The following is a 64,654-nucleotide window of genomic DNA, read 5'->3' on the forward strand; positions in this document are numbered from 1 at the left end:
TTTTATTTTCAGAGTCGGTGCTAGGTCACCTGAAATCTCCGGGCAGCTAAATCTTTTGATAATCTTGATTACCTGAACTTTGGTCAAGCTTAAACCCGAAGAATAAGGCAGGCAGGCAGCGTGCCGCAGCCCTAACCCTGACCGACCCAAAGTAACCCATTCATGAATCGCACGCTTCAAGGGAACGACGGTTTTTCCTCCTTGCCCCGCATTAATTGCCCTCCCCCTCCCTGCCATTCATGGCCTCCTCCTCCTCCTCTATCCCCTCCTCCCCTGCCTCGTCTCGTCTCCACTCGGGACTCTTCCCCCACCTCCTTGTCCCTCAAGATTTCTCTCTCCAGCCCCCTCTCCTCCACCACCGGTATATATACGCCAACCCCCGTGCGCGAACCATTCCACGCTCCTCGTAGCATGCTTGCCAAGTTTCTTGGATCCTTCGACGGTGCTGGCCGGCCTTGATGGATCATTGGGTGCCTTCTTCTTCGTATTCCGGCGCAGCCGCCGCTTCTTCCACCCCCTGCAGCCGCATCGGTGCGGTGTGGAGATCGTGCGGGAGCTGCGCCGCCGCCGCTCTGGCGGCGGCAGGGTGGGCGCTCGGCGCGATGTTCACCTGCGTCTTCGCCGTCGGTACGTACCCGGTTTTGGCTCCCTTCTGTGCTCAGTCAATGCTTGCTGCTCCAATACGTTTGCTACCCTTAGCCTTCGTGTGCGATTACAGATTATTTACTTTGGGCTGCCCAAGATTGATTCTTGTTTCTGGATGCTTCGTCTTGGATATTCATTGGTTCATCGGTCGTTAATTAGGGGACTGATTGCTCATTTCCCTGTTTGCCTGTTCTGCCGCTCTAGCGCAGTTATTATTGTTGGGGTTCTGGAGTTTACCCTCTGCTGGGGTTCGTATTTGCTCCAATTGGGAACAATTCAAATCTTGTGGGCAGAAATTTTGAAACTTCTTTGCCACTTCTGTCATGACATATGCTAAGCCTATCTTAAAAAGCTTCCGCTTCAATATTTTTAATCGCTTCACGGTTGACCATTGCCCTCTATTTAGGTTCTCTGTCTTGGCCCTGCTTGCAAGTTTGAATTCATTGCGTATTGCAATTGTTCCATGAGAATTTTTTATTGTGTCAAAAAAGTTGGTACAATTTGTATCTGAAAATTTTCTTATTGTGACTTTTTTTCCTTCTTTTATGTTTATAATGCAGTGGGTTCACTGGTTGGGATCTTCATCGGTGCCTGCATGGGGATGTCCACTGAAAGCGGTGTTCTCCGAGGAGCCGGCGTGGGAGCAGTCTCTGGCGCGGTCTTCTCTATTGAGGCTGTTGAGTCCTGCATCGAAATTTCGAGATCCAGTGAATCCGGAAAACATAGCATCCTATTTGTGGTGAGTACAGAGTAATCTAGTGGGCTCCTCTTTTTCTTATGCATTGGACTAAAGGTGAAAGATCATTTTCATGTACCTACCCAAAGACATATACCTCACTACGATGTCGACTAGCGTAAGCATGAGATGTGTGTGATGGAAAGTTGTGGAATCTTCTATGGTGGCTGATTTTTTCTGGAGCTTATTCAGTTGAAGAGAAATTACAAAACCATGCAAAACATATGCTACAAGTAACTCCAGCAAATGATGTTGCATCCCATTAGTTGTTGCGCTATGTTTACATTTTTCATTTTTGTGTGAATAAGTGAAGCAGCAATTCATAAACAGAGTTTAGTTTCTTCAACAACAAGAAAACAAGAGCTTACATTTTTCTGTGAATAGTTGAAGCAGCAATTCCTAAGCTGAGTCAATTTGTTACTCATTATGATGTTATATGTTTGTTCTTTCAGCTTGACATCATCTCTAGCCTCTTCAGTGGGCGAATTGTCTGGGAGAAAGTCAGTCCAGCACTGCAGCGTGCTGTGCAAAGCCAGGTATAGCTCTTCATTTAGGTAGATCTAAATTTATAATGATTGGCAGTATGATCCTATTGCTCTCTCATGGCTAAAATTGTAACTGATTATTGGTGCCAGAGAGATCAAACCTTAATTTTCTTTGTTTGTGCCATCTAAATTATGAAAATCGTCAGATATGATTATATGCCATTATCTAATTAAAACTAATAAGCAAACCATGCCTTTTGGCTATCTATCTAGCAACATAAATAGTCAAATGTCACTTTGGTACACTGTGTTTGTTTCCTGAGCTGCACCATCAGAACCTGTTACTAATTAACCTTGGTCTAGAACTTCTAAACCAAACTGACCAATCTGTATATAGTGCATGAAAGTGGTGTTATCACAGTGTAAATACCTTACATAAGTACGTGTGATACAGTATTGAATTAAGAAAAAATAATCTTGATAATGATGTGCACTGTTGAATAGATTACAAATTATTCAAGATTTAACTTGTGAGCGATCATTTCGGACTATCTGTTTTATAGGACCATAGAGTGCTCCCTTCAGTGTACATACTCTATCTACTTTTATAGGACCAGATAGTGCCAGCAGCATTAACTTCTAGGCACGACAACCATAATTGCATCTGGTGCTGATTGCAACTTTGCAAGGTTCTATGTGATTTCAAAGGGAGTTGCATGCTAGGTCTCACTCAATGTTTTGTGTAACGCAGATGAGCTTACTGAGCACACCATTCATCGACAACAATGACCTTTTCGAAACTGGCAATACGGGTGGCATGTCAAGAGATCTGATCAACAAGATCCCAGCGATCAGGTTGAGCTCTGCAACCAACTCTGATCAGGATACTGATAGGAGCTGCTGTTCAGTGTGCCTTCAGGTTAGTATGTTCTCACATTAGCAGCCAAAAAAATGAAGTTTCTTGTACTGATGACGTGCTATACTACTATCCAGGACTTTGGATGCCGGCAATTCGTGAGAGCCTTGCCTCAGTGCGAGCACATTTTCCACGTGCAATGCATCGACAACTGGCTTCAAAGGAATGCTTCCTGCCCACTGTGCAGGGGTGGTGTTCATATAGACCATATACACATGTAAATAAACTTGCTGCGCACCTGGTGTATTTTCATGTCGAATACCCGTGCGCACAATCTATATCGTAAAAATAGTCTGTATACATAGAGGTTTTCTTCCTTTTGCCAGTCTTCCGTTGGGGTGGGGGGCTATGTCTGTTCCAGCTGCACGTTTTTGTCATAACAATAACATGATATGTACATTCTCTAAATGGAACTGACTATAACAAGCTTGGCCACAACTTTCTCCGCTGTTAGCCACTGATATCGACTTTGCAAAGGTAATTTGCTTGCAAAATTGTCAACTGCTGTAAGTACAGAGGCTTACATCGCAGCTGAAGGTTGGTGCTAATTGTACGCTGCTGCCACTATCTGTTGAGGCAGAAAGTGTTTCAAATAAACAGCTGCTGGGTCGTTATTTTGATCCCACACTGGCAGACTCTTAAACGACATGAGCTTCTTCATGACGTATCTGGGAAGAAGAAAAAAAGATATCGGGGGCTGCTGCTAGTTGCAAATGAATGGTAGAAACGGTGGCCTTTTCTTTATTGAGAGCAAACGAAACCTCTCCATCATGCTGTTTATAGAGAGAAAAGTGACGTGCCTTCTTGCAGAAGATGCAACGTGACAGAAATATTGATTGAGATAGCTACAGTTATCAAGCGTTTAATAACCATATGTTTTATAGTCATGATGGAGAGGTGATTAGTCGACGCCAAGCAGCCGATAAGATCCAACGTCGTTGCTTCTTGTAAAAGAGTTTTAAAGAGCTGAGGAGGTGATACTGACTATGTGCTGTTGCAATCTGTCATTCAAAAATATAAAATACTAGGAGTATTTTATTTCAACAAATTAGATGAAGTTTGACACAAGTATTCCACTACCTTGATACAATTTCTGAAGAAGAAAAATGAAAGATATCAGGGAGGAAAAAAATACCTCCCAAAAAAGCAGAACATGACAATGGCTTGACCCAGAACGGGAGCACTAAGGATTAGGGGTGTTGGCAATTCTCGCTGGTTTGCACGTCTCATTTTGGAATTAGAACCGGGTTTGAACACTCCTACCATGGATCATACTTTTATTTTTTGCTAATTACCATGGATCATACTTGTGTGCACCACTTTGAATGTATGATGAGTTGTCTTCGACATATTTCATAATTTAACCAATGTCTTCAGAAATATATGAATTTTGTATAGTCTCTCAAAAAATGGGCAGGTTAATGAGAAATGAGATTCTGGCATACACGGGATCTACTGTGCACGTTGTTATTGTTGGATCTGCATTGTTTCTTGCCTCAGGGTTCATGCTGCCAAAAATCATTATGTTCCGATATTGCATAGGGATTGAATTTAGCATATGTGCACAATCAGATGGTGGATAATATTGTTTTTTTAGATTCAAGGCTCCACGAGCCCGACTTTAAATTAATAAAGCCCACATCAACCAGAGTTTACAAAATGCTGAAAAACAGCTTACATACGACGAAGAACAAGCACTAAAAAAGAAAAAAGACATTGAAGCGAAGCTTGATCATCGACGCCATTGTCCCACGCTGCGATCTGACTGAAGGGGAAGCGAGGTTCAGCTGGAAGCACGCCACGGAGGACTCGTACCATCGTCGAACACCGTAGATAATATTGTTCATTGCTCCGCTCTTTGCTTCCTTTTGTATCCTCCTCGGGCCTCAAATTCCATCCCTCAACCCTGAATTTTTCATTAGAAGTTTGTAATTCCTAAAACATTTGTATATTCCTAAGTGGTGAATTATCGACCAACAAATTGCATGTGAAGTGTGAAATCACAAAGTTTCATTACAAGGACCGGTCCTAGTAGAATTCTAGCGTCCTCCCATTTATCACCGAATTTTTTAAATGCGAGAGTCATCATTGATATCTTGCGGTATTTGACAAGTATCTTCAGAGCTATCTGAATTTCATATAGGCTCGCCAAGAAAAGGCACATTGCAATTTACAACTTTGTAGAAACATCCCTCTACTTTAATTCTGCATGTATTTGTCTTGTACTATCTTAAAAGTTATGAATTCTACGTAGCGCAACACTTAATCCTCCCCACTTTCGCTCAGCCTTCCATTGCTTTCTCTTTCAGAGCGCACTCTATCTCTCCCCCCACCCCTAACCCTAATGCATATGTATGAAACCTTGACCAAATATTTGCATGTAAAGTGTGAATCACAGAGTTCCATGGCAAAAACTATGATAATAAGAGGTGTCTCACCCTATGTAATTTAGGGTTTGTACTCCCATAGTCCCATGGAGTACATGATAGTATAATAGTATATCATGGTATATGCTTTTTTAGGGGATAATATGGGTCAATCGATATTCTACAAAAGAGAAACGAAACTATCTATATCTAAATAAAGTTATGTCAATTATTTTGGAACAAATTGAGTACATGTGATAGTATAATAGTATATCCTGGTATATAATACTATGGGTTAGTCGATTCTACAAAAGAAAAACGAAATTCAATGGGCCAGTCAAAGTCGTGGGTGATTTCAGCCCAATTGAGGGCATCGCTGTTCCTCCTCCTCTGCACGCCAACTCTCTCTCTATCCTGCGCGGCCAGGGGACACGGAGGGGAGCAGCAACGCCGGGGAAACAGCAACGCCGTCGGAGTCCAGACGCCATTGACGTACAAGAGGTGAGCGACTTGAGAAATTGGAGATTCGCATGGTGATGAAGGTGAATCTGGGGACGATGGAGCTGGAGATCCTGGGCATGAACTTCGGCTGCGTCCTGTCGGCGCTCTCGGATGCCAAGATCCCGGAGAAAGAATGCCTCCTCCCGCTCGTTTCCAAGCTCCTCGGCTACTGCATCGTTGCCGCCTCCACCACCGTCAAGCTCCCGCAGGTTCGTTACTGCCTTTTATCGCCTGGCCCAATTAGGTAGCTTTCCCTGGATTTCTCGAGATTATAACATTTGTCACCCGTAGATAGTTGTGCCATATGAATCCAAAGATGCGCGTTCTGTGTGTGCCTGTTCTGATCTGTGAGCTCGTCTGGTGGTGAGTGGGCGTGAGGGGGATTTCATCTTCTTTACGTGAGCATGGCGTGCGGAATTGTGCATAAAAGGCTGTTTGTTTGGTCGCTTAGCTTGGCTGCGACCTTCTCACGGGCGAGGCGAAATTGTGTAGAGAAGCCACCAGCGGAATTCTTTGTCTGTTTGCTGAGTGGCTGCGTGATCCTTGTGATTGTTTATCTGTAGGGCATGGAAGTCTGCAATTTCATCCTTGCCCATGAGAAATACAGGTCTCCCAGCTCACAGGCATTTGCAATTCACGCTTCATAACCCCTTCCTTGAATCTAGAAATTCATCGCTGAACATGATATCCTGGTTCCCCATGCTTTCTTCTGTCACCACCATTAGTGCACTCAAATCTCGACCAGTTCACAGAAAAGCATGCCCTACAACCCCCACAGCTCCCATCCTAAAACTCTCAAGGAAACCCTCATCCTTGATGATGGCTTGTTGCGTACGGAAACCTTCGACAGGAACCTGCTCGCTGCCAGGTTTCCAAAGTTTGGAGACTTTGGACATGAACAATGGAAGCAGATCAGCCACTGGGACAACAGTGAAAATCTTGGGCATGGACATAGGTTGCATGCTGTCAGCATCGCTGGATACAAAGATCCCTTCTATGGACTCCCTACTGCCGCTCTTGTCAACTGTCCTTGGGTACTTCATCATCGCTACATCCACTGTCACCAAGCTCCCTCAGGTGCCTGTATCTAGTGTCATGAATTAAGAACTAGTTTGGGTTGTGGAGGCGTTTGCTTCTTCACCTCTTCCCATGGCAGTGTTTGATTTTTTTCACGTGTTGTATAGTTGTGCCTAATTTTGGAAATTAATTAAAAGATGGAAGGCTATCTGAGTTTTTGTTTGTTGTTTTGTTGTCGTCAACGATTGCAATGGCAAGGATAAGTAAAAGAACCATGCATTAAGGAGGAATCGACAAAATGGATTTTTGTTTATGAGTATTGCAGAAGTTCCATGGAAGAGCTTGCAGTATACGCATAGCACGGTTTGTTACAATAGCAGAAAGGGTTCCAGAATTTTTGACACTTCATTGTAGACTGGTAGTGACCTGCTTAATAGATTTTTTATGCTTATTTAATCAATTAATGAATTGAGATAATCAGGCAACCAGTGTTGTAAGTATCATGTAGGAGTGTAGTAATGGAAAGTGCATGCTGCTGAACTGCTGATATAGTGGGTGTGACATGCTCCGCTGTATTTGCAAACCTTTAAAGTTAGTCGATCAATCTTATAAATTAGGATTGCAGTATATAAAAGCCTGTGGAAGTATGAGGCCTAGATAGTGATCTATTGCCAAATTTTCAACCTCTCATGAAGATGGTAAACACAATAGCATCTCACGTAGTGAATATTACGCTGAACCCGTGGACCTCTAAAGCACTTCTTCAGCCGTGGAGGGGTTGTTGCACAACAGAGGCAGAGGAAGAAGTAACGTGGGAGGGATAATAGATCTGTTTCTGCTTCCCTTAAGGAGCTAGAGGTTGGCATTATACAGCCAACGTACATGACTTGAGGTCCTAACAAACGTGGAAAGGACTAAGCTAACTTGGAAAGTAACTCTAGAGATAAGATCCTATATTATTAAAAGGATAGATATTGATTCTCATTCCCATCTATGTGCTGCAAGCTGAAGCCCTCATGTGACATTTCTCCCCCCTGGTGAGTCAGCTCGTCATCGAGCTGATAAGCTGGATAAGGCTGCTAGAAATCAGCCATTATCAGTTGCATTGTCATCATCGAGGAATGGATCTACCGCCATCATATATAACTTCTTGCAGCGGTGACCTGGAGCAAACTGCTCCTCACAGTTGAAACATAGGCCCTGAGCTTGGCAGGTTACCATCTTTGCCTGGGATAGCATGCACCGTTGGTGCCCAGCTCATGCGGCAGCCACTCCTCGTGGTAGGTGAGCCGGAGCAGGGAGGACGTCAGCGTCCAGAAGCAGACCATTGGCAGCTCTCACAGCTGGTTCTGGAGCTGGGGGTATCCAGTTTTCCTGGCGTTCACAACTGCACGCCAAACTCATTGCCTCCAGGAGAGAAGTTGACCGCCACATCTCCACATTGAGTGTGATAGGCTCCTGGAGAGTAGTGTTGTAAATCATCACCTGCTGGGAAGCTGGTAGACGCAGCGCACGACCAAGTAGGGCATTGTATGGCTTGTTGAAGTCTGCCACCAGGCACTTGCACTTGAGGGAGATGAGCTTGCCAAGGGTGTTGCTGCAGGAAGGTGGACCACATCGGGTATTAACCAACGCGGTAAAAGCTGGTGCTATGGCGGATGGCCGTAGACATCCTTGTCCTGGCCATACCACAGCTGGGAGTCACGTCACCACGAGATGGAAGGAGGCAATACCCACCTTCTCAGCTTCCGCTGTCTGCTGTGCGTCAAAGAAGAGATTGCAGTTGTCTTCTCACGTGAGGGTTTCAGATAGCAGCGCATAGATGGGAAAAAGAATCAATCTCTATTGTTTTAATTAAATATGATCTCATCTCAATAGTTAGTTTTTGAGTTTTTTTAGTCCTTTCCATGTTTGTTAGGATTTTGGCCTCAGGCCTCAAGTCATGTACGTTGGGTATATAATGCCAACCTCTAGCTCCTTAAGGAAAGCAGAAAATAAACAGATCTATTATCCCTCCCACTTTACTACTTCCCCTGCAGCTGTTGTGCAGCAATCCCTCCATAGCTGGAGTTGCGCCTTAGAGCTCCGCGGGTTCGGCATAATATCCACTACGTGGCAACTTGATAACTCTCCCACCATGTCTTCCAGCAGCGACTTAGAGATTGATTCTCTTTCTCATCTATGTGCTGCTAGCTGAAGCCCTCGCGTGGCAAACATGATCTGTGGTCTTCGTAAGATTAGGTTATTTAAGATCAAATGTTGGAAAAAAGTAGCGTATAGGATCACATTATCACATCCATGACTTACTGAATGATCTGCACCTGGATGTTTCCTAAATTGCATCTATAATTACAATAAAATGTAGAACATGATTCAGTTGCAAAAGTTGTTCCGGTGATCATTTTTGTGAATTCTTGCTTCTATAGACAGCCTTCTCTTTTTTGATGTTTACTTAATATGGTGCTTTTTGTTGCAGATACTGAAGATTTTAAAACATGGAAGTGTTAGAGGACTTAGTGTTGCATCCTTTGAGCTTGAGCTCATTGGCTACACAATTGCTCTGGCATATTGTATTCATAAAGGACTGCCCTTTTCAGCTTATGGAGAGCTAGCTTTTCTGTTGATCCAAGGTTTGTCTTTGACCTAATGGTTTAAGTTGAGAGTAGTGAAATATCATTACTATCTTTTCTGTTGATAAAGCTGCATAGAAAATATTCAGCGATATTTATAACCAATGTTTGTTTTGCTTGCAGCAATAATCTTAATTGCAATCATTTACTATTACTCGCCACCGATGGGAAGCAAAACATGGATAAAAGCTTTGGTGTATCCTTCTTCCACGAATTTATTATTAAAAATATTAGGTATCGCAACAAGTATATGCTAACGCAAATGGAATTCTTTTGGCAAATCAGTTGAATTTAATAACTTTATGCTGATTTTATTAGTTAATTATTTATGCTATCTGCTTTCCCTAACAGTGGTTGTTTAGATATTGTGGATTAGCTCCGATTGTTTTGGCTGGAAAAATTGATCCAGGTCTTTTTGAACTCCTTTATGTAAGTAGCAAATGGAATTTTCTGTCGTGTAACACTTTAACTTTTTTTTGTATGAGCTCATCTTTTGATCTTGGAGCTAAATATATTTTGCAGGCTTCACAGCACGCCATCTTCTTTTGTGCCAGAGTACCGCAGATATGGAAAAATTTCACAGTACGTTGTTTATTTTCTGTTACATCCTACAACTCCAAGCTATATATGCTTTTTTTTTTTGTAGCAAGTTGGTTTTTATCAGCAGGATAAATGACATCACATATGTTGTGACTAGCACTTTATTGTACCCTTTTAGTACACTATTTCCAAACCTTCTTTTATGTGACGAGATGTGTTTTACTATAAATCTGTTGTTGGTGTTATGCAGAATAAGAGCACTGGCGAGCTAAGCTTCCTGACTTGTTTCATGAATTTTGCTGGTTCCCTTGGTAAGTTTGAATAGTTTGGCAAGAAGTTTTGAAGCAATCATTTTTTGAGTTGCAGTTCTTTTTCATTAGGATATTACTTGCTATGAAACTAAAATAGTATTAGCATCGTTGAATTTTGTAATACTGAATACTCCAACTAAGATGATTGATGACTCAAACCATTCATATTCTTATTTGGCAAAGTACTTTTGGCCTTATTGTTTTCTTTCATTGAGTTTTATTTTAAGTTTCTCCTTATACATATCGTTGAAAGCTGGCTAATTATTTAATGCTCCTTTCTGATGCAGTAAGAGTTTTTACCAGTATCCAGGAGAAGACTCCATTAAGTGGTATCCTTTGGTTCTGATTAGAGCTCATTACTTTACTCTGATGTAGCTGTTTTATTTGCTTCTTGACAAGCTAACCGTTTTATGTACATTATTTGCAATATGCTTTATTTCCCCTTATACATGATTAGTGAACGTATTGAGTTTTCATACTGATTTGCTCATTCAAAATCCTGTTAGTTTGAGTTTATCTGGAAGATACGTAGCTCGAGTCTTTTTGAAAGAATATGGTATTAGTAATCAATAATCACTTAATCAGTGACACCTACATACATACAATCAATAATGTACATACAATTAATAATCAGTGCTGTCTATTCGATGTATTTGCTTTCTTATTGCTGTACTCCTGTGGACCCTTGACTCCTGGAAAGTTCTTATGGGCTCTGTAATCGGCATCGCGACAAATGGTACAATCTTGAGTCAGATAATTATGTACCAAAAGCCTGTGCCAAAGAAAGAGAAGAAAGAAGATTAAGCAGAACTGGAGGTTCTTTCTTTCCGGTTTACAGTTTTGCTCCTGGTCTATTGTTGGAGCAACATGCGCCATTACATGAACTTACCTGCAGACCCTTACGCAATGACGGAAACAGTAGGCGAAAAATTATGCAGACTTGTGTGATGATGAAAGAAATAGGAAGTATATGCAGGGCATGCTAACGATATTCCTTGGTTTGTAATCTTTGCAAGTGTAGTAATGACTGTTGGTGTAGTTTCACTTGATGTTTTAGTTGCACTGTTCAGTTGTTTGATGATAGAAAAAAAATCGACGTCCATAGTTTCTATGTTGCTCAATGTTTGAAATCAGTTTGTTGTTTTTAGTAATTCTTCTCTTTGACGTCCACCTATACTTCCAGCTGCCCTGAGCCTTGGAGGCTGCTAGTCCTGCGACTCCTTTGCAGTTGGGGTGTGTCTGGATGGTGGTCAAAATCCACCGTAGCAATTGTTTGGTCATGATTAAATATTTGGTCTAGGGTTGTATTGTTGCCAATTATTGGGCAATGCCATCTACTCTGTCAATTCTGGTTTATTTTTCGTAAGTTTTGCTAACAAAATCTACGCTGACAATGTGAGTTAACCGAAGTTTATGCTACGACAAGCTTGTGCTCAAACCAAACAAACCTTAGGCGCCGGTGAACCACTTCCCCAGCTCTAACTCCAATCCAAAACCATTCCTACCTTCTCCCCGATTCATTTTCTATGACAATCTATTCATGAAATCTTTGAAAGTCTCAATGCGGAGTGGCTCGTGATTTATATATCTATAAATGGTAAAATGAAAGGTGATTACTCATCGATGAGGTGGGATACCTGGAGGGGAAGGAGAGTTTTGTTTCACGACTTGCGTCGTGTCACAATGAAACAGGTTTGAGTGGGTGATGTGTATGTGTGCATACGATTAGGGTGTGTTCGGTTCTAGAATAAGAGGGGATGGAACGGAATGGTTCCATTCCGAAGTCATGGAACGGTTCCAACCCCGTGTTCGGTTCGGAAAAATTCGAGGAACGGAACGGTTCCGTTTTCTGTTCGGTTGGAGGAATTGGGAGTGGAACGGAATAGCCATAATCATGCTTAAAATGCTAATAATTTGAGCTTAGCTAAATTTTCCATCTCAAAATTGTAATTAACAGATTTGTTTGGCTTAAAATATTTGGCTTAAAAGCTAAATGGCGAAGGAGCCGGAGGAGGAGGCATCGCGCGGAGCACGGCCGCCCGAGCAGCTTCTCTGGACGGCGGCCGCGGCGCGGCGCGGCCGGATCGGGCGCACCAGGTGCCGATGGCGGCCTTGAGGGCAGAGTTGGGAATCATCGGGTCTGAAATCGACCCGGCGCCGGGGGGGAAGAAGGAGAGGTCCGCGCAGGCCTGGAGGCAGGCGCGCTCGTAGGTGTGGCCGGACGGCAGGATGATGGGGTCGGCCATGAGCAGCCCCAAGATCGGGCAGATGAACTCCGGCGGCGTAGCTTCTTCTTCCCACTTCCGCTCAGACTCCACCGCCGCCGCCGATGGGAGCTGCGCGTGCCTGGCCCTGCCGCGGGTGTTGGCCGCCAAGAGCCTCCGCGCGTGACCGTCGGAAGCCGCCGCGCGTGGCCGCCGAGAGCCGCCCGTGCTGGCCATCGGGAGCCGCCGTAGTTACAGAGGAGAGAGAGAGGAGAGGATTATCCATCTAACTTTTCGTTGACAGCGAGCCATTCCTCGCCATCCGGCCGTTTTGGCCGGACGAGTCGATTCCGCATATTGATGGAATATTTCATTCCTAGGAACTACTCGGTTCCGTTCTTTTGTCCAACCGAACACAGGAATGGGTGCTAGGTGCGGAACCGTTCCATTCCGTTCCTCTTGATTCCAGAACCGAACACACCCTTACATTATACTACGTGGTCTGGAAGGAAAACGCGACGTGGTTCTTCCGGCGCCTCACTGTCAGCTTCGGCGACGTGGTAGGTTAGGTCATTTTCACCTCTGCAGGCTGTAGCAACTTGTCGGCCTGGAGTCGTCCTTCGTAATATACTTTCATTACAAAAACAAATGGGAGGAGGAAGAACCTCTCGAAATCAGGCGGGGGGCCAGGACACATCAGCCCGTCATAGCCACCAGGCTACGCCTCATTCCACTTCGTCCTGGTGACTGTATCTGAACAGATACATCATGCATACACTGCGGTAGTTAATTTGCCACTGCTATACTAGTGACTGTAGCTGAACGTGTACTTCGGGAAATTTGCCATGGTAAACCTCGGCAAGATGTCCCACAGTTCAATAACTCATCAGATACATCAGCTGGAAATTCCCGCCGTGTTTTACTTGTGTGCTCGTTGGCACAAATTCCTTAAACTGCGAACAAACGTTTGGTCAGTCTTCGTGCTAACGGATTGATCCTGTGGCTCAACGCAGTTGCCACAGGGACAAAAGGGCTTAATGCACAAACTAATTCTTCGGTCTACATGTCACAAGCCAAGTCTTCATCATGCATTCGCTTCTCTGTCCGCAACAATCCTCTGAAAGGCCTTTATTACATGCTCCTCCAGCACCATGCAAGGGAAATATCATATGTATGGCCGCGAACGAGCATCTCATCACCTAAGATCGTCCAAAGGTACTACGCACACTAGATACATTACACCGATTCAAGGCAGAGCCATGTTACTCTTGTGCGGTGCTCAGATCACATGGCAAAGTCCAGCCTCTTGGAGCTTGCAGCCGCATCGGAAAGGTTTCCTGAAACCCACCTCTTCAGCATCTCCAGGGCGGCCTTCGGCTGATCCATCGGCACCATGTGGCCAGAATCGTGAACCTGACCATGTCAAAAGAACAAATCGTGTTAGTTTCAGAGTGAATTACAAAATGATGTACTGTAACACAATGCGCAACATGTATATGATCTATGATCCTCGTTGCATTGCCTGTTGATTTCCAAGTAAAACTTATAGTACATCTTAGTTGATCTCAATAATTTCCATATATTTTCTTTCTGTTTTGTATACTGAATATTTTTTATACACGTAGATGTGTCTATATTGTCGTGGTTATTGTTTGTTTCCAGAACGACTGTTGGCAAGGGAGTGCCCTTTTAAGTTTGTGTATTCCAGAACTAACCTTCAAGAAACTCAAAGGGCCATAGCTTTTTAGAACTCCAGCCTCTTTGCCATCAACCGTGAAGGGTTTCTCAGCTGAGTCCCCGAAATCTTTCTTTCCAGACCATTCCATAGAGTTCACCCATCTTGAGTTTCCTGCCCAAATCACAAACAAATTATATATACACATCAGGAAAAGAATAGGTAGAATCAGGAAAACCAATAGTGGAGGTACATTTTGAGCTATATACTGTTTTATTGTTTCATTCACCAGTCATAAACATTTTGCCATTATGTACAACACAACATGAAAACGCCATTGTATCCCTTTCTGTGATTAGCCAAGTGCAGATAAACTCTACTAAGTCAATTATGCTTTGCCTTACTTAATTTTGTGATCGCGTGTTTCTAAATTGTGCTTCCACCAGAATTTTAATACTACGGAACCAGTCAAGATGCAAGTTCTATGATACATATTAAAGCCAGTTAACTTCCCTCCGGCACATGACCAAATTGTAACAAAGCAAAGCACAAGTATCAGATGACAAAACATAGCACTATGATTCTCAGTGTAAAGCAAGAATGTAAGATCGAATGATGTATAGACTGACAAAACAGAAGCAAATTATAGCGTACGGTTCCTGAAAGTTTTCTATTGCAAGTCGTAAGGCCCTCACCTAGCCAGTTGCATATGAGATCATACTCTCCAGCATAGATAAGCACTTTGATGTTGTCTTCAAGGAGTTCAGGGATTCCAAGTTCAAGGTTCCTCATCCAATCTAAGAGCATAGCCTGATAAACGGTCGGGCTGCAGGAAACAAACTCTATATCTCCAACTCCTAGGCTCTCTCTGACAACTTCCTGATTGAGAAACTTCTCCAGATTGGAGAAATCGTAGCATAGGCTCCCCACACATGGCTTCCTGATGTCATAGTACTGCAAACACGGGGTGATCAATCAGATAATTTCAAAAAATGAGGAAGAACCAAATAAACTTTTGTATTCCACCCTACATTTTTATCCCCGATTATCAACCTGATGGAACTGAAAATTGTATTGCAAACAACATAGGCAGCAAGGCAAGATACAGTGCCAGTGGTACCTGAAACAAGAGATAAAATTAGTTTCGATATATGCATAACAAGCAAAGATGCTGAAGAATACATAATGGACAGCCTTTCCACATTGGTGATAACTATGCTAGTCCAAGAGGCCAAATTGACTATCAGTGGTAGAGCAAACAAGGAGTCGAAGAATTACCACAAAGCTTGACAGCCAATTCACAAGCAGGAACAATTTTATTGATCTTGTTAAACTCCGACTCCGTGATTAAACTCATATTCAACGCATAATCGGTGTATGCCTTGTACTGTATCGCTGGATCTGTTAGTCCGTTACCGATTGCGAAACCCTGAAAATAATAGAGCAACGGGATTCACGACAAGACCCTTTATAACGGAAAAGAAGAATGAAAAATATAGAAGAGAGTTAGTAATAAAACCTTCAAATTGATGTGAATGCCATCATTGTTCTTGTTCCCCTGGTGCACGCGAGTTGCAAAGGCAGGGATGTAGTGCCCAGCATATGACTCCCCAGTTATATAGAAATCATTGTCAACGTACTGCGGGTGCTCTTTGAAGAAGGCCTGTCAAAGTTGCGTACAGAAAGGTGCAAATGAACTTATGAGAAAAAACACGAAATGACACTTTTGCATCTTGATTGTAGCTCAGGAGTAAGGCTACTCGCTATAGTTTTCCTACGGTCTTGCATGCCTAACTTTGTCAACACAATAGGAAGCACCCTTATTAATGGTAATGATTATGATTCATATGACGCAAATATTCCTAGTAATACATATGTGAATGCATGCGGAAATAATTTCAACTCCATATGAAACAGTGGGCATAACTTGAGGTGCATCCCATCTCAAAATGAGCAAGCATTACCTGCAGGAAGTCATATAGGTCGTTGCTAACGCTTGCTTCATTGTGGCGGGTATCGCGCGAATCGGAGCTGTAGCTGAACCCAGTCCCAGTTGGCTGATCAACATAGATGAGATTCGATTCCTGCAGCGGCCCAGCATCGAATCAGAGAGAAGATTACACGGAGTTCTAAGCTTAAGAGGAATTAGCAAACAGCATCTACACAATCTAAGAAACATATCGTCACGATTGATTAGCACAGTCACAGAGGTGTCTGTATACTAGTTACCTGATCCCAGCCGAACTCATTCCAGACGAGCGACAGGTCGTCTGCTATCTGGAAGGGCCCGTTCTCGTAGAAGAGCGCGAGCTCGCTGCTGCATCCGGGCCCTCCCGTGAGCCAGATCACCACGGGGTCCTCCTTGTTGTGGCGCCTCGATTCGAAGAAGAAGTAGAAGAGCCTGCGCCGAAATGGCGGATGTCAAGACAGGAAGGGTCCTCGGGAGGAAGGAGGTAGGGATGAGGAGGAGGAGGAGGGGTGGAAGGGTGAGCTCACCTGGCGTCGTGGGTGTTGGCGAGGCGGTAGTACCCGGCGTGGTGGCCGAGGTTGCTCACGGACGTGTTGCCGCCGTCGGCGTCGCTTCCGGCCACCAGAGACGCGAGGCGGATCGGCCTCTCGACGAGGGTTCCAGCGGGGACCGCGTCGCTGCCGAGGCCAACGCCGCCGGGGCGGCGTGGGGAGGCGTCGGTGGGGTGGAGGTTGAGGGCGCGGATGAGGTCGGCGCCGACGGAGCGGGGGGTCTTGGGGGTGAGGGGCCGCGCGGAGGAGGGGAGGCGGAGGAAGGTCTCGTCCACCGGCGCGGCGCCGGCGGCGGAGGTGGCGGCGAGGAGCAGGAGCAGGAGGAGTCGAGACTGGCCGGTGGGACCCATGGCGAGTGGTGGTGGTGGTGCGGCGAGGTGAACTGACGGAATCAGAAGCGAACCGAATAGTGAGAAGAAGACTCAAGTTATTGGCGTGGAACAAGGAGGAAGCTAGATTTTTTGGCCTTCTTTTATGGTGGTGGCTCAATGATGGAATCTACACACGCAAAAATCTCAATTTTGTACTTTAGACTACACAAAAATGATAAATGTGTGGATCTGAGAACAGTGAAGTGAATAGTGCACATCTCAAAACTATAAAAGCTATTTTGTCATTTTTGTGTAGTCTACAATACGAAGAATTCCACATTGAGATTTTGCACGTTTGTAGATTTCATCATTATCTACATCTAAATTTTTTCTTTAGATTCTTTTAAAACTTAAAGTTATGATTCTGAATTTTTTTAAATAAAGGGCTATATGTAGCTCGGCCTTCGTTTGCAGTTTTCGGGTAGGCCCCCAAGGACTGAGAAGATAGTATTTTCATTCATATCGGTGGAGTTACAGTAAACAAAAGGGACCGGAGGAAATAAAGACATTGTAATCAAGTCCCTGCATTTAGCACAAAGCGATCCTGGATCTAAAACTTGAAAAGCAATCGGGCCTAGCTCCTTCTCCACCGTGACCACGCATCGCAACACGGCCAAGCACACGGTCGCCGGGGACGCTACCACTTGGGACAGAGCACAAGGAGCATGCCGAGTTGGAGCATAGGGGCTTCCTTGTTGGCTTAGTATCCTAGAGGTTGGATAGAGCCTTCATCAGCCGATCGAGAGAAACCGTGGTCGGCGACTGAGGTTGGGAGGGTCGCCTTTTGACCATCAAAGGCAGCAGCCAAGACAGGGCTACCACGGCTATATCCCCACAAGAAGCTTCATTGCTCCCTGATCCGGCGCCACATGGCCAAGGACGAACTTGCTTCCTTCAGCATCACCGGGAAGAGAGAGGAGAAGCTTCAAACCTTGAACATCATGGATGAATCTGTAGAGACTACACGAGCTTATTGTCGATGACGCCAGAACTGCTCCCAACTGTCGTTCGCACCACCACGCCACCATCACCCAGAGGGAGAACTCCGCCAGCCACCGCCCGCAACTCGACAACGGCGGTGACCCGCTCCACAAACACGGCATGAAGCCAAAAACCTGCTAGGCGTACACTACAGGATGGGTCCCCACCCACCACAACATCGGCGACTGCCAGAGAGGGGAGGGACAGGGGCCAGCCGACCCAAATCTAAAGAAATAGGAGGAGGTTATTGTAACGACCTAAGAGACAGGAGGGGGAACTATGAAAGCATGCACATGAGTTGACTTTATTTTTGTAGTTTCAGACTTTCAGTGTACTTGTCAAATTGCTTTAGCAACCTCATCATCATACTTTTAGGACATGTTTGATTCGTGATAATTGATACGTCCCAAACGTATCTATAATTTCTTATGTTCCATGCTACTTTTATGATGATACTCACATGTTTTATACACATTATATGTCATTATTATGCATTTTCCGGCACTAACCTATTGACGAGATGGCGAAGAGCCGATTCTTGTTTTCTAGCTGTTTTTGATTTCAGAAATCCTAGTAAGGAAATATTCTCGGAATTGGACGAAATCAACGTCTAGGGGCCTATTTTTCCACGAAGCTTCCAGAAGACCGGAGGACTTACGAAGTGGGGTCACGAGGCGATGCCACACTAGGGCGGCGCGGCCTGGCCCTTGGCCGCGCCGGCCTGTTGTGTGGGGCCCTCGTGTGGCCCCCTGACCTGCCCTTCCGCCTACTTAAAGCCTTCGTCGCGAAACCCCCAGTACGGAAAAGCCACGGTACGAGAAACCAGAGCCGCCGCCATCGCGAAGCCAAGATCTGGGGGACAGGAGTCTCTGTTCCGGCACGCCGCCGGGACGGGGAAGTGCCCCCGGAAGGCATCTCCATCGACACCACCGCCATCTCCATCACCGCTGCTGTCTCCCATGAGGAGGGAGTAGTTCATCCCCGAGGCTAAGGGCTGTACCGGTAGCTATGTGGTTAATCTCTCTCCTATGTACTTCAATACAATGATCTCATGAGCTGCCTTACATGATTGAGATCCATATGATGAGCTTGTAATCTAGATGTCGTTATGCTATTCAAGTGGATTTTACTTATGTGATCTCCGGAGACTCCTTGTCCCACGTGTGTAAAGGTGACAGTGTGTGCACCGTGTGGCTTTCTTAGGCTATATTTCACAGAATACTTATTCACTGAGTTATGATTTGAGTTGGATGTCTCTATGAAATTGTGGTGTGTTAGTACCTCCTATGAATGCTCACAGTGACAGCGTGGGGTGTTTATTAGTACTTGGGAATACATCTTTAAGGTTTGCCTACATGATGAATTAGTGTTCGTTATCTTGCCAGAGAGTAATTCAGAATAGCATAGTCAAGTGCTTATATTTATATCCAATTATGATTGCAATGTTGAGAGTGTCCACTAGTGAAAGTATGATCCTAGGCCTTGTTTCTAAGCATCGAAACTCCGTTTACTTACTGTTCTGTTGCATGTTTACTCGCTGCCATATTTTATTCAGATTGCTATTACCACTCATATACATCCATACTACTTGTATTTCACTATCTCTTCGCCGAACTAGTGCACCTATACATCCGACAAGTGTATTAGGTGTGTTGGGGACACAAGAGACTTCTTGTATCGTGATTGCGGGGTTGCTTGAGAGGGATATCTTTGACCTCTTCCTCCCTGAGTTCGATAAACCTTGGGTGATCCACTTAAGGGAAACTTGCTGCTATTCTACAAACCTCTGCTCTTGGAGGCCCAACACCTGTCTACAAGAATAGAAGCACCCGTAGACATCAAGCACTTTTCACGGCGCCGTTGCTTGGGGAGGAAAGGTAAAAGGCACTCATACTCCGGTCCCAGGTAACTAAGTACTTTTCTGTTGCCGTTGTGTGTGTGCTCGAAGCTATTTCCTTTAGATCCTGCAATTGCATCTTTTTGTTTCTTGTTAAACACTAGTAAGGCATAATGGAAAACATCTGTGAGCTTTTTGTTCTATTTCCTGAGTCAAGACATGAATGGTTTAATGCGAAAATTAAAAAACCTATGGAACCTTATTTGCATGCTAGTAGCAATGATATTAGTATGAACGCTTTGAACACCATTGTTGTTAATGATATAGAAAATTCTAAGCTTGGGGAGGTCGGTTTTGATGAGAATGATCTCTTTAGCCCTCCGGGTATTGAGGAGAAAGTTTATGTTGATTATGATATGCCTCCTATTTATGATGATTATAATGATAGTGGTCTTTTGGTGCCACCTACTATGGAGGATAAATTTAATTATGATGATACTATACCTCCTATATTCGATGATGAGAATAATAATGATAGCTACTTTGTTGAATTTGCTCCCACTACAACTAATAAAATTGATTATGCTTATGTGGAGAGTAATAATTTTATGCATGAGACTCATGATAAGAATGTTTCATCTGATAGTTACATTGTTGAGTTTGTTCATGATGCTACTGAAAATTATTATGAGAGAGGAAAATATGGTTGTAGAAGTTTTCATGTTACTAAAACACCTCTCTATATGCTGAAATTTTTGAAGTTACACCTGTTTTATCTTCCTATGCTTGTTGCATTATACCTACATGACTTGTTTATTTACAAGATTCCTTTTCATAGGAAGCATGTTAGGCTTAAATTTGTTTTGAATTTGCCTCTTGATGCTCTCTTTTGCTTCAACTCTTATTTATTGGGAGTGCATCATTAAAACTGATGAGCCCATCTTAATGGCTATAAAGAAAGCACTTCTTGGGAGATAACCCATGTGTTTATTTTACTACAGTAATTTTGTTTTATATTTGAGTCTTGGAAGTTGTTACTACTGTAGCAACCTCTCCTTATCTTTATTTTATTGCATTGTTGTGCCAAGTAAAGTCTTTGATAGTAAGGTTCATACTAGATTTGGATTACTACGCAGAAACAGATTTCTTGTTGTCACGAATTTGGGTATGATTCTCTGTAGGTAATTCAGAAAAATCTGCCAATTTACGTGCATGATCCTCAGATATGTACGCAACTTTCATTCAATTTGAGCATTTTCATCTGAGCAAGTCTGGTGCGTCAATAAAATTCATCTTTACGGACTGTTCTGTTTTGACAGATTCTGCCTTTTATTTCGTATTGCCTCTTTTGCTGTGTTGGATGGATTTCTTTGTTCCATTAACTTCCAGTAGTTTTGAGCAATGTCCATAAGTGTTAAAAATGATTGTGTCACCTCTGAACATGTGAATTTTCGATTATGCACTAACCCTCTAATGAGTTTGTTTCGAGTTTGGTGTGGAGGAAGTTTTCAAGGGTCAAGAGAGGCAATATGATCAAGAAGAGTGAAAAGTCTAAGCTTGAGGATGTCCCCGTGGTTCATCCCTGCATATTTTAAGAAGACTCAAGCATCTAAGCTTGGGGATGCCCAAGGATGCCCAAGGCATCCCCTTCTTCATCGACAACTTATCAGGTTTCTTCTCTTGAAACTATATTTTTATTCGGTCACATCTTATGTGCTTTACTTGGAGCGTCTGTGTGCTTTTATTTTTATTTTGTTATTTTAATTCTCTGAATAAATGCTTGTGTGGGAGAGAGACATGCTCCGCTGGTTCATATGAACACATGTGTTCTTAGCTTTTAATGTTCATGGCGAAGGTTGAAACTATTTCATTCATTGTTATATGGTTGGAAACGGAAAATGCCGCATGTGGTAAATGGTAAAATGTCTTGAATAATGTGATACTTGGCAATTGGTGTGCTCATATAGATCCTATTTAATCTCTTGCATCATGTACCTTGTACTCATTAATGAATAACTACATAGAGCTTGTTAAAATTTGGTTTGCATGATTGATCTCTAGAGTCTAGATATTTTCTGGTTGAGGTGTTTGAACAACAAGGAGACAATGTAAAGTCTTATAATAGCTACAGTATGTTCATATGTGAGCTTTGCTGCACCTTTTATACTTGAGTTTGCTTCAAACAACCTTGCTAGCCTAGCCTTGTATTGAGAGGAATTCTTCTCGTGCATCCAAATCCTTGAGCCAATAACCATGCTGTCCACCATACCTACCTACCACATGGTATTTCTCCGCCATTCCAAAGTAAATTACTTGAGTGCTACCTTTAAATTTTCTATTCTTTACCTTTGCAATATATAGCTCATGGGACAAATAGCCTTAAAAACTATCGTGGTGAAGAATATGTACTTATGTGTCTTATTTCTTAATAAGTTGCTTGTTGAGCGGTAACCATGTTTCTGGGGACGCCATCAACTCTTTTACCTTTGTTCAATATCATGTGAGTTGCTATGCATGTTCGTCTTGTCTGAAGTAAGAGCGGTTTTCACAATCAAATGGTTTGAGTATGCATACTGTTAGAGAAGAACATTGGTCCGCTAACTAAAGCCATGATTCATGGTGGAAGTTTCAGTATGGATAGCTAATCCTCAATCTCTTATGAGAATATTAACTGTTGTTGAATGCTTATGCATTAAAGAGGAGTCCATTATCTGTTGTCTATGTTGTACCGGTATGGATGTCTAAGTTGAGAATAATCAAAAGCGAGAAATCCAATGCGAGCTTTCTCCTTAGACCTTTGTACAGGCGGCATAGAGGTACCCCTTTGTGACACTTGGTTGAAACATATGCTATGCAATGATAATCCGTGTTAACCCAAGCTAATTAGGACAAGGTTCGAGCACTATTAGTATACTATGCATGAGGCTTGCAACTTATAAGATGTCTTATACATAACTCATATGCTTTATTACTACCGTTGACAAAATTGTTTCTTGTTTTCAAAATGAAAAGCTCTAGCACAAATATAATAATCAATGCTTCCCTCTGTGAAGGGCCTATCTTTTACTTTATTGTTGAGTCAGTTTGCCTATTCTTTCTATCTTAGAAGCAAACACTTGTATCAACTGTGTGCATTGATTCTTACATGTTTACTTATTGCACCTGTTATACTGCTTTATGTTGACAATTATCCATGAGATATACATGTTGAAGTTGAAAGCAACCGCTGAAACTTTATCTTCCTTTGTGTTGCTTCAATGCCTTCACTTTGAATCTATTGCTTTATGAGTAACTCTTATGCAAGTCTTATTGATGCTTGTCTTGAAAGTATTATTCATGAAAAGTCTTTGCTATATGATTCATTTGTTTACTCATTATCTTCATCATTGCTTCGAATCGCTGCATTCATCTCATATGCTTTATAATAGTATGATCAAGATTATGATAGCATGTCACTTCGGAAATTATCTTTGTTATCGTTTACCTACTCGAGGGCGAGTAGGAACTAAGCTTGGGGATGCTTGATACGTCCCAAACGTATCTATAATTTCTTATGTTCCATGCTACTTTTATGATGATACTCACATATTTTATACACATTATATGTCATTATTATGCATTTTCCGGCACTAACCTATTGACGAGATGGCGAAGAGTCAGTTGTTGTTTTCTGCTGTTTTTGGTTTCAGAAATCCTAGTAAGGAAATATTCTCGGAATTGGACGAAATCAACGCCCAGGGGCCTATTTTTCCACGAAGCTTCCAGAAGACCGGAGGACTTACGAAGTGGGGCCACGAGGCGATGCCACACTAGGGTGGCGCGGCCTGGCCCTTGGCCGCGCCGGCCTGTTGTGTGGGGCCCTCGTGTGGCCCCTTGACCTGCCCTTCCGCCTACTTAAAGCCTTCGTCGCGAAACCCCCAGTACGGAAAAGCCACGGTACGAGAAACCTTCCAGAGCCGCCGCCATCGCGAAGCCAAGATCTGGGGGACATGAGTCTCTGTTCCGGCACGCCGCCGGGACGGGGAAGTGCCCCCGGAAGGCATCTCCATTGACACCACCGCCATCTTCATCACCGCTGCTGTCTCCCATGAGGAGGGAGTAGTTCATCCCCGAGGCTAAGGGCTGTACCGGTAGCTATGTGGTTAATCTCTCTCCTATGTACTTCAATACAATGATCTCATGAGCTGCCTTACATGATTGAGATCCATATGATGAGCTTGTAATCTAGATGTCGTTATGCTATTCAAGTGGATTTTACTTATGTGATCTCTTGAGACTCCTTGTCCCACGTGTGTAAAGGTGACAGTGTGTGCACCGTGTGGCTCTCTTAGGCTATATTTCATAGAATACTTATTCACTGAGTTATGATTTGAGTTGGATGTCTCTATGAAATTGTGGTGTGTTAGTACCTCCTATGAATGCTCACAGTGACAGCGTGGGGTGTTTATTAGTACTTGGGAATACATCTTTAAGGTTTGCCTACATGATGAATTAGTGTTCGTTATCTTGCCAGAGAGTAATTCAGAATAGCATAGTGAAGTGCTTATATTTATATCTAATTATGATTGCAATGTTGAGAGTGTCCACTAGTGAAAGTATGATCCCTAGGCCTTGTTTCTAAGCATCGAAACTCCGTTTACTTACCGTTACGTTTGCATGTTTACTCGCTGCCATATTTTATTCAGATTGTTATTACCACTCATATACATCCATACTACTTGTATTTCACTATCTCTTCGCCGAACTAGTGCACCTATACATCCGACAAGTGTATTAGGTGTGTTGGGGACACAAGAGACTTCTTGTATCGTGATTGCAGGGTTGCTTGAGAGGGATATCTTTGACCTCTTCCTCCCTGAGTTCGATAAACCTTGGGTGATCCACTTAAGGGAAACTTGCTGTTGTTCTAAAAACTTCTGCTCTTGGAGGCCCAACACTGTCTACAAGAATAGAAGCACCCGTAGACATCAATAATGTTTTTAGGAGCTGTTTGATTCGTAGTGTATGAAAGAAGTAGAATAGAAAAATGTAAGATTGCAATGCTATGTCTATTTCAACTCTATAGGAATTCATATGATCCGACCATAGGTAAAGCAAAAGATTCTATAAAGGTGGTATGAGTGGATGTTAGAAACCTATGAAATTTAGTGCAAATGATCTTTTAGAAAAATATATGAAAATCAATCATACAAATCAACAACCATCATAAGAAAATTTGCTATGGTATCTAATCCTACAAATTTTCTATGCATATGCTTTGAATCAAACAGTAGAAATAATAATAAAAAGATTGCAATGCCACGCCTACTTCAATCCTATAGAATTATCATCCTATAGAATTATGATAGTTCTATATGATAATTCTATTCACTTAATATAAGTTTTATCTATTTCAGTGTTTGTTTGATCTATTTTGTCTAGTCTCGTAGCTAGTTTTCTTGGTGGTAAGTTACAAAATAAGCACACACCATAACATGATTTCAGGGCTAAGAGAAATAATGACGCTACAAGAGTCACAATAACAATCAATTCAATAACAATCATTATAATGTATCGACCATGTCCATGCATTTTGACTACATGTGTCTGTAGCATGCTGGAACGACCCATACAACATTTTTTAAAAAAAAACTAAAAACTACTATTCCCTCCTCTTCAATGAATAAAGCTTTTCTTTTCAAAAGTCGAGTAAAAGTTTGACCAAACATGTAGAAGAAATATCAACAACTATAATATTATATAGATATATCATATGAAACAATAGTTTCTGATGTATCTAATGATAATAATTTTGTATTTCACATGTTAATGATTTTTAAGTTTGTCAAACTTCACATGGTTTGATTTTTGAAACAAAAAAAAACTTGTATCCTTGATTCTCTCTTTCTCCCCAAAAGAATCCCCTTGATTCCCTTGGCATTAAACTGGGTGTGGATGTGGTCTTGCATGTGGTTGGACTTTGAGCTTAATTAACTTTTGGTCGGTAGTAGTACATGTTGTCATACTTCGCGCTTAATTAATTTTGTTGGTTGTATGGGGCGGTACTCCCGGTGCAGCTCGGTATGATCCCTACACGCTTGAATGGATGAACGCTTAATTAATTTTTATTGGTTGTATGGGGTTCTACTCCCCGCTAGTTTCGTTGCAGCGCAGCTAGTTAAACGTCCTACACGCTTGAATGGATGAAGTGTCAACTTTTGAGGCCTAAAAATATGCATCAACCAGATGCGAACCTTTTTTTTTTTTTTTTTTTTTTTTTTGCACAAAGGTTGGGGTCTGGAGGACCCCCGATGCTGCATTATAATAAAAGAGACGGTGGGTACATATTACACAAAGGACCCTTAAAGAAAAAGATTACAAACTGGTCCTCGGGATTTAACGAGAAAAGACCCTGCCAAAAAAAAGAAAAACGCGATCGAGTGCAGCGTCTTCTCCACCGCCGTCGATGTCGATGTCGTTGGAGCTCCTCACCCGGCCTCCTGCTACCAGCAATCGGGGACGCACCACTTGATTGCTAGGAGGAGTGATTCGCCGATGAGAAACTCCATCATGGGCCTCCGACTTGGAGGTTAGGTACGCGCCTTTATGATGGCGACTTGAGCGGCGACAACCGCATATCATGGTGACAAATATGTCATCCATGTGATGAGCTCCGATTAGCAGCTGATGATCCAGCCTCAACCAGACAGTAGCAGCCGGTTCCCCAACCTCTCCCTCGCCGCCTCGGCCGGCCAAGAGGAGAGAACTCAAGACTGCACCACCAAGAAGAAGGCAGGGTGGATGGTGAAACCGCTTATTGAAGAAGGCCATACCGGATCCGCCAAGTCCATCGAGCTTTGACCACCAAAGCTTGATAAAAGGATTCACCAGCAAGCGATCAGCGCCGCGGGAAAGCGCCAAGTCGACGAGCCTCCAAAAGAAGAAAAAGACGGCCTTATTGTTGGAGATGTCCCGCTCCAGATCCTTCGCAAGTGACCGCTCCTGCCACCAGAGCGGACCGACGGAGAAGATGAAGCAGAGAGCGCACCCGATCCGGCCGATGAGATCCGGTGACCTACCCCAAAACGCCATAAAGGACAGGAAACAAACTCTAAAACTACTAGATCCTAATCTGGCGCTGCTCCATGACCAGCTCCGGCCGGCTAATCCGGCGGAGAGTCCAGATGCGAACCTCAATCTCATAAGTCCAGTCACAGTAGAGTATCCCATGCAAAGCTCATACGGTCAGATCGGGCAAGCCTTGGCACGTCTACACCTGAATTTACCCAACTCTGGATTTCATTTGCTAGCCGGTGTATTTTAAACCACAAAAAATAGCTGGCCAATCAAAACACTTTCCATCTCCAGAAGCTAAAGAGAAGTGCTAGGAAGTCACATAGAAGTATGACTACCTTCCAAGTGTAGTTGCAAAGTGAATCTTGGGCACATATGCATACACAAGCAAGAACTGTCACCATCTCAGAAAGCCTGCTCTTCTGTAAGATCAGATTGGAACATTGTGACAGTTGAGTTTACGACTTGCAAGGATGGAGCCAGAAACTTAGCCACTAAGGAACAACCGGTTCAAGCTCAGAAGAAAGACTAGTTTCCGTGTACTTTCTTTACACGTAACATACAGAAACGAGTTCACACAGCTCCCAGACTATCAATTTTTTGTGTGAACAATTGCATTATGTATCAAATGACTTGACAGGTAAGGTCAATACACACATCGTCCTTATGACATTGCTTACTATACAACAACACGCTACTGGTGCAAATGCAGCAACGTGTGCAAAGATCTATGCTGTTATCAACCCGATGCATACAAGGGTTTGGGTGTTATCTCGTAAGCTGTGACTTCCCAAACTTACAAGGTTATTGGGAGCACAGCTTACGACCTCACTTTAGCAAGCCGTGCCCTGATCTCTTCCATATCTTCCTCATCATCATCGCCCCCCTCAGCAACAGCTTCTCGCTGCAAAATGCAAAAATACAAGTGTTCTTAGATACAAGCAAGGCAGTATAAATTTCTTACAACAAAAGCACGCTTTAGTTGGATAAGATTAGAAAATTTAATATGGAGTACTTAGTAATTCATTTATTTTGGTACTAAGCAGCTACAGTTAGGATGTTGTATATCTATAGAGGACAACTTCAACTCAGGAAAAGAAAATTTCAAGGTAATAGCTTCTTCAGAGCCATAGCTCATTTCTCTATAGCATATATAGTTGAATGTTTACACGTTAACTACATGCAAACAAATATAGAAGTGTCAAAGCATCTACCTCTTCAGGAACCTTGCTCGTTGAAGCTTGCTTAACCTTCTGTGTCCTAGCAGCATCTGGTAGTTGTGAAGCAGTCTCCCCTGCTACTGAAGCAAGAACCTTGTCCACCTCCTCCTCAATTTCCTCTTCCATGTCCTCGGAGTCCAAAGCTGAATCAACTGCATCGTTCATCATCTCTTCCATTACACCTGCCTAGAGTGAGAACCATAAAAAGTAAGCAGAGTTAAAACACCAGTACACCACCCACTGATCCACCCCGTAATAGCTGAACAGAGATATAGCGGTGTCAATGACAATTTTTAACATCTTTGAACAGCACAAACGAAATGGAAGTTCTTATTTCATATGTACTAAGTATCTAAATATCTAACACGCTGATAATTTACCTTTGTCATCTCTTTGCTAAATTCTTGCATCGTAGTAGCCAATTCTGGAGCTTTCATTAAACCATTAACGATCTTCATAACTTCAGTACTTTTTGACAGATGGCCTACTGTTCTTGAGGTTGCTGAAAAATGCATGAACAGAAGTTACCAGTTTGCAGCAAATAAATAGAAACAAACTGAGCACTACTTCCTGACCCGAAATAAAGATGTCAAATCTTGAAAATGCCAATGTAGACACAATATAATGTTTTTTCAGTTCACCAAAAAAATTGGGTACTGGTTTCAACCTGTAAGCTCACATGTGCGCTAGCAAGCAAAACTTGAAAGAAAAACCATTCAAAACCAAATAAGATGAGCACTTAATTATATTTAAGGTGCTACAGAATACTGATAAAAGTGTTTAAAACATTTTTGTGATGATTTTTTCCACTGTAATTTAAATAACTTCCTCTTATCCAAATTATAAGATGTTCTAGACAGGGACCCACATGCCATTCCCTTAGTCAGACATCTATTAAGAAATACAATGGCATGAAAGATGAAACAATCAAATGGCGTATACAAATTTCAATATATACAGTTACAAAGGCATGGACCACGGAACCATCAAATGGTATACTTACGAGATTTGTAGACTGTTAGGTTTGCGATTTGGTTTGTGGTTAGCAATTCGCTGTACAAAAATTGGGTTCGCTAGGGGGTATACATCTCCGATTCAGAAATGATATGGGTTCACGAATCAGAAAAGACAATTATGCACCAAAGCTATGAGATCAAGACACCACATAGTTGCCTAGACATATGACTCTCACGAAGAAAAGGTAAAAAAAAAGGGCCTGATCAACCCCATCCAGCCCAATAACAATTCATTTTAGTTCTTCTTTTAAGCAAAGAAGCCTTAAGTTAGCAAAGGCAGCATTGTATCCAACTAATCAGAAAATCCTCCTTATCCAGATCTCAAGTCTGTAGGCTGCACCTCATGCTTCCCTGCCGCTCTGCTGCTCACTCTGACAGCATTGGCAGGATTCATGTGCTCTAGTGACATTGAGGACAGCATGGTCGAGCAGTAATAGAGGCAAACCTACTATCATCCTTCCACTGTTCTCATGATTTCTTTGGTTCGGCAACCATTAACAAATTGAACCGAACCCTATGCAAACAGCAATGATTGCGAACCCTGAACTAGATTGCTTGATTGGGATCAGGATTCGGGGGATATTAGTATATCACAGCAAACCTGGCAACTACAGTAACAGAATTATCTACTTCCCAAAGGCAAGAAATGCATACAAGAAACTTTAGTTTGTAATGATTAACACGAGGGCAAATGCTAACAAGTACAAAGATAATATCTTCCACAGGCTAGAGGATACCGCATAAACTAATAAGTGTTAGATGACAAACACCCAAAATGATTAAAAAAGGATCGTACCAACAATCTCTCCAAGATGCATTGATACAGAATTTAGTTGCGCCTTGTTTTCATAAAGACGATTAACAGCACGTCTTGATCTCACAAGTTCCTTTGCAAGAGCCTGAACATAACATTGAAACGATAACATCAACAATAAAGTAAACTGTTCAACTTATTCTGGCAGATAAGTATGTGCTGAAACGCGAAACACAATAATAACAGACTAAAACATATGGGAGAACTGGCAACTAAATGTAGGGTGGGGAGATTAATGTGTAAATAACGCAGAAGCATTCTCATTACTGATTTAGTTATGTGATTAGCTTGTCTATATGACCAGAAACTGCTGCTTCCAAAGGAGCAATGATGGTCAGAAATTGCAAGCATGTGTATTAGCAATGCTAGAAGAATATGTATGTTCTTGAGATTCTTCTAGCATGCTAATGCACCAAATCCACCGGTTGGTGAATGGATGGAGGAGATAATGTTTGTTGATAACACATCACTATATGCTTTAATTGAATTCCAAGCATATATTTCTATCTTTCGATAATGTTTAACTACAACTAACATGGCTCAGAAATTTGTTTGTCCAACATGTTTGGTTTAATCTATGTTAGTCAATACATATTTTGCAAGTGATTACAGTATTCTAAGATGGTACTGTTTAGGGGCAGATGGAAATATAAACAAGAAAATGTGATAATCTTAAGCTGGTTATCTAACCCAAATGATTATCTAACAAAAGCTAATACATATATGTGATATCTCATTGTGCTTTATATTAGTAATACTGGTAACTTCATTTGCACCTGCAGGTTTTGTTTATTTTCGGCAACGAACCAATTAAAGGTGCAAGAAGCCATCATTTTCAGAAGATAGTTCTGACACATTAATGAACATTTAAATCTAGTACCAATCCTATATTGATGCTTCCAAAAACCAAAATTATCCATACTGATTATTTCATTATTTCCAGAATGGAATATTATTGGAAATAGCATCTTACATTTATGGAAAGCTAACCCCACAAGCAAGGTAAGAGTTTTAAATCTACTATATCTGGTTAAGCTAGAATTTTTCTTTTCTCTTTGCTAGGAATTTACGCTCATCATAGGTCTGAAGTTTTATGCCAAGAATATATATGTGCTGCATATAAATGCCCATGAGGTATGCAAAGGTTAAGGTTTCATATTCTGGCACAAGCATTCTCCAACAAGGTTCAATGTTCCTTACAAGAAAAACAAAAACATTATCAAAGCCTTTTTCCCAAGCAAGTTGGGTAGGCTAGATATGAAACCCAACTGAAGAAAAAAGAAACCAAAACGAGAAGGAGAAAGAAAAAGGCGGCCTCAGGCCCGGGTAAAGGAGGGTTGTGATAGCACTGATAGGCTTGGCAAGCCAACGGAAAAACAAGCCATTCCTATGGATATGAAACCCAATAGAAATCCATTGTTCCTTAACAAAAGCAAAAGAAAAAAATCAGTAAAAGATCATTTGACTAAATGAACTAGAAACAAAACAGCCTGCGAACTTGCTTTTTCGTGAAGAGAATTTAACAAGCAAAGCAGAAGAAACTGAATTGTTCGTACACGGGACAATCCAAATCTATGGTTTTCTATTATGTGCGATGATGATGCTAAAGGTGAACAACAAACACGCTGGTATGCTTACAAAAAAAATAACAAGATCACAAATAAGCATACCTTTGCGGATCCCATGTCGTTGCGCTTAGCGGCCTCCCTGATAGCTTTCTCCACGCTCTTCTCTTCTCTCTGGACATCTGCAAAAGCAAGCCAAGACAACTGAGAAGAAATGATTCCATGCAAGAAAAGCATCAGCGGAAAATGCAATAACACCTCGACAAGGGTTTGGTCGAACCCCCCGTCCATGGGTTCCGATCATCCAGGCACCCAATTCATTACTACTCGCCCAGGGGAGCACCAAAGCAAGACCTGGCCGCAATTGGCCTCTACGCAAGGGGGAAAAGGGGGAGAGAAGGAGACGAGGAACCTCGGATCTGGCGGTCGAGGCCGCGGCACTCGTTGCGGAGGCGGCGCTGCCACTCGCGCAGCTGCTGCTGCGGCGTCGCCCGCGGCTTCAGCAGCGCCTTCATCTTCTCCATCGGCGCCGGCCGAAAGGAATGGATCCAAACCGCCGCAGATTATTCGCCCGCCGGCGGGTGACGCGGCTTCCCCGAGAAAGAAAAGGCAAAACAGCGAGAAGGAAGCAACCGTCCACGCAGCCTGCGAATCTGCTAGTGAATGGAACGGCGCAAGGCTCCTAATTTCGTTTATTTGTTTTTCAATTTCGCTGACATTTCATCCCCCATTTTACCTTTTCACGTTCATTTGCTAAAATGAAGGCATTTCAATTTCTGTTTTATTTTCATCGTCTACCTAAATTTCCATTTCTATATATTGGCTGATATCTAACCTTAGCTCAACTTACCTTTGAAAGGATCGTATGCCGCACCTAGAGGGGGGTGAATAGGTGCTAACCAATTTTTAGTTTTTTTTCAATTTAGGCTTGACACAAAGGTAAATTCTCTAGATATGCAACTAAGTGAATTTACCTATATGACAAGATAAGCAACTAGCACGATATAGCTACACAAAATAAGAGATAGAATAGGATAGATGTAGTAGAGAGTGGAGCACGCGATGACACGGAGATGATTCCCGTAGTTCCCTTCCTTTGCAAGAAGGTACGTCTACGTTTGGAGGAGTGTGGTTGCTACGAAAGCCAAACCAACAGCCACGAAGGCTTCAATCAGATCTCCTGTGAGCAACGCCACGAAGGCCTAGCCCACTTCCACTAAGAGATTTCCTCGAGGCGGAAACCGGGTCTTTACAAGGTTCTTGGGGCACACATCCACAACTGAATTGGAGGCTCCCAAATCTGTAACAATACAACAATCAACAACAACATATCAACACAAATCAACTAGGGAACCAAATAGGAACACTAGCATGAGATCCCTCAAACAAATGAGGGGAAATGAAAAACGCTTCGGTGAGGATGTAGATCGGTGGCTTCTCCTTCGAATCTCCAAAGATCAAGAGTTTTGGTTGGGGGAGGAAGGAGATCTTGCAAATCTTGTGTTCTTGAGGTGGCTCTAATGGTGGTGAAGCTTGGCAGATATTTCTTGCAATGATTGAGCAAAGGGGGAAGGAAGAAGAAGGGGGGTATAAATACCCCTCCCCAAAATCCAGCCGTTGAGCCTTCCGGGGGCCCGGATAATCCGGCCTAAGTTAGGGCCGGATAATCCCCCCCCCCCCCCTCGATAATCCGGCCTCCTGGTACAAAACCAGGACAATGTCCGGGCAATTGTCCGGCCCCTATACAGAGCTGCTTTTCCTCAAGTCCTTAGCCGTTTTCGAGGGGGGCGGATATTCTTGAAATGTCCGGCCCGGATAATCCGGCCCTGGGACAAAACCGGGACAATATCCGGGCAATTGTCCGGCCCCTATACTGAGCTGCTTTTCCTCAAGTCCTTAGCCGAAATTCTGGGGGCCGGATATTTTGGAAATATCCGGCCCGGATTATCCAGCCTGATGAACTTTTTGCAAATGCTTTTTGACAGCACTGACCACATCCAACACACATACAAATGTATCTTTATAATCCCTGTACCACTTAAAAAACCATTAGTGTATCACATACATTGACATCAAACACTCAAAACATAATATGAGAGATGTTCTTTCAATCTCCCCCTTTTTGGTGTTTGATGACAATATACGGATTTGCAAGAGAATAACTATAGAGGCAAGCATGATGGCAAAAACATAGAGGCACTCCCCCTACATGTGTGCATATAAGTAATTTGCATTTGAATACAAATACACAACACATAGGATTGAGGTGCCTCAACACTAGAGGTATCCATCATGAGCTCTAACAAGGGACATATACATATATGAAGTTGAGATATGATGCTAGAAGTCATACCCATGTGTAGATATATGATACGGAGATATAGCATCACACATGATATAATAGTCTTGATCTCAACATATAGAAATCCGAAAACCATAACAATGTCTCACACCACATAGCACATAGTTTTAAACGGAACACAACCAAAGCAAATAGTTTAAATAAGAGGGAACACAAGCAATAAAGGAATGATAAACGCATATGCTTGTGCCCAAACCATGCAAATCCCCGAGAGAGTTCCTAATAGAACGCTTCTCCCCCTTTGATATCGAGACGCCAAAAAGGGGACAAGCGCGATGCTACTCGCCCCATGGGGATCACTCGGAGGCATCTTCATCATCGGACTCGTACGCCGCTTCTTCTTCTTCCTCTTCTTCATCAGTGTCAGGGGCATCCGGAGAGCGGCGAGTGAGGCTGGACCTTTGAATGCAACTATCAAGATCACTCCACGGAACTCGTGCGGAATGCCACCCATCGTAACTCGGGTGAACTGGAGGCTGAGGAGGGGGTCCTTGCTCACCACTGAGCTTGTGCAGGATAACCGCCTGAGTATGTTTAATCTCAGAACGCTCCCGGCTGGCCGCATAGTTTTCCTTATGGATCTCAATGTTCATGCAAAGGATGTAACGCTGAAACCAACGGAGCATGTTCACTTGTTTCTTCATAGTAGGGAGGTCAGGATGGCGAGCAGGAGCAAATCCACTAGAACGAGCATCACCCATGAAGGAGTCAGGTGGAGGTACAGCAGAAGAGACAGGCTTAAGCTTGTAGGCCTTCTTGATAGAGTGCTTCATCAAAGGGTACCCGCTCAAGTCTTCACCACTCACGCCCGCAGTGTTGTTGATGAGGAGCTGGATGTAAGGCGCATAAGGTATAGTGGTGCGGGAGACCATGGCATCATGAATCTCATTGAAGATGAAGTCCATGATATCAATAGTGTAGTTACGTTCCTCATTCTCATCACGAGCACACTTATAGCTGAGGTGCATGAGATCCACAAGAGTTCCTCGGATAGCATCATTGTTACCACCACTAGGAGAGATGGTGGACCGAAAGAACCTAAGTAACTGACCATAGATAGATAGCAGCCCCTTGGTCTCACCAACTTTTCCAGCAGATGTATAGAGATTAAACTACACATTCTTATCTGCCCTCTGAGGTCCATGGAGACGACGGCCTCCTTCTGCAGGAACTCCAAGAATAGCAGCAAAATGGCGCAAGGTGGCACTACAGTGAGTGGAGCCAGACATCCATTCCATAGTACGGTCCTCATCTTTCTTGATGGCCAACGTAGCAAAGAACTGCTTCACCAACTCTGGACTATAGTCACATTGAATCTTCATCAAATCCTTCAAGCCCATCCTACCAGTCACCCAGATGGCATCCTCAAAGTGATTGTTGACTGCCAGAACGTCCACATCGATAGCTTGCATGGGACGTACATTCTTCATGGGCTCATAGATATCCTTATAGATGAACTCCTGTTCCATGCACCGAGTATTTTCTCGCCCTCTGTCTCTTCATCCCTTGGGAGGTCTTCATACCAGTTCTTCATGCGGATAGCAGAATAAGAGACAGGATCCATGGTCTTGTAGTTTTCCCTTGACGCCTTGTTCTTGTGCCTAGATGAGGTTGACTTGCGAGGAGCGTTAGACGCGAACTCATCACTTGACTAGTCAGCCCTTGGGCGTCTCCGAGCACCCCGAGAAGTACGACCTGTGAATAGCAAAGATGGATAGCAAAGAGAAGATAATGCTCATAAGTCATGTATGATACAGTAATGCACTCTAGAAACATACTATAAGCTGGTACAAGTGTTAGACAAGAGAGATTGAATCAAAACTGCAGTGGCGATGAAGCTCTAGGCCGGATAATCCGGTGCCCCAAGGGGGCGGATAATCCGGCCAGACCGGATAATCCGATCCTCGCGGGGGCCGGATAATCCGGTCCTCGCGGGGGCCGGATAATCCGGCCCTGCGAATCTAGCAGATTTTGCAATCAACAACTTGTCTTGGAACAGATCGGCCTTATAGCATGCAAGAGGAGTACACTACAAGCGATTGGGAACAACTAGACACCAAATCCACTAAGAAAATAGCACATACAAATCACAACACCTAGGGTTAGGGATTGTGAGTCATACCCGCATCCATTGCGAAAGCCGCTTGGAGGAGAAGGTAGCTAGGAGGGAGGAGCACCCGATCCACCCAAAAACTCCGGGAGGGAGTGGACGGGGCGACTCCGGCGAGGAGGAGAGGCTCCGGCGACCTTGAGAGGAGAGAGAGGAGAGAGAGGCGCGTGGGGGGTGTGATGACCCACAAGTATAGGGGATCGCAACAGTCTTCGAGGGAAGTAAAACCCAAATTTATTGATTCGACACAAGGGGAGGTAAAGAATACTTATAAGCCTTAACAACTGAGTTGTCAATTCAGCTACACTGGAAAAGCACTAGCAACAGGGGTGACGTGAAAGTAGCAGTGATATGAGAGCAATAGTAACAGTAACACAGCAGCAGTAGTAGTAATATGAGAGCAATGGTACCAGAAAACAGTTGACATGTAGAACGAGTATATGATGATGAAAGATGGACCGGGGTTCCCAGCGATCTACACTAGTGGTAACTCTCCAATAACAAGTAACAAGTGTTGGGTGAACAAATTACAGTTGGGCAATTGACGGGATTGATAAAGCATTAAGAAAGAACATCAATTCATTAATCATGTAGGCATGTTTTCCGTATATAGTCGTACGTGCTCGCAATGAGAAACTTGCACAACATCTTTTGTCCTACCAGCCGGTGGCAGCCGGGCCTCAAGGGAAACTACTTGGATATTAAGGTACTCCTTTTAATAGAGCACCGGAGCAAAGCATTAACACTCCGTGAAAACATGTGTCCCTCACATCACCGCCATCCCCTCCGGTTGTCCCGATTTCGTCACTTCGGGGCCTTTGGTTCCGGACGGTGACATGTGCATACAACTTGTAGATACAATCTAAGCAATAAGTATAGAGCTCAAATCTAAGATCATGGCACTCGGGCCCTAGTGACAAGCATTAAGCATAACAAGATTGCGGCAACAATAACTTCACAAACTTTATAGATAGACTAATCATAATGTATCATCCATCGGATCCCAACAAACACAACACCGATTACATCAGATGAATCTCAATCATGTAAGGCAGCTCATGAGACCATTGTATTGAAGTACATGGGGGAGAGTATACCGACATAGCTACTGCTAGAACCCGTAGTCCATGGGGGAACTACTCACGGAGCATGATGGAGGCGATGGCGTTGATGGAGATGGCTTCCGGGGGCACTTCCCGCGGCGGGTGCCGGGACGGAGTTCCGTCCCCCGAATTGGAGTTTCGCGACGGTGGCGGCGCCCACGGAGTCTTTCCGGAGTTTCGTCAATTGGTACGGTGTTTTTAGGTCGAAAGGGCTTTTATAGGCGAAGAGGCGGCGCGAGGGGGCACACAGGGCGCCACACCCTAGGCCGGCGCGGCCTAGGCCCGGCCCGCGCCGCCTTGTGGTGTGGTGGCCCCCGGCCCCTCTCCGACTCTTCTTCGGTGTTCTGGAGCCTTCGGAGAAAATAGGAGGTTTGGCATTGATTTCGTCCAATTCGAGAATATTGCCCGAACAGCCTTTACGGAACCAAAAACGGCAGAAAACGAGAACGGCACTGTGGCATCTTGTTAATAGGTTAGTTCCGGAAAACGCATAAAAACATTATAAAGTGCAAGCAAAACATGTAAGTATTGTCATAAAACAAGCATGGAACGACGAAATTATGGATACGTCGGGGACGTATCGGCATCCCCAAGCTTAGTTCCTGCTCGTCCCGAGCAGTAAACGATAAAAATAATAATTTACGTAGTGACATGCTACTTACATAACCTTGATCATACTATTACAAAGCATATGAAATGAATGAAGTGACTCAAGGCAATGATCTATAGTTGCTAACAAGTAGATAACATATAGTAAAACTTTTCATGAAGAGTACTTTCAAGACAAGCATCAAAATTCTTGCATAAGAGTTAACTCATAAAGCAATAGATTCAAAGTAAAGGCATCGAAGCAACACAAAGGAAGATATAAGTTTCAGCGGATGCTTTCAACTTTCAACATGCATATCTCATGGATAATTGTCAACACAAAGTAATATGATGAATGCAAATATGCAAGTATGTAAGAATCAATGCACAGTTAACACAAGTGTTTGCTTCTAAGGTGGGAGGAAGTAGGTAACCTGACTCAACATAAAAGTAAAAGAATGGTCCTTCAAAGAGGAAAGCATCGATTGCTATATTTGTGCTAGAGCTTTGGTTTTGAAAACATAAAGAGAGCATAAAAAGTAAAATTTTGAGAGGTGTTTGTTGTTGTCAACGAATGGTAATGGGTACACTAACTACCTCGCCAACCGGACTTCCAAGAGCGGCTCCCATGAATTTTTATTTTTGGGTGGCACTCCTTCCAACCTTTCTTTCACAAACCATGGCTAACCGAATCCTCGGGTGCACTGCCAACAATCTCATACCATGAAGGAGTGCCTTTTTATTTTAGTTTTATTATGATGATGACACTCCCCCAACCTTTGCTTACACAAGCCATGGCTAACCGAATCCTTCGGGTGCCTTCCAACAATCACATACCATGGAGGAGTGTCTATTTGAGTTAATTAATTCGGGACTGGGAATCCCATTGCCAGCTCTTTTTGCAAAATTATTGGATAAGCGGATGCGCCACTAGTCCATATGAGAGTCCGTCAAAAGTAAATGACAAGGTTGAAAGCTAAACACCACATATATACTTCCTCATGAGCTATAAAACATTAACACAAATTGAGAAGCATTTTGAATTATTTAAAGGTAGCACTCAAGCAATTTACTTTGGAATGGCAGGAAATACCACATAGTAGGTAGGTATGGTGGACACAAATGGCATAGGTTTTGGCTCAAGGTCTTGGATGCACGAGAAGCATTTTCTCTCAGTACAAGGCTTAGGCTAGCAAGGTTGTTTGAAGCAAACACAAGTATGAACCGGTACAGCAAAACTTACATAAGAACATATTGCAAGCATTATAATACTCTACACTTGTCTTCCTTGTTGCTCAAACACTTTTACCGAGAAAATATCTAGACCTTAAGAGAGATCAATTATGCAAACCAATTTCAACAAGCTCTACGGTAGTTCTCCACTAATAGGTTTAAACTACATGCAAAAACTTATGATCTACTTGAGAGCTCAAAACAATTGCCAAGTGTCAAATTATCCACAACATATGAGGCATTTTCTTTTCCCAACCAAATAACCAATAAGTATTGTAGCTTCCAACTTTTATCATTGAACATTAAAAGTAAAACGAAGAACAAGTGTTCATATGAAAAAGCGGAGCGTGTATCTCTCCCAATCAAGGATTGCTAGGATCCGATCTTATTCAAATAAACAAAACGAAAATAAACACACGGACGCTCCAAGTAAAGCACATATGATGTGGCCGAATAAAAATATAGTTTCGGGGGAGGAAACCTGATAAGTTGATGAAGAAGGGGATGCCTTGGGCATCCCCAAGCTTAGACGCTTGAGTCTTCTTGAAATATGCAGGGATGAACCACGGGGGCATCCCCAATCTTTGACTTTTCACTCTTCTTGATCATATATCATCCTCCTCTCTTGACCCTTGAAAACTTCCTTCACACCAAACTTCTCACAAACTTCATTAGAGGGGTTAGTACTCAAAAAATTTGAATCCACCTTGGTCCTGTAGTGGCACATTGCAAGAACTCAATAAAACATTAGCTACAGCCCTCTACGTCTAGAAAACCTCGCTCAAAGTCCACAAGAGACAATGCAAAAAAACAGAGACAGAATCTGCCAAAACAGAACAGCCAGTAAAGACGAATTTTAATAAAATACTTCCGTTGCTCAAATCAGAAAACTCAAAACTAATTAAAGTTGCGTACATATCTGAGGATCACTCACGTAAATTGGCATAATTTTCTGAGTTACCTACAGAGAATTAGACCCAGATTCGTGACAGCAAAGAAATCTGTTTCTGCGCAGTAATCCAAATCTAGTATCAACCTTCGATTAGAGGCTTCACTTGGCACAACAAAACACAAAACTAAGATAAGGAGAGGTTGCTACAGTAGTAAACAACTTCCAAGACACAAATATAAAACAAAGTACTGTAGCAAAATAACACATGGGTTATCTCCCAAGAAGTTGCTTTCTTTATAGCCATTAAGATGGGCTCGAGCAGTTTTAATGATGCACTCGCAAGAAATAGTATCAGAGGCAAAAGAGAGCATCAAGAGGCAAATTCAAAACACATTTAAGCCTAACATGCTTCCTATGCAAAGGAATCTTGTAAATAAACAAGTTCATGAAAAGCAAAGTAACAAGCATAGGAAGATAGAACAAGTGTAACTTCAAAATTTTAAGCACATAGAGAGGTGTTTTAGTACCATGCAAATTTCTACAACCATATTTTCCTCTCTCATAATAATTTTCAGTAGCTTCATGAACAAACTCAACAATATAGCTATCACATGCAGCATACTTTTCATGATCCACAAACATATAATTTTTATCTAGTTCAAGAATAGTGGAATTAAAACTTTCAAACTTACTTTTATTAATAATATAACAAGGTAGTTGATCAATCTCAAGAGATATGGGACTCATAGAATAAGTCAAGAACTCTCCAATCCCATTTTCATTAGTAGTACAATTAATATTATCAAGTAACATAGGACCATCATCTAGAGCTTTATCATAGACATTTGCCAAACAAAATTCTTTAGTACCATGCATTTCGACATCAGGCACAAACAAAGCATTATCATAAGATTTATCAAAGTAGCATGGATTATCATATATAACAATAGCATAATTATTCTCACAAGTTTTACTCATAGGTACTATTTCAAGAGAATCCACAGGAACATAACATTCAACCTCTTCGGTAAGCATGGAGGACAATCAAATAGTGTAAGAGATAAAGAGTTACTCTCATTAGAAGGTTGACATGGGTAGCTAATCCATTCTTCCTCCTTTTGTTCGTCGCTCTCTTCTTCTTTTTCATCCAATGAGCTTTCAGGTTCATCAATTTCCTCCTCTTTTTCATCCAATGAGCTTTCAAGTTCATCAATTTCTTCTTCCACCGGTTCCTGCAAATTGTGAGTGCATTCTTGTGCATTAATGTGTCTCTCTTTATAATCAAGGATATAAGGATTCCTACTTGTAGCATTCTATGCAAGAATTAAGGATAGTAGAGACATAATCTTTAAGGCCCTTACAAACAACACAAGTTTCATAATTCTCAACCATGAAGGATTCTATCTCGGAGGCTCCCATAAATAAGACAAATTGTTCTACCTCTTCGAACCCATAATGAATATAGCAATTCCGATTATAGTTCTTAATTAAAAATTCCTCACTAAAGCCACATTGAAATTTAAGATGTTTAATATCCTGTTGAGAGCAACAGTTTATATCATGGCGTTCAAGCAAGATTTTAGCAATTGTATTTAGTTTTTCTATCATAGCACTCATTATTTTACCAGTTCTTGATTCTCTATAACAATTATAACATTCTATAAGCTCCAAGTAGGTTGTAGGTTCTCCCATAATAGCAGTTTTTTAATTTTCAGATTTTTCAAATTTTTATGGATTTTTGGGTATATGAGGGAAATAAAACAAAACTGAAATAAACTAGACAAAAGTAAACTAAGCAAACTAATACTAGACAGAAATAAACTAAGCACAAATAAACTAGACAAAAGTAAACTAAGCAAAACAATATAAAATAAAACAGAGAAAGATGTAGAGTGTACTCCCCAGGTGAACTTATGAGTAGAGCTATGCCTCCCCGGCAACGGCGCCAGAAAATAGTCTTGATGACCCACAAGTATAGGGGATCGCAACAGTCTTCGAGGGAAGTAAAACCCAAATTTATTGATTCGACACAAGGGGAGGTAAAGAATACTTATAAGCCTTAACAACTGAGTTGTCAATTCAGCTGCACTGGAAAAGCACTAGCAACGGGGGTGACGTGAAAGTAGCAGTGATATGAGAGCAATAGTAACGAGTAACACGACGAGCAGATAGTAGTAATATGAGAGCAATGGTACCAGAAAACAGTTGACATGTAGAACGAGTATATGATGATGAAAGATGGACCGGGGTTCCCAGCGATCTACACTAGTGGTAACTCTCCAATAACAAGTAACAAGTGTTGGGTGAACAAATTACAGTTGGGCAATTGACGAGGATTGATAAAGCATTAAGAAAGAACATCAATTCATTAATCATGTAGGCATGTTTTCCGTATATAGTCGTACGTGCTCGCAATGAGAAACTTGCACAACATCTTTTGTCCTACCAGCCGGTGGCAGCCGGGCCTCAAGGGAAACTCCTGGATATTAAGGTACTCCTTTTAATAGAGCACCGGAGCAAAGCATTAACACTCCGTGAAAACATGTGTCCCTCACATCACCGCCATCCCCTCCGGTTGTCCCGATTTCGTCACTTCGGGGCCTTTGGTTCCGGACGGTGACATGTGCATACAACTTGTAGATACAATCTAAGCAATAAGTATAGAGCTCAAATCTAAGATCATGGCACTCGGGCCCTAGTGACAAGCATTAAGCATAACAAGATTGCAGCAACAATAACTTCACAAACTTTATAGATAGACTAATCATAATGTATCATCCATCGGATCCCAACAAACACAACACCGATTACATCGGATGAATCTCAATCATGTAAGGCAGCTCATGAGACCATTGTATTGAAGTACATGGGGGAGAGTATACCGACATAGCTATCTGCTAGAACCCGTAGTCCATGGGGGAACTACTCACGAAGCATGATGGAGGCGATGGCGTTGATGGAGATGGCTTCCGGGGCACTTCCCCGTCCCGGCAGGGTGCCGGGACAGAGTTCTGTCCCCCGAATTGGAGTTTCGCGACGGTGGCGGCGCCCCTGGAGTCTTTCTGGAGTTTCGTCAATTGGTACGGTGTTTTTAGGTCGAAAGGGCTTTTATAGGCGAAGAGGCGGCGCAGGGGGCACACAGGGGCGCCACACCCTAGGCTGGCGCGGCCTAGGCCTGGCCCGCGCCGCCTTGTGGTGTGGTGGCCCCCTGGCACCTCTCCGACTCTTCTTCGGTGTTCTGGAGCCTTCCGGAGAAAATAGGAGGTTTGGCGTTAATTTCGTCCAATTCCGAGAATATTGCCCGAACAGCCTTTCCGGAACCAAAAACAGCAGAAAACGAGAACGGCACTTGTGGCATCTTGTTAATAGGTTAGTTCCGGAAAACGCATAAAAACATTATAAAGTGCAAGCAAAACATGTAAGTATTGTCATAAAACAAGCATGGAACGACAGAAATTATGGATACGTCGGGGACGTATCAGGGTGGTATGAACCGTTTGCCCCCCGCGGCCTCGTCCTCGGCCCTTTCAAGATCTGCCCAGGCCGGATAATTCGGCCCTAGTTTAGGGCGGATAATCCGGCCGGGCCGGATTTTGCGGGTCGCCTGGGGGGCGGATTATCCGGTGTTCTGGAAAATTCCAGAACACCGTCAATCCCGCCTATCTTTAGTTGGTTATTTGCGAACCCATATGTGGTGCAATAAACTATCACCTCACATATAAGATGCATATTTACCAATAAGATGGGGCAACCTAGATCATCCGACCGAGAAACCTCAAACTCCAAGTTTTTTACCAAACATGACAAATGAGCAAGATGGAAATGGCTTATATATGAGTGTAGGCTTAGGTTTAGAAGACTCAAACTCGTTAATGGTACATGATCACTCAAGTTTGCAAGATATGAGCAAATAAGGCCAAACTAGAGTGATTTCCCATAAGAACATGGAGTTGTCAAATAAAAGGCGATAAGATCCAAATAACTCCAACTCTTCACAAAGAAGAGCGTGGTGGCCTAGGCCACCATATATGAGTATTGTGGCATGGCACCGTGAAGATATATCTTGGGTCCAAGTCACTACTCATCATTGACGCTCACATATCAACATATGATATTTAAGAGAATGATTTCTTAATGTTGGCATTACGGGGGGAGGGATAGCTCAATAATTTAAACCGCACTCCCCCTATTTCCATGCCCACATCTAAACCAAATAAAGTTTTGAGACAAAGGTGTGTGTGGTGACCCGGCATACCACTGCATGGTGTAGTATGCAAGTCTGATATAACACCGATGAAACACCGTTTCACTCGTATTATATCGCTCAGAGTGGTACAACAGAAACATATGCGGGTCCAAGGCATGTCTATAGAATTACAACACAGACTCTTTACAAAAGATCAGCACAGACCTCCTACTTTACAATGAGGTAAAACTGCAAATAAACTCCGGGAGAACGACTCGTAGTCTAATCCTAACACGAACTCTATTTGTAGAGTATTTAACTAGCTACGAGAGGCTATGAGTAGATTCTAGCTAAATAGGAGCTAAGTTTAGGAAGCTAGTTCCTTTCTATTGCTAATCTAGGTTTCTCCTTGTTGGATGTGGTATCTGACTCCTCTGATAGGTCCTGTTTCTTGAAGTAGTTGTTGACTCCTCGATCTTCGAGTTGCACTTGTAGATACTCCTTCGATGCCTCCATATCTAAGCGGGGGATTTAAGAGTGGGATGAGTACGAGCGTACTCAACAAGTTCATTATAGGAAAGAGGTGTTTAATGCACTAGCTACGAGCATTAGACCGGAAAGTCTAATACCAATGCAGGTTTTCATAATCATTTATTCAAAAGATTGCTTTTATTCGGAAGAACTATGTCCGTCGGCCTTCACCGGTTTACTAGAACTTCATGGAGCTCCTTTCCGGCAGCGTTCGCAGCTTCCATATCCCGGAACAGGGAGTGACAGGTCACGGTTCTTTACACTCTGCGAAGGTGTGTTGCTTTACCCATAAGAGATCTTAACCTTGGTGCCAACCAAGGCTGCGGGCTTGTCCACACTTCCTATGGTGTGAGGCCCGGTATAAGGTCTAGCCAATCATGTTCCTCCGCTACCTCGAACACCCACCCTTTGTTGCATACCCCGACCCCGGGTCCTCGTCGGTCCCATTATTCCCGTAATTTCGGGGTGGACCCCGACCACGACAACGGTTTGGGACTCGTTAACCAAACTCCTTCGCCGGTAGCTGCAACCCATCATAGACCACATTACCGTGGGGAATTAGAAGGGGATCCCCACCCTCAAGTTGTTCCGCAAGCGAGCAACCGCTACGGTAAGCAACAGCTATACCGTGGGGAATTAGAAGGGGCTCCCCACCCTCAAGTTACTCCGCAAGACACAAGCTTGCTACGGTAAGCGCATCCGTTGATGAACGAGAGGTGGAAACACTTTTGACTACTCCGTCCCACTCCGGATCTTATGGTTAACACGGGTATTACGGCACAAGAATCACTGGCGACATTTGTTGTTTAATCCTAGATGGATATAAACCCTTGCAATGGAACCTCCACCATATCAACACAATCCATGGTTCCATTGCCCACCACATAGTCATATTCATAGTTATGAAAGTAGTGGTTTTGATTTTTGTGCAATAGTGATAACCATAATACTTTGCAAGTAATTTGATAAAAATACTCAAATGACATGAGCAAGTGATGAACTTGCCTTTCTTGACTGCAAGATTATGCAGGCAAGGTCTTCGATACGCAATAACTCCAAATTCTGAAATAGCATCATCGTCCGGTAAGGACGATGTTTAAAAGATTGGAAAGGATGCAATAATGCATAAGAATGAGATGCAATCGCTCTAAACGTGACCTAACCCCGATGATTTAGGATTAGTGAGTTGTAATGATTAGTTCAGGGTGTGTTGCACTTTTAGAGTGATTCACAAACAAGGTTCTTATTCGGGGTTGTGTTGTTTTACAATCATAAGCGAGGTGGTAAAATGCATAGTGACAATCATATATACCAAAGAATAATAGTTGTATAATAAGTAAAGAGCAATTGTCAATTTTAATACTATATGGCATGGTTAATGATTACTTGTTATATTCTTCAAAAGAATAACTTTTGAAGAACATGTTCTTTAATAAAGAACAAGTATGACAATTGGGTTTATGGGATGCTATAATTGATTCTGGTTCCAAGTAGTTTCTGAAGTAAGTATAAGATGGATCACAACAAAGTTGGATTTATTAGCAACTAGGCTTGATTGGTCTTACTTAAGCATAAGCAACTTAAGCAATTAATTATCCGTGGTTGCTATCATGATTGGTATTCCTTGTTGGTGATAGATGGTTATTGGCTATAGGTCCTATTAGGCAGGATTGATGATGATTCCTCATTTTCTTCAAAAGAATAACTTTTGAAGAACATACTTCTTAAGTAATAAGAAGTATTGCAATTAGGGTTGAGGTTGTCTAGGTTTTACTTGTTGGTTTTATTAAGTAAGGAGTAATTGGCTCCTAAATAGGATGGTTGATAAGTATCCAACATTAGTAGGGTTTAGTGGAATAGGGTTATGTAATATAAAATAGTAGGTATGGTTACTATTCGGGTTCATCACCATGGTGTGATGCTAAATAGGGATAAATATGGAGGATGGCTTTGGTAATAGGATCTAGGGTTTACACTTGGTTGACCCTACTTAATTATCTAGGTCTGATGAAGATGAATACATGGGATACCCATATATGAGGGATAGGTCTTCTACATTTTATGTGGCCAAGACAAGTATTTAGTTGCGACTTGTGGTTCTATGCTTTGAAAGAAGGTACCATGATCACAGGTTCTAACCTAGGGTTTAGGTTAGAAACAAATTAAGCTTCAAACTGATTAATTAATGGAGCTCGGGGTTCCTAATGGAATTAGGGTTTTTAGGGTTCACATGAAATGGTAGGGTTGTAATATTACTCTATATGGAATTAGGGTTTGCTAATTACCCTATAATTATTGGATTAATAACTTCATTGATAAAGTTGAAGTTATTAATAATTTTGAAATAAGAATAATATTGAGTTTGGCATTTTTAATAATTTTTAAATAATTAATAATTAAGATAATAATTAATTAGGGTTTAAATCCTTCTAATAAGGATTTAAATAAATTAATAGAAAAGGAAAATTAATTGTAATGTTTTCCTTATTTACTTACTGGTTTTTATTTATTTTATGAGATTTTTACTAATTATTGAATTTTATTTGAATTTGGAATTAGAATTAAAGGCTTAATGAACAAGTATTAAATAATGAAATTTTTATTAAAAATAAAAATTTCATTTTATATTTTTATTGGATAGAGTTATCTTTTCTAAGAATTTTCATATCTCATTTATATTTTTCTGACTTAATTTGGATTTTCTAAATTTATTTGAAGATGCAGGTAATTTCATTGGATTTATATTTAAACGAAAAGACTAAGTGTACCGTTTGGGTTTCTACCCGTATCACCGACTCGGTGGACCCTAGTCCACGTCAGCTGCCACGCGGACGAATGTTGGTCAGATTTGACCGGGCGTTTGACCTCGCCGACGGTTAAACGCCGGCGAGACAGCACGCGGTGGCGCCGCCAATTTCTGGCGCCCCAGGACGCGCGGCTAGGCTCTACTGGGCCCCCTCGACACGCTGAGTACAGCGGTGGTGTTGGTTTTCCCAGACGGTCACCGGAGCCTCGCCGGAGAACAAGACCGCGGCGGTGCAACTCCGGTGAGTACTCGAAATAACGCCACGCTTGATGATTGAGCATGGATTCGGGCTCTAAAGATGCGTAAGGATCACTCGAGGCCGATGAGCTGCTCGACGAAGCCCGGGATGGTCGGAGCTGCCCTCACGGACATGATTTCCGGCGAGGTGCTGCGGAAGGGGCTAGTGAAATTGGGCCTCTCCCTAGCTTCCCCCGATGCGTGCCTTCTCCCAACGGGTCTACACGTCGAGGCGCACCTCCTCGACCGCCTCTCGGATGCTGGGGCGCCTCCCCTCGTCCGCTTCTTCTCCGACGCCGGCGGTAACTGGCGGGCTATTGCCAGGGATAGGGAGTGAATGAGAGGGCGAGGTTTGGCGGAGACGAACTAGGGTTCTTGGGCGAAGCTCTGAGCAGCTTTATAGCTCCTGGCATGGTCGAATTCGACGTCACATCGCCGGAGACGGCGCAGATGCCACGGTGAGGTAGAGGTGTGCAATGGGCACGAATCGTGGCGCAAACTATGTCAACGGACTCGTTGCGATTCACGCAGATCTTTGGAATGGAATTGGAGTCCGGGGCTCGTCCTTATCGTCGTCGAGGACGTGGCCAGGGAGCTCCTCCGCCGTGTCGATCTCAGGGAAGAAGAAGGAACGGCTTCGCTTCTTCTCTTTATTTTTTACAGCGAAACGTTATTTGGGTCGGGTTGATTCTGGTGCTGGGCTGGGCTGTGCATTGGGCTTCTGTTGGGCTGCGTCAAGGCTGAAGCTGGGTTGCTGCGGCCTGGCAGGGTCCAGATAGGTTTTTCCCTATTTTACTTTTCTGTTTTTATTTTCCTGTTTTATATTTATCCATTGAAATTCATATTTGGGTTTGGTTTACTTTTGCAGATCTTTCAATTATGCAAATTTCAATCAGGATTTAGTTTCCTGTCTTTCATACCAGTATTCTATTGGAATAATTATTTTAGATAAGATTATATTGCATATTAGTGACTTATTCAAAATAACTCATAATCATGAATTTTATATGTTTCCTTTAATTCTCCTTTTGCTATGCAATCAATTCTGTTTAGAATTATGAGAGTGATACTTCCAACTCAAAGTATTTGAGGGATTGTTATTATGTCTTAGTTTCCATTTGAGAGTTTAATCACTTGTATATTAGTTCATGTGAGCAACATTTTATTAGGGTTGTGTAGGTTTGATGATAACCCATATTAAATCTCACATTAGTATTATGGTCTCTTAATCCTTTGAAATACCGAGAGTAATTATTACTCTTATCAGGGTTTGGTTTTGATTCTAATGATAAGTGGTTGATTATCACTTATGGGTTTGAATTATTAAATATAGCACAAGGTTAATCTTTGGTTTATAATTGAAACCAAAGATATAGTTTGTGAGCAATTTCTAAGGTTCTATTGAGATTCATCTAATGGCAGTTGGTTTGAATCTCAGCTATGGCCTGGTTTGTTTTAGGATCACTATAGTGTTACATAAACTAGGGTTGAGGTTTAATTCTAGGTGGTGAGATGGGATGACATCATATTACATGTGCTAGGGTTTATTCTCCCCTAACCATGATAAGGTGTTTACTTGCTTAATATTTCATGTGCTACCCTAATTACTAAAGATTTGGGAATTGGTTTTATCTTCTACCAATTACCTTCTTTTATTATTCCCAACTTATCATTAAAGTAACTACATTGATTTAAGTTCTTTTTATAGTTAACTTTGGTCACATGAATGTATGGTTTCTCACTACATAAAGTATAGAATTTAACTCTAAAGGTTTTCTTGTGGTTCTTGAGTGAAGATTGTGATATAAGTCTAGGGTTGCTTACTAATGATTTCCCCATGATTTCATGTGGTGAATGACATCTACTTATCTTATTAGGGTTTATCTTATCCTCACATATCTCAAGAGCATGATCATGGTTAGACATGATCAACTTGTTCTTGATATCATTTCCTCAAGTTCTTAGGTTTTATGATCATCATTCAATTTATAATGTTCAAGGTTGGGCTTCCTAAAGTATTTCTAATGGAAGGGTTTCACTTCCATGATCAAATGTTGTCTTGATTAACTAAACATAATATCTCCCTTATTTCAAGTGTTGCCTCAATTATCTTGAGTGTAACTCTATAGCTTGAGTTTTCTCATACAGGAATTGTTTATTCTAGGGTTTATGGTGTACTCACAATATCTCAATAGGTATTAAGTCTAAGACTCCACTTGGCTGTCTTGATTGAGTTAATCTCCTCCTTACTTTATCAATTCATGGATATGGTATTATTCCATGTGATATTAGGTTATCTCACCACTTCAAGGGAAATGGTTTACAACCTAATACTTTAGTTCAAAGGTTGTCCTTTGTTCATTAATAGGTAAAGCTAGGTTTAGAATAAATGGTCTCTCTCATATGGGAAGGCTTGAATAATACTCTAAGGTTTCTCTTAAAGGTGATGGTTTGAATACATGGATGTATTTCCAAGGTTCTGTTCAAGGTTTATCATTGATCCTCTAATAAGTAACATAGAACTCTCATCTCTTTGGATTTGATGTATAATAATATGGAAATAGAGGAGAATTATATTTCTTTGTTAGATATCCTTGTCTTGTTTCCAAGATTAAGGTAGAATGGGTATCATAGGTTTTATGGTAGGAGCTTGGATTAATTTAAGACATGGAGAAGATAAGTGAAGAATGGTTTCCCAATTATTGTTACTTGATTTCCAATTAATTGTAGGTTCATATGTTATGGCAGGGAATTCAATATTATGATCTTTTATAAGATCAAGCAATTGATCATTGAGTAAAGTGTTGTTGTGTGGATTATTAGTTCCATTTGATCTTACCCCTTAGATCAAATCATCTCTACCCAAAACAATGTTTTAACCAAAGTCACATTGAGGTTTATAGCGCTTGACTTGATGAGCTACTTCAATTCCACCAAGGTCAAGTGAAACTTCGGCTATCGTGACTGTTTTACTTTAAAGCGCGAAAATTCCCCAGATTTTCTATGCATGAATGCGATGCACACATCTGTTTCCCCTATTTTTGTAACCCCAATACCTGGGATATTACAGTCTCTACCCCTTAAACTAAACTTCGTCCTCGAAGTTTGATCTCTCTCACGTTTCCGAAGTGTGTATCTGACTTGTGCAGACTACGACTTTTCTCGAACTCCGTGGTGATCTCACTGGATATAATTGAATATATCCCTTGTCCAGATTCTTCCTGGAATCCATTACTGTTTGACATCAAACAACTATACTTCCTTTACTTCCATGATTTCCTCCAATATTATAAGCTTGTTTCCTTTCTCATTGAATATTCAATGATTGGAACTTCTTCTTGTCCTCGACAGTCTTAATTGAGGACTAATTGGATAACAATCTCCTATTTGATAAAATAGGTCTTTGTTTTTCCCTTACTACCAAAACTCGCAATGAATGGTGCTTAATAAGGTTCTAACCATGGAAATGGTTGTGATGGTTTATTTTCCTAGGAATGGATTAGACTCATTTAGTCCATCCAATCATGGTTTATATTTGATACCTATAATTGTTTTGGTTTCTTTAGGTTCCATGAAAGGAATCATTCTATTAGTCTATGGTTCTGGTATGGTCAATTTCCTTCGGTCTTTGACCTCCTTGAGCTATATTTGGTCTCTGATATTTCCTTCGTCCAACTTCTTTATCTTTGACTTACTTGAGCTTAAGTACTTCTGAGTAGATATTACTTATTTGCTCAAGTTACAATCCACTTCTTACGTCCTCGAGGTATGAACCTCGGCTTCTGGTCTGACATCCTTCTGAAAGTAATGTTCAACAATCTTATGAAAATAAGATCGAACTTCCTCTCAGTTCAGACCTTCTTCTTCTACCTTACTCAAAATATTGAGTTATTGTACATCCAACTCAATGTTTACTCTACCCCTTAGGGTTTTCTTATGGTCTTCAACTCCTTTTCTTCCAACTATTGGATTTATGGTTGGAATATTGGTCTCGGTTATAACTTATGGGTTTTACTTCTTCTAAAGTCTCGCGAAGAATGTTTTTGGTGTATCCACTCAATTGTGGACATCCAATGTGAATCCTTCGACTAAATGATTATAGATCTAGCTATTTGGTCGACAAGATTTTTATTTGTTCACAAACTTTTGTTACAAATAATTAAATCGTGGACTATTTGTAATACCAACCGATACCAGTTGTGGTTATTATACCAACCGTGGCTATTTGATATCTAAAAAAATGGATTCTATTATAGGTTCCGATCAACTGGACGAGACATCTTCTACTCTATCTCGTAGTGTTGATCCTATACCAATTGTGGTCTTCTGATATCAACTATGGTCTTCTTATATCTTCTATGAGTTCATAGGTCATCTTTCTTTCTTCGAGGGTTTATTGTTGCAAGAAAACCACTAACACTATGATTATAGTATTCGAAGTGATTTCCCATGCATTCCCTCTTCTATGTTGACTATGGATCTGCTTGAGCTTCACCATAATCACCAGCTTTCTCACCCTCATGCTTCTTGTGTACTAAAGTACTCCTCTGTTGAGGTAAAGCATGAGTTTAGGTTGGTACTTCCTTCAGAGTATTGTGGTTGCTTCACACAACTTTGTTTCCTTTATCTCGATGAACCTTCTTCTTGTCTTCATAATCTTCAGAAATCGTCACTTCCTCACACGTTTTCCATTACCCCCTAGATCTATAGCATCAAGTCAGAACTTGATATTGCAACATGCATTTGCATATCAAAGTCAAACTTCATGTATGGATCTAGTCAATCAATGAAAATCCAATAAAATCCAAGAAGATTCAGCTTTGTGAATATAATACACACCATCATAAGATAGGTTTATATCGTGATACTTAGCACGAATGTAGGGAATTCTACTATTTGTCTCAATCTTTACCTTAATTGCACATTTGCAATGAGATAAACTTGAAACAAAGTGGTCTAGGATAGTTGCGGTTAACCTAATTTTCTTTGGAAGTACTAACTGAGCTTCCATTTTGCTGAGGACTAGTTCAATGATATGTCTCGTTTCTAACATCACTATTCTAGACACATAACTATTGGAATATAGCTCCTATACTTCCAAGTTATTGTATCGTAAGGCTATGGACCTAATGTTCTTGACACAGCTTCCCATGGTTTTTGGAACATAATTCTTGCACTATTGTTTAGCACTTGGCTTCTTATTGTACTCCTCCAAAATTCTTATAATGTTCTATTCCATCACATAATGATTCTCAATTGAATCATATATGATTAACAACTCTACCATGTAAGTTGACATATATTCTTCTTATCTCTCTTCCTTATCTCCCATGATTGACTCATCATGGTCTCTACTACCTCATATGACTCATAGTTATCACTTACTATCAGCTTGTTTCACATGTCTAGATAAGTTTACTCACTTATTACTTATATTGGTCTACATCTTCTATTAGGGTATCTTAATTATCTACATCACTTGTTATTACTTCTAGTGCAGGTCTAAGTAATTCTTATTTAACTATAACATGTGTTGGTACACCTCTTCCAATAGGATAGCTTCCTTATGGTTGTATCCTCTCTTTGGACTACCATGTATTGTATACCAACTGTGGTCTACTCATCTATTGTTCTAAGGACTTAATGGTATACTACCTACTTGGGATTAACTAACTAACTTTATTTTATCTTGGTAAGCTAGATAAGAAATGTTGACTCAAGTGTGTCAGGATTATTCTCAAGTGAATATCCATCTCAAGTCATAAAAATATTTGGTCTAACTAAGACAACTTCCTATAGACACTACCAATCCTATAGGTCTCCTTTAAAGGTTTTAATCCTAAGGTCAAAGCATTGGCTCTGATACCAACTGTGGTGACCCGGCATACCACTGCATGGTGTAGTATGCAAGTCTGATATAACACCGATGAAACACCGTTTCACTCGTATTATATCGCTCAGAGTGGTACAACAGAAACATATGCGGGTCCAAGGCATGTCTATAGAATTACAACACAGACTCTTTACAAAAGATCAGCACAGCCTCCTACTTTACAATGAGGTAAAACTGCAAATAAACTCCAGGAGAACGACTCGTAGTCTAATCCTAACACGAACTCTATTTGTAGAGTATTTAACTAGCTATAGAGGCTATGAGTAGATTCTAGCTAAATAGGAGCTAAGTTTAGGAAGCTAGTTCCTTTCTATTGCTAATCTAGGTTTCTCCTTGTTGGATGTGGTATCTGACTCCTCTGATAGGTCCTGTTTCTTGAAGTAGTTGTTGACTCCTCGATCTTCGAGTTGCACCTGTAGATACTCCTTCGATGCCTCCATATCTAAGCGGGGATTTAAGAGTGGGATGAGTACGAGCGTACTCAACAAGTTCATTATAGGAAAGAGGTGTTTAATGCACTAGCTACAGCATTAGACCAGAAAGTCTAATACCAATGCAGGTTTTCATAATCATTTATTCAAAAGATTGCTTTTATTCAGAAGAACTATGTCCGTCAGCCTTCACCGGTTTACTAGAACTTCATGGAGCTCCTTTCCGGCAGCGTTCGCAGTTCCATATCCCGGAACGAGGAGTGACAGGTCACGGTTCTTTACACTCTGCAGAGGTGTGTTGCTTTACCCATAAGAGATCTTAACCTTGGTGCCAACCAAGTTGCAGGCTTGTCCACACTTCCTATGGTGTGAGGCCCGGTATAAGGTCTAGCCAATCATGTTCCTCCGCTACCTCGAACACCCACCCTTTGTTGCATACCCCGACCCCGGGTCCTCGTCGGTCCCATTATTCCCGTAATTTCGGGGTGGACCCCGACCACGACAACAGTTTGGGACTCGTTAACCAAACTCCTTCGCCGGTAGCTGCAACCCATCATAGACCACATTACCGTGGGGAATTAGAAGGGGATCCCCACCCTCAAGTTGTTCCGCAAGCAGCAACCGCTACGGTAAGCAACGGCTATACCGTGGGGAATTAGAAGGGGCTCCCCACCCTCAAGTTACTCCGCAAGACACAACTCGCTACGGTAAGCGCATCCGTTGATGAACGAGAGGTGGAAACACTTTTGACTACTCCGTCCCACTCCGGATCTTATGGTTAACACGGGTATTACGGCACAAGAATCACTGGCGACATTTGTTGTTTAATCCTAGATGGATATAAACCCTTGCAATGGAACCTCCACCATATCAACACAATCCATGGTTCCATTGCCCACCACATAGTCATATTCATAGTTATGAAAGTAGTGGTTTTGATTTTTGTGCAATAGTGATAACCATAATACTTTGCAAGTAATTTGATAAAAATACTCAAATGACATGAGCAAGTGATGAACTTGCCTTTCTTGACTGCAAGATTATGCGAGGCAAGGTCTTCGATACGCAATAACTCCAAATTCTGAAATAGCATCATCGTCCGGTAAGGACGATGTTTAAAAGATTGGAAAGGATGCAATAATGCATAAGAATGAGATGCAATCGCTCTAAACGTGACCTAACCCCGATGATTTAGGATTAGTGAGTTGTAATGATTAGTTCGGGGTGTGTTGCACTTTTAGAGTGATTCACAAACAAGGTTCTTATTCAGGGTTGTGTTGTTTTACAATCATAAGCAGGTGGTAAAATGCATAGTGACAATCATATATACCAAAGAATAATAGTTGTATAATAAGTAAAGAGCAATTGTCAATTTTAATACTATATGGCATGGTTAATGATTACTTGTTATATTCTTCAAAAGAATAACTTTTGAAGAACATGTTCTTTAATAAAGAACAAGTATGACAATTGGGTTTATGGGATGCTATAATTGATTCCGGTTCCAAGTAGTTTCGAAGTAAGTATAAGATGGATCACAACAAAGTTGGATTTATTAGCAACTAGGCTTGATTGGTCTTACTTAAGCATAAGCAACTTAAGCAATTAATTATCCGTGGTTGCTATCATGATTGGTATTCCTTGTTGGTGATAGATGGTTATTGGCTATAGGTCCTATTAGGCATGATTGATGATGATTCCTCATTTTCTTCAAAAGAATAACTTTTGAAGAACATACTTCTTAAGTAATAAGAAGTATTGCAATTAGGGTTGAGGTTGTCTAGGTTTTACTGTTGGTTTTATTAAGTAAGGAGTAATTGGCTCCTAAATAGGATGGTTGATAAGTATCCAACATTAGTAGGGTTTAGTGGAATAGGGTTATGTAATATAAAATAGTAGGTATGGTTACTATTCGGGTTCATCACCATGGTGTGATGCTAAATAGGGATAAATATGGAGGATGGCTTTGGTAATAGGATCTAGGGTTTACACTTGGTTGACCCTACTTAATTATCTAGGTCTGATGAAGATGAATACATGGGATACCCATATATGAGGGATAGGTCTTCTACATTTTATGTGGCCAAGACAAGTATTTAGTTGCGACTGTGGTTCTATGCTTTGAAAGAAGGTACCATGATCACAGGTTCTAACCTAGGGTTTAGGTTAGAAACAAATTAAGCTTCAAACTGATTAATTAATGGAGCTGGGGTTCCTAATGGAATTAGGGTTTTTAGGGTTCACATGAAATGGTAGGGTTGTAATATTACTCTATATGGAATTAGGGTTTGCTAATTACCCTATAATTATTGGATTAATAACTTCATTGATAAAGTTGAAGTTATTAATAATTTTGAAATAAGAATAATATTGAGTTTGGCATTTTTAATAATTTTTAAATAATTAATAATTAAGATAATAATTAATTAGGGTTTAAATCCTTCTAATAAGGATTTAAATAAATTAATAGAAAAGGAAAATTAATTGTAATGTTTTCCTTATTTACTTACTGGTTTTTATTTATTTTATGAGATTTTTACTAATTATTGAATTTTATTTGAATTTGGAATTAGAATTAAAGGCTTAATGAACAAGTATTAAATAATGAAATTTTTATTAAAAATAAAAATTTCATTTTATATTTTTATTGGATAGAGTTATCTTTTCTAAGAATTTTCATATCTCATTTATATTTTTCTGACTTAATTTGGATTTTCTAAATTTATTTGAAGATGCAGTAATTTCATCGGATTTATATTTAAACAGTAAAAGACTAAGTGTACCGTTTGGGTTTCTACCCGTATCACCGACCGGTGGACCCTAGTCCACGTCAGCCTGCCACGCGGACGAATGTTGGTCAGATTTGACCGGGCGTTTGACCTCGCCGACGGTTAAACGCCGGTGAGACAGGCACGCGGTGGCGCCGCCACTTCTCGGCGCCCCGAGACGCGCGGCTAGGCTCTCACCGGACCCCCTCGACACGCCGAGTACAGCGGTGGTGTTGGTTTTCCCGCACGGTCACCGGAGCCTCGCCGGAGAACAAGACCGCGGCGGTGCAACTCCGGTGAGTACTCGAAATAACGCCACGCTTGATGATTGAGCATGGATTCGGGCTCTAAAGATGCGTAAGGATCACCTGAAGCCGATGAGCTGCTCGACGAAGCCCGGGATGGTCGGAGCTGCCCTCACGGACATGATTTCCGGCGAGGTGCTGCGGAAGGGGCTAGTGAAATTGGGCCTCTCCCTAGCTTCCCCGATGCGTGCCTTCTCCCAACGGGTCTACACGTCGAGGCGCACCTCCTCGACCGCCTCTCGGATGCTCGGGGCGCCTCCCTCGTCCGCTTCTTCTCCGACGCCGGCGGTAACTGGCGGGCTATTGCCAGGGATAGGGAGTGAATGAGAGGGCGAGGTTTGGCGGAGACGAACTAGGGTTCTTGGGCGAAGCTCTGAGCAGCTTTATAGCTCCCGGCATGGTCGAATTCGACGTCACATCGCCGGAGACCGGCGCGAGTGCCACGGTGAGGTAGAGGTGTGCAATGGGCACGAATCGTGGCGCAAACTATGTCAACGGACTCGTTGCGATTCACGCAGATCTTTGGAATGGAATTGGAGTCCGGGGCTCGTCCTTATCGTCGTCGAGGACGTGGCCAGGGAGCTCCTCCGCCGTGTCGATCTCAGGGAAGAAGAAGGAACGGCTTCGCTTCTTCTCTTTATTTTTTACAGCGAAACGTTATTTGGGTCGGGTTGATTCTGGTGCTCGGGCTGGGCTGTGCATTGGGCTTCGTTGGGCTGCGTCAAGGCTGAAGTCTGGGTTCTTGCGGCCTGGCGAGGTCCGGATAGGTTTTTCCCTATTTTACTTTTCTCGTTTTTATTTTCCTGTTTTATATTTATCCATTGAAATTCATATTTGGGTTTGGTTTACTTTTGCAGATCTTTCAATTATGCAAATTTCAATCAGGATTTAGTTTCCTGTCTTTCATACCAGTATTCTATTGGAATAATTATTTTAGATAAGATTATATTGCATATTAGTGACTTATTCAAAATAACTCATAATCATGAATTTTATATGTTTCCTTTAATTCTCCTTTTGCTATGCAATCAATTCTGTTTAGAATTATGAGAGTGATACTTCCAACTCAAAGTATTTGAGGGATTGTTATTATGTCTTAGTTTCCATTTGAGAGTTTAATCACTTGTATATTAGTTCATGTGAGCAACATTTTATTAGGGTTGTGTAGGTTTGATGATAACCCATATTAAATCTCACATTAGTATTATGGTCTCTTAATCCTTTGAAATACCGAGAGTAATTATTACTCTTATCAGGGTTTGGTTTTGATTCTAATGATAAGTGGTTGATTATCACTTATGGGTTTGAATTATTAAATATAGCACAAGGTTAATCTTTGGTTTATAATTGAAACCAAAGATATAGTTTGTGAGCAATTTCTAAGGTTCTATTGAGATTCATCTAATGGCAGTTGGTTTGAATCTCAGCTATGGCCTGGTTTGTTTTAGGATCACTATAGTGTTACATAAACTAGGGTTGAGGTTTAATTCTAGGTGGTGAGATGGGATGACATCATATTACATGTGCTAGGGTTTATTCTCCCCTAACCATGATAAGGTGTTTACTTGCTTAATATTTCATGTGCTACCCTAATTACTAAAGATTTGGGAATTGGTTTTATCTTCTACCAATTACCTTCTTTTATTATTCCCAACTTATCATTAAAGTAACTACATTGATTTAAGTTCTTTTTATAGTTAACTTTGGTCACATGAATGTATGGTTTCTCACTACATAAAGTATAGAATTTAACTCTAAAGGTTTTCTTGTGGTTCTTGAGTGAAGATTGTGATATAAGTCTAGGGTTGCTTACTAATGATTTCCCCATGATTTCATGTGGTGAATGACATCTACTTATCTTATTAGGGTTTATCTTATCCTCACATATCTCAAGAGCATGATCATGGTTAGACATGATCAACTTGTTCTTGATATCATTTCCTCAAGTTCTTAGGTTTTATGATCATCATTCAATTTATAATGTTCAAGGTTGGGCTTCCTAAAGTATTTCTAATGGAAGGGTTTCACTTCCATGATCAAATGTTGTCTTGATTAACTAAACATAATATCTCCCTTATTTCAAGTGTTGCCTCAATTATCTTGAGTGTAACTCTATAGCTTGAGTTTTCTCATACAGGAATTGTTTATTCTAGGGTTTATGGTGTACTCACAATATCTCAATAGGTATTAAGTCTAAGACTCCACTTGGCTGTCTTGATTGAGTTAATCTCCTCCTTACTTTATCAATTCATGGATATGGTATTATTCCATGTGATATTAGGTTATCTCACCACTTCAAGGGAAATGGTTTACAACCTAATACTTTAGTTCAAAGGTTGTCCTTTGTTCATTAATAGGTAAAGCTAGGTTTAGAATAAATGGTCTCTCTCATATGGGAAGGCTTGAATAATACTCTAAGGTTTCTCTTAAAGGTGATGGTTTGAATACATGGATGTATTTCCAAGGTTCTGTTCAAGGTTTATCATTGATCCTCTAATAAGTAACATAGAACTCTCATCTCTTTGGATTTGATGTATAATAATATGGAAATAGAGGAGAATTATATTTCTTTGTTAGATATCCTTGTCTTGTTTCCAAGATTAAGGTAGAATGGGTATCATAGGTTTTATGGTAGGAGCTTGGATTAATTTAAGACATGGAGAAGATAAGTGAAGAATGGTTTCCCAATTATTGTTACTTGATTTCCAATTAATTGTAGGTTCATATGTTATGGCAGGGAATTCAATATTATGATCTTTTATAAGATCAAGCAATTGATCATTGAGTAAAGTGTTGTTGTGTGGATTATTAGTTCCATTTGATCTTACCCCTTAGATCAAATCATCTCTACCCAAAACAATGTTTTAACCAAAGTCACATTGAGGTTTATAGCGCTTGACTTGATGAGCTACTTCAATTCCACCAAGGTCAAGTGAAACTTCGAGTCATCGTGACTGTTTTACTTTAAAGCGCGAAAATTCCCCAGATTTTCTATGCATGAATGCGATGCACACATCTGTTTCCCCTATTTTTGTAACCCCAATACCTGGGATATTACAGTGTGTTTGCAAGATGGTCAAGCTATACTCCTTGAATCAATGATATTTAGCTCATTCCTCAAATAAGTGAACCTTGCTTCATCAAGAGGCTTCGTGAATATATCGGCAAGTTGATCTTTGGTTGGAACATAGATAAGCTCAATATCACCACGGGCAACATGATCCCCAATGAAATGATTCCGGATCTCAATATGCTTCGTTCTTGAATGTTGCACCGGATTATAGGCAATCTTGATGGCACTTTCATTGTCACATAATAGAGGCACTTTGTCACAAATGACACCGTATTCCTTTAAAGTTTGCCTCATCCATAACAATTGAGTGCATCCACTTGCGGCGACAACATATTCGGCTTCGGCGGTGGAGAGAGATATACAATTTTGCTTCTTAGAAGACCAACACACCAAAGATCTACCAAGGAATTGGCAAGCCCCGGAAGTTGATTTCCTATCATCCTTGTCACCCGCCCAATCCGCATCGGTATATCCATTGAGAATAAAACTTGAGCCTTTGGGGTACAAAATACCATATCTTGGGGTATCAACCAAATATCGAAAGATTCTTTTGAGAGCCATCATGTGGCTCTCCTTAGGAGAAGCTTGATACCTTGCACACACACCAACACTCAACACTATGTCCGGTCTAGATGCACAAAGGTAAAGCAAGGATCCAATCATGGAGCGAAATACCTTTTGATCCACCTCTTTACCATTGGGATCAAGTGCAAGATGACATTTGGTGACCATAGGAGTGGCCACACCCTTCATCTCGGTCATCTTGAACCTCTTGAGCATGTCTTGGAGATATTTTGCTTGATTGACGAAGGTTCCTTCCCTCAATTGCTTGATCTCAAAACCAAGGAAGAACTTCATCTCTCCCATCATAGACATCTCAAACCTATCGGTCATAAGCTTTGAGAATTCATCATTGAAAGCTTTGTTAGTCGAGCCAAATATAATATCATCAACATATAACTGGCAAACGAAAAGCTCCCCATTGACCCTCTTAGTAAAAAGAGTGGGGTCGATTAGCCCAACATCAAACCCACGGTCTACCAACAATTCCTTAAGGTGCTCGTACCAAGCTCTAGGAGCTTGTTTGAGACCATAAAGTGCTTTATCAAGCTTGTAGACATGGTTAGGAAAGTTGGGATCCTCGAACCCCGGGGGTTGCTTAACATAAACCTCTTCATGCAAAGGACCATTAAGAAAAGCACTTTTCACATCCATTTGTTGTAACTAAAAGTTATGATGCGATGCGTAAGCAAGAAGGATACGGATGGACTCAAGGCGAGCCACGGGAGCATAGGTTTCCTCAAAGTCAATTCCCTCAACTTGAGAAAACCCTTGAGCCACCAATCTTGCCTTGTTCCTCACAACATTTCCAAATTCATCTTGCTTGTTCTTGAAAATCCATTTAGTGCCTATAACATTGCGGCACCCCTTTGGCTTCTCTACTAAGGTCCACACTTTGTTGCGCTTGAAGTTGTTGAGTTCTTCATGCATAGCTTCCAACCAATCCGAATCTTCAAGGGCTTCAAATACTTTCTTGGGTTCCACTAAGGAGATATAAGCATGATGATGGCTAAAGTTCGCCAATTGCCTTCTTTTGGAAACCTTTGCCCTTACATCACCAAGAACCTTGTCATGAGTGTGTCCACGAAGTTCAAGGTTCCTATCTCTTCTTGCTAGACGACGGGCCTCGATCTCCTCCTTGGTTCTTCTTGGCCTTGGAGGTGTCACTTGATCAACTTGATCTTTTGGGTCCCCGTCTTGACCATCAACTTGAGCTTCCTCAAATACTTGGGGTTGCTCAACCTCATGTGCTTGATCTTGAACAATATTCGGAGAAGGGCAAGACTTGATTGGATCCTCATTGGAACCATCATGAATGCTTGGTTGATCTTGACCTTGATCTTGTCCTTGATCTTGCACACAAGAGGGAGGGTCTTGTTCTTGTTCTTGGGTTGGTGCATCATTTGCTTCACTAGGTAGGGTTTGTTGATGTTGAGAAGATGAGGGCTCCACCGTGGTAGAGCATAGTTCTTCCCGAGACGCCACACCGTGTCCCTCAATGGGGCGGAAAAATCCCACACCCATTCTTACTATGGCATCTTGAGGTATTTCATCACCTGCACAAACATCAACTTGCCCCACTTGGGAGCCATCATTTTCTTCGAACTTCACACTACAAGATTCAATGATAATCCCGGAGGATACATCAAAGATTCTATAAGTGTGAGATTCGGCACCGTAACCAACAAATATACCCTCCAAAGCTTTAGGAGAAAATTTAGACAAACGAACTCCTTTGATTTTGTAGAAACACTTACACCCGAACACCTTGAAGTATGAGATATTAGGCTTGTTCCCGGTGAGTATTTCATATGGAGTCTTGTTCAAGCCCTTGCGGAGATAGAGCCGGTTAGAGGAGTGGCAAGCGGTGGAGATGGCTTCCGCCCAAAAGTTATAGCGGGATTTATACTCCGCCATAATAGATCTTGCCATATCCATAAGAGTCCGGTTCTTCCTCTCCACAACAACATTTTGTTGAGGGGTGTAAGCAGCGGAATATTGATGTAGAATCCCCTCATCACTAAGAAAATCATTGAGTGTATAGTTCTTGAACTCGGAGCCGTTGTCACTTCTTATTGCCATAATGAGGAGGTTGTGTTGGTGTTGCACCTCGGTAGCAAAGTTAATGAATATTTGTTGAGTCTCATCCTTCGTCTTGAGAAAGTAGACCCAAGTATATCTTGAGTAGTCATCAACAATCACCAAGCAATGTTTCTTCGCACCAAGACTTGCATGAGTAACGGGACCAAAGAGATCCACATGAAGGAGTTCCAAGATCCTCTTGGAAGAGATGATAGTCTTGCTTGGATGCGGAGAGTCATGCATTTTGCCTTCAACACAAGCCCTACAAACACGATCTTGGCAAAAGACACATTTTCCATTAGTCCCACAATATGGTTCCCCTTGTGAAGACTTTGCAAAGTTCTCATGTTGACATGGGCTAGGCGGCGATGCCACAACCAACCCACGTCTGCCTTTCCGAATAGGCACATCGCACTTATCGTGGTGGTCCCAGAAAAGTCCACCACATACAAGTTGTGTTCGCGATACCCAACGAAAGCGACTTTTAGAGTCTTGCTCCACAAGAGGACCACAATATCATTATCAATAAAGACGGCGAAACCCATCTTGCCAAGGGCGGAAACGGAAAGCAAATTGTAACCAAGAGTTTTGACAAGCATGACATCCACAAGAGTAATGTTGTGTGCAACCACAACCTTGCCAAAACCCAATACCTCGGATGTAGAATTATCGCCAAAGGAGACGGTGATATCATTTATGTTAGGCCTCAACTCCTTGACGATATTCTTGCCGCCGGTCATATGACTTGTACATCCACTATCAAGTACCCATTTTGAACCTCCGGCGGCATAGTCCTACATGAGATCAATTCTTGGATTTAGGTACCCATTTCTCAATGGGTCCTCTTTTGTTAGCAACAAAGGTCTTTGGGACCCAAATAGACCAAGCAACATAACCATCATATGGGCCAACATATTTAGCATAAACATCACCATAATAATCTTTAAATAAAACATAGTGAGGGTTAGCAATTCCCGCATCATCATCATTTAGGGTTTTGCCCTTGGAGGCTTCACCATTAGTGACGGCTTTCTTCTTCTCTTGTGTGGGCTTGGCCTTTTGCTTGTTTGCCTTCTTTGCCTTGGCATTATAACCAAGGCCCTCCTTCCCATTGTTTGATCTTTGCTTACTCAAAAGATCATCCAAAGAAAGTTTACTTTGGGGAGAGGAGGCCTTAGCAAGTTCATCCTTCAACCTAGCATTTTCCTCAACAATATTTGCATGATCACATAGAGGAGTAGAGGTGCTAGGTATGTCATATGAAGCAAGCCTAATTTGAAGTTGCTCATAAGACTTGGAGAGGAGAGAGTATTCACTCTTCAAGGCTTTGTGTGCCTTGTCTAGATCATCTAGATCTCTCACAAGTTTCTCATGATCAACACCAAATTTGGCCTTTTCCTTTGAAAGCACATTAGTCTTAGCTCTAGCAAGATCTCTAGCTTTAGTGAGCTTGTTAATTTTATCTTGAGGATCCCCAAGATTTTCTAACCTCTCTTCAAGAGAAGCTATGGTTTCTTGGCTTTCCTCAAGAGCATTTCTAAGAGCATGAAGTTCAAGAGCATCTTCTCTTTCTATTTGGAATTTTTTCTCAAGAGTACCATTTAGTTGAGCCATACGAACCATGAGGTTTGAAACATGCTTTTTAGTATTAACTTGTAGGTTAAGAATGAAATCATCAAACTCTAGCATTTCTTGTTTCACTTTTAGACTAGCAAGATCAACCCCTAGATCACTTGAAATGATAGGCATAGAGGGGTTAGGGGATGATACCTCGGAGGATTTAGCCATGAGGCAACTTTCTTCCTCCACATGAATGACCTCATTGGGGGATTCACTTGCACTACAAGAAAAGTTGCCATGGCCGACGAAGTTGAAGTCGCGCCGTGGTTGCTGGTGTACCATGGCCGACGATTTTGGGTCCCTCCGTGGTGCATGTCAAAACTTTTTTTTTTCTCGTTTTTGAGGCCACCTAGCCCGACGAAAGCGGCCAAAACGTCGCGTATGGTGGCCCGGGACGTGGTGCATCGCGAATTCTCGGGTTCGCCGGCCGAGTCAATGCAAATCCGCACCGCCGAGGGATGAAGGGCCCG

The 64,654-nt window shown here is 41.8% G+C and overlaps 4 protein-coding genes across 4 annotated transcripts; 2 read left to right on the forward strand and 2 right to left on the reverse strand.

Annotated features, from left to right (window-relative positions):
• Nucleotides 1-269: 269 nt before the first annotated feature.
• On the forward strand, nt 270-3,098 carry LOC124675472 (NEP1-interacting protein-like 1). Its single transcript, XM_047211548.1, has 5 exons — nt 270-627; nt 1,206-1,384; nt 1,834-1,917; nt 2,618-2,785; nt 2,860-3,098. The coding sequence occupies exons 1-5, from the start codon at nt 459-461 to the stop codon at nt 3,001-3,003; spliced, it is 744 nt and encodes a 247-aa protein (XP_047067504.1). The 5' UTR covers nt 270-458; the 3' UTR covers nt 3,004-3,098.
• A 2,431-nt stretch (nt 3,099-5,529) lies between these two features.
• On the forward strand, nt 5,530-11,298 carry LOC124674657 (mannose-P-dolichol utilization defect 1 protein homolog 2-like). The gene is made up of 8 exons (XM_047210702.1): nt 5,530-5,858; nt 9,143-9,296; nt 9,420-9,492; nt 9,659-9,725; nt 9,819-9,878; nt 10,087-10,147; nt 10,435-10,476; nt 10,848-11,298. Exons 1-8 carry the CDS (start codon nt 5,679-5,681, stop codon nt 10,949-10,951), a joined length of 741 nt encoding a protein of 246 aa, XP_047066658.1. The 5' UTR covers nt 5,530-5,678; the 3' UTR covers nt 10,952-11,298.
• Nucleotides 11,299-13,415: 2,117 nt separating this feature from the next.
• Nucleotides 13,416-16,911, reverse strand: LOC124674994 (serine carboxypeptidase-like). Its single transcript, XM_047211050.1, has 9 exons — nt 16,523-16,911; nt 16,256-16,427; nt 15,991-16,110; nt 15,546-15,689; nt 15,305-15,455; nt 15,058-15,146; nt 14,722-14,980; nt 14,067-14,200; nt 13,416-13,764 (listed from the first exon to the last, which is right to left on the reverse strand). Exons 1-9 carry the CDS (start codon nt 16,894-16,896, stop codon nt 13,636-13,638), a joined length of 1,572 nt encoding a protein of 523 aa, XP_047067006.1. The 5' UTR covers nt 16,897-16,911; the 3' UTR covers nt 13,416-13,635.
• Nucleotides 16,912-27,245: 10,334 nt separating this feature from the next.
• LOC124675249 (vacuolar protein sorting-associated protein 24 homolog 1-like) lies at nt 27,246-31,942 on the reverse strand. Its single transcript, XM_047211318.1, has 6 exons — nt 31,816-31,942; nt 31,509-31,585; nt 29,821-29,923; nt 28,389-28,510; nt 28,003-28,194; nt 27,246-27,692 (listed from the first exon to the last, which is right to left on the reverse strand). Exons 1-6 carry the CDS (start codon nt 31,925-31,927, stop codon nt 27,609-27,611), a joined length of 690 nt encoding a protein of 229 aa, XP_047067274.1. The 5' UTR covers nt 31,928-31,942; the 3' UTR covers nt 27,246-27,608.
• Nucleotides 31,943-64,654: the final 32,712 nt, after the last annotated feature.

This window comes from Lolium rigidum, chromosome 7 (assembly GCF_022539505.1).
Source record: "Lolium rigidum isolate FL_2022 chromosome 7, APGP_CSIRO_Lrig_0.1, whole genome shotgun sequence".
NCBI classification, from domain to species: domain Eukaryota; kingdom Viridiplantae; phylum Streptophyta; class Magnoliopsida; order Poales; family Poaceae; genus Lolium; species Lolium rigidum.

Excerpts from the sequence above, each read along its gene's own strand:
- LOC124675472 (XM_047211548.1), top strand. The coding sequence starts at position 459 with ATGGATCATTGGGTGCCTTCTTCTTCGTATTCCGGCGCAGCCGCCGCT. Across the intron at positions 1,385-1,833 it reads AACATAGCATCCTATTTGTG|CTTGACATCATCTCTAGCCT; the intron begins GTGAGTACAGAG and ends TTGTTCTTTCAG. Across the intron at positions 1,918-2,617 it reads AGCGTGCTGTGCAAAGCCAG|ATGAGCTTACTGAGCACACC; the intron begins GTATAGCTCTTC and ends TGTGTAACGCAG.
- LOC124674657 (XM_047210702.1), top strand. The coding sequence starts at position 5,679 with ATGGTGATGAAGGTGAATCTGGGGACGATGGAGCTGGAGATCCTGGGC. Across the intron at positions 5,859-9,142 it reads CCACCGTCAAGCTCCCGCAG|ATACTGAAGATTTTAAAACA; the intron begins GTTCGTTACTGC and ends TTTTTGTTGCAG. Across the intron at positions 9,726-9,818 it reads GTCTTTTTGAACTCCTTTAT|GCTTCACAGCACGCCATCTT; the intron begins GTAAGTAGCAAA and ends TATATTTTGCAG.
- LOC124674994 (XM_047211050.1), bottom strand. The coding sequence starts at position 16,896 with ATGGGTCCCACCGGCCAGTCTCGACTCCTCCTGCTCCTGCTCCTCGCC. Across the intron at positions 14,201-14,721 it reads TCTCATATGCAACTGGCTAG|GAAACTCAAGATGGGTGAAC; the intron begins GTGAGGGCCTTA and ends TGATTTGGGCAG. Across the intron at positions 13,765-14,066 it reads GCCCTTTGAGTTTCTTGAAG|GTTCACGATTCTGGCCACAT; the intron begins GTTAGTTCTGGA and ends TGACATGGTCAG.
- LOC124675249 (XM_047211318.1), bottom strand. The coding sequence starts at position 31,927 with ATGGAGAAGATGAAGGCGCTGCTGAAGCCGCGGGCGACGCCGCAGCAG. Across the intron at positions 31,586-31,815 it reads CCTCGACCGCCAGATCCGAG|ATGTCCAGAGAGAAGAGAAG; the intron begins GTTCCTCGTCTC and ends TTGCTTTTGCAG. Across the intron at positions 28,195-28,388 it reads TTAGCAAAGAGATGACAAAG|GCAGGTGTAATGGAAGAGAT; the intron begins GTAAATTATCAG and ends TTCTCACTCTAG.